Consider the following 62,242-nt stretch of genomic DNA (forward strand, 5'->3'; position numbering starts at 1 on the left):
TTTCCACACCTCCTAACCCTTAGGCAACGGGGTGGACTGGTGGGTGGGGGTAGATGCTGCCAGCCTGGGCCCTGGGTGGGGGCAGGAAGGACCCGGCGCGCACCACGGCCTGCTTGAATGTAACTGTGGCAGTCACTGTGGCGGCCAGTCCATTGCCCCGGCCCTGGCACTGGGCACGTGGTCAACGTCTCCTGCTTCCAGACCTGGGGATAGTTCAGTGGGAGCAGGGAAGTCTCCAGTTTCGGTCGAGCCCACCAGAAGGGTCACCTGAGGCCGGCATCACCCAGGGCCGGGTTGGTAGCCCCGGCAGGGGCGAGCTGGGGGTACAACCAGCCTCCCCACCCTGGGTCAGGGCATCAACTTTCGCTGTCCCTGCCCGGCACCAGCCCATGTGCGACCCACCCAGGCCAGGAGCTGTGGGACTGAGAGCCGCTAAGACCTCAAACCGGACCTTCCCGGGGCTCCCGTCCACTAACGCTGGCTAGGCGGCAACTCCGGAGACTGACCCCAAGACCCCGGTGAGAAATACGATTGATGACAAGACCCCGGAGAGAAATACGATTGATGACAAGACCCCGGAGAGAAATACGATTGATGATGAGGCCCCAGAGGGAGGGGAGAGCCACGGTCACCTAGCAGTGGACCCCTGGGGACCCCCCAAACACTCTCCCAGTCCAGGGATAAGCCCAGGCCCAGCTGCCTCCGACCCCTCCCCAGAAGCTGCAGCATTTCTGGGAATGGAGGGCCCGGGGGGTGAGGTTGGGGGTCTCGGCCTCCCTCTGAGCCCCTTGGAGACTTACCTTGAAGAGCCGGGAGGCTCGGCTTCCTGGCCTCTCTGCTCCCCGGGCCGCTCTCGACAGGCCAAGGCGTGTCCCGCCCGGGAAGCCGGGCCCACCCTTCGGGCAAAAACCAAGACAAACTCTAAGCGCCTTCGTCTCCAGCTCCTTCCAGGCTCCTCACTCTGGGTGCCCCGGGTCCGCGCCCCCCGCCCGGGCCCAACGGGACCCTCCTCCCGCCTGCATGGGGGGTGTGGGCTGGGGTTTTTGGGGGGCGGGGGGCGTCGCCCCCTTTCCCCTGGCACACGCCCCCGTGGGCGCTGGGGGATGAGGGAGGAAGGCTCGGTGGGTCGCGTTGGAGGCCACCACGTCGGGGGAGGGAACCCCCTGCCCCGGCCTCTTGGGCCGAGCGTGGGCAATAAATCAATCAATCAATCAATCGTATTTATTGAGCGCTTACTGCGTGCAGAGCACTGGACTAAGCGCTTGGGAAGTACAGGTCGGCAACACATAGAGACAGTCCCTACCCAACAGCGGGCTCACAGGGGGTGGGCATAGTCCAGTGCTCTGCACACAGTAAGCGCTCAATCAATCAATCAGTCAATCAATCAATCGTATTTATTGAGCGCTTACTATGTGCAGAGCACTGTACTAAGCGCTTGGGAAGTACAAATTGGCAACACATAGAGACAGTCCCTACCCGACAGTGGGCTCACAGTCTAAAAGGGGGAGACAGAGAACAGAACCAAACATACCAACAAAATAAAATAAATAGGATAGAAATACGATTGATTGATTGATTGATTGATTGATTGACCCGGCCGGGACCCCAGGACCCCGGGGAGCCTCGACTCCCCCCCCCCACCCCGCTCCCCCGACCCACAAGGCCGTCATCGTACCTGCCGCGGGCTCCGCCCCTCCCCTTGCGGGGCGTTTTTTTTTTGGGGGGGGGGGTCTCCAGCTCAAGGGGTCCCCTGCCCCTGGGGAACGACGATCCGGGAGGTCGCCCCAAGTTTCCGGACAGCCACCAGAAAAGCAGAAATGACGCCCAAAGATGCCCGGGGGTGAGTCAGCCCGCTGGCTCCTTAGTCACCTGGATTGCCGCTCCCCCGGCGCGGCAGGTCGGACGATGAGGCCCCCTCCCCCGGCCCCTGTCCCCCGGCCCCCTCCCCCCGACCCGGGGGGGTCTTAGGGAAGGGAAGGGGCGGGTCGGGGGGCTCGGCGGCGCCTCCCCCCCCCTCCCCACCGGCCCCCCGCTCGCCCCGGGGTCGCCCCCCGCCCCCCCGCTCTGTAGATTTCTCAATTAAAGCGTCGGGAGGCAGCCCGCAGCCCGCGCTCTCCACGGTTGCCTGGCAATGGGGATATCGTCGGGGGTTGCCATGGGGAGGCGGGTGATGTCACTGACACCGAACCCACTGAATTTCCCCGGAATCAAACCGGGCCCGAGCTATTTATAAGGCGACACCGCCCCCTTCCCCATCCCCTTCCCCATCCCCATCCCCTTCCCCATCCCCATCCCCATCCCCTTCCCCATCCCCTTCCCCATCCCCATCCCCATCCCTACTTGGGGGGCAAGAGGGGCAGGGGACCCGGCTGCCACATGACTTCCCGGGAGAGCCGGACCACCCTCCTCCTCGGGGCCTGGAGTGCTGGACGGGGGGATCCCGGGCTCCCCAGAACTGCTCTTGTTCACCCAGATGAGGTCCGGGGAGGAGCAGACCGTGTCCATCCACATCCCCTCCCCTCCCCCCAGCCGGGGGCCGGGGGAGGAAGGGGATGACAGGTGTGGAGCATTTATTTATTTACTTTACTTGTACATATCTATTCTATTTATTTTATTTTGTTAGTATGTTTGGTTTGGTTCTCTGTCTCCCCCTTTTAGACTGTGAGCCCACTGTTGGGTAGGGACTGTCTCTAGATGTTGCCAATTTGGACTTCCCAAGCGCTTGGTACAGTGCTCTGCACAATGAGCCCACTGTTGGGTAGGGACTGTCTCTATATGTTGCCAATTTGGACTTCCCAAGAGCTTGGTACAGTGCTCTGCACAATGAGCCCACTGTTGGGTAGGGACTGTCTCTATATGTTGCCAATTTGTACTTCCCAAGCGCTTAGTACAGTGCTCTGCACATAGTAAGCGCTCAATAAATACAATTGATGATGATAGTAAGCGCTCAATAAATACGATTGATGATGATGATGATCCGTCCCTGGTGGGACAGCAAGGGACCGGGGGGAGGGGGGGGGGGGAGATCCCTCAGGGTTAGGGTAGGCTGCTCCCTCAGCCAGGACCACCCCCCTTCTCCGTTTTCCCCCTCCTCTCTCCTCCACACCGAGGTCTGAGCCCTCCCATCAGGCAGAACACGCCTGCCCAGCACATGTCGTCCTGACTTTCCCCTGGCCTTGGGAATCCCCACTTCTCCACTCCCCCACGCTGCAACGATGGCAGCAGGGGGTGGGGGCTGCAGCAGGCCCAGGAGGGAGAGCCAGGACAACTTAGCAGGGAGGACGCTTGCGGGTGGGGGATGTAAGGTGTCTGGGTTCTGTGGCAGCATGGGCAAGGCACGCAGCTGCATGGCCTAGTGGCAAAAGAGCACTGAGGTCATGGGTTCGAATCCCGGCTCCGCCACTTGTCAGCTGTGTGACTGGGGGCAAGTCACTTCACTTCTCTGGGCCTCAGTTACCTCATCTGTAAAATGGGGATTATGACAGTGAGCCCCCCCGTGAGACAACCTGATCACCTTGTAACCTCCCCAGCGCTTAGAACAGTGCTTTGCACATAGTAAGCGCTTAATAAATGCCATCATAATAATCATCCTAGTAAGTGCTTAATAAATGCCATTATTATTATTGACACAGGCCCGGGAGTAAGGAGGACCTAGAGTCAAATCCCAGCTCTGCCTCGTCTGCTGTGTGACCCTGGGCAAGTCACTTCTCTGGACCTCAGTTACCTCATCTGTAAAATGGGGATTAATGACTGTGAGCCCCATGTGGGCCATGAACTGTGTCCAACCTGATTTGTTTGTATCCACCCCAGTGCTTAGTACAACATTGTAAGCACTTACCTACCATAAAGGAAAACTGAAACAAAACAAATAAACCCCTCCCTGGGTTTCTGTGAAAGGGGGCTGATACCTACCTCTCCCTCATGACAGGGATGCAGAGAGGATGCAAAGAGAGCATGCGGTCAGAGGGCTTTGGAAAAGCCAAAAGGGCTATCCCACCTTCCAGATGGTCTGAGAGAAGATAAAGCAGATGGGACTGTAAGCCCCATGAGGCCAGAGACCAATCCTTTACTTTAGGCCTGCAGCTTGCTCCCTGTACCCAGTCCGATGCCCAGATCGCTGCCCTGCCCAGTCCATGTTCCTTCATTTAGTCGTTCATTCAGTCGTATTTATTGAGCGCTTACTGTGTGCAGAGCACTGAACTTAGCGCTTGGGAGAGTACAAAATGACAAACAAGCACATTCCCTGCCCACAACGAGCTTCCAGTCTAGAGGGTCGGGCCACAGTCCTTCTGTGTTTCTGAAGACGGGTTCAACTTCCCGCTCAGGCCAAGGAGATTTTTCCCTGGTGGAAACAGGTCTGCGTCCTGTGTCTGGGACCCGCTGGGAGAAAGCTGGGGGGCACTAAGGGGAGCAAGCAGGGAATGCTGGAAAGACTCAGGCCCACAGGCGGAAAACAAGGCCCCTCGGAGAGCCGGGATGGACACAGTTCCAAGGCTGCACACTGGGCCAGGACACAGGAGGCTTCCTCAAGGACACCCTCCCAGATCAGCGGGAAAGCATTCCCGGCCTTGTTTTATGAAAGCCTCTCCTTCTGCCCCAAGAGTGGGCAGAGGAAAGGAGTGGAGGGCGGCAGGGGAAAGGAGAAGGATTCCAACAGCAGCAGCTGCAGGTGCCCCTGCTTTCGCTCTCTCTGATCTCTGAGCGTGACTGGGGAGGAGGCAACCACTGACTGGCCTGACCCGACTGACCGGCTTGTCCTGGACCTAAATGTCTTTCAGTGTCCAGCCTCAGCTCCCCCCCACCCGCTTCTCTGGGGTCAATAAATTCCTTTCCTGACCCCGAGGGCAGATGGCAGGGTTGGAGTGATGGGGGTGGGGCCCAACCCAAGCCCTGCCAACCATAAAAGTCCCCAAGATTAGGAGGCCACAGAGCAGGCAGCAGCTGAGCAGGACTCTGTGTCCACCTTGCATCCCCAGCCTTCAGGGAAAGTATAGGACTTGGTCAATGTTTAACCCATTTCTCCCCAAGGAGACCTCAGGAGGGAATGGTTGTCAGAGTCTCAGCTGCGCTAGCCACCGTCCACCTCTGACCATGTTAGAGCAGTGACTGGTGCCGCTGATGGAGAAGGTCCTGGGTCGGGCGCCCGGCGGGCTGAACCAATGGCCGGGGATCAAGTTCTAATGGTTTCCCTGGCGTTAATAATAATATTAATAATTATTATTATGGCACTTGTTAAGCGCTTACTATGATCCAGGCACTGTGCTAAGCGCCGGGGTAGAGACAAGCAAATTGGGTTGGACGCAGTCCCTGTCCCACATGGGGCTCACAGTCCCAATCCCATTTTACGGATGAGGTAACTGAGGTCTGGAGAAGTGAGGTGACTTGCCCAGCCCAGGTTTGGGGGTGCGGGTCTCAGAGGGGCCCATGACCACCTGGGCGAGAAAGGCTCCTTGCCTTGGGTCTGCCCCTCCTCCTGGTCCCACTAAACTACACCACCTTCCCTCTGGGCCTGTGCCAACTCCACTAGAATGTATATATATATACTCATATATATTAATATATATTACATGCATATAGTATTCATCATATATATAATATATATAATATTCATATATTATATGAATATTCATATATATGTTTGTCATTTTCTCCACTATATATATATATGTATATATCCAGTAGAATATATATATATATATATATCCCCTATATATATATGTTCTAGGGGAGGAAGGGGATGACAGGTGAGGAGCATCTGTCCCTGGTGGGAAAGCAGGGGACCGGTGGGGGGACCCCTCAGGATTAGGGTAGGTTGCTCCCTCAGCCAGGACCACCCCACCTTCTCCCCCACTGCTTCTATGAGAAGCAGTGTGGCTCAATGGAAGGAGCACGGGCTTTGGAGTCAGAGTTCATGGGTTCAAATGCTGTCTCTGCCAACTGGCAGCTGTATGACTTTGGGCAAGTCACTTAACTTCTCTGGGCCTCAGTTACCTCATCTGTAAAATGGGGATTAAGACTGTGAGCCCCACGTGGGACAACCTGATCACCTTGTACCCTCCCAGTGCTTAGAACAGTGCTTTGCACATAGTAAGCACTTAATAAATGCCATTTTTATTATTATTCTCCCTTTTCCCCCTCCTCTCTCTCTCTCTCTCTCTCTCTCTCTCTCTCTCTCTCTCGCTCTCTAAAAGCTCCCTGAGGGCAGGGAATGTCACTTCTCCATTTTGTACTTCTCCAGTGCACTGCTCCCAGTAGGTTCTCAATAAACACTACTACCTACAGTTACCTCCACCCCTGAGGGTCCCGACTTCCAGCTCTTCCACAGGCTAGAGCCGATGAGGCTGTAAGCATGGCAGGGCTGGTCCCGTGCTTGCCCCCCAGGGCTCCTGGGGGGCAGGGGAGGGAAGGGAAGGGCGGACTTCTAGTCGATTAGTAGCACGGTAAATACCAAGGGTTGTCACAACAGGCCGGGTGCAACCCCACCCATCTCTGCTCTAGGGCAGTATCCCCACCCTGCAGCCGGCGGGCAAAGAGGGTGGGGGACACCCTCTGCTTCCAACTAGAGCAGCTTGTGGGCTGATTCCTCTCCCCCCCACAAATCCGTGACCACTTGAGGATATCTGAAGTGGAACCCCGTTGAAAGCACAAGCCCTGTCATTTCCTTCACTTGCCTCACTTCCCCACCCCCTCCCCCTTTGCCCAACGGCCCCGGGGCCCTTAGAGACGAGGATTCCTCGGTGAGGTGGAGCATGCTTCTTCCCCACCCTCACTGCCCTTCCCGCTATATTCTGACTTTATCCTTGTGCCAGCAAGGTGGGGAGGTGAAGGGTGTGTTGGGAACAATACTCCCCGAGGAAACAGAGAAGGTAAGTGACTTGTCTGTGGTCACACAGCCGGGCCAGGACAAGACCCCAGGTTTCCTGACAGCCCCTCTCCAGGCTCTCCCAGCCAGAGGTGAGGCCGAAAGGAAACGGAGGCCAGGCTGTGTGTGGAGGTTCAGCGGAGGCCATAGCCGTTGACTTTTGCTAGTTGTGCCGGCTGTGAGGCGTGGCCAGAGGCCCGTGTTTCTTCAACTCCATCTTCCTGTTTGTTTTAAGAATGTTGGAGCCCTTTGACCCCTCCTCCCCTTCCCCCTGCTTTCTCTCCTCTTCACTTATTCTTTCCCGCTCTGGCCCATCCGCACTCAGGGGTCTCTGCCCTGGGCAGCAGTGGCCCCGAAGGGCCCAGGGATCCCTTGGCAGGGTTGAGCCCTGCTGCCTCTGCCTGCTTCCCCATGAGGGCTGTTGCCACCCGGGTGCCCGAGCCCCACCCACAGCTCTTGGCACAGGCCCCAGGAATAGTTTGGCAAGAGCAGGGGCAGATGAGAAATTCCAGAGCTAGGTGGGTAAGCCAGATGCTACCAGCTGGGCAAGGGAATGGAGCCGTTGGAGTCCAGGGCCACCCTGGGTGCCCAGCTGGCACCAGATGGTCCACTCAAGTGCAAGGGCTTTCTTCCTGCTCAAGCCGGATACGTGCTGAAGGCCAGTAGGAGTGTGGCTTGGTTGCAGTAGCCGGTGGATGCAGAAGGTGGGGAGCCATGTGGCAGAGTTCCCTCTTCTGGGGAGGGGGGCAGTGGATGCAGCAGCCCAGCTCAAACCCCAGTGGCTAATTGGAATGGAATTCCAGCCAAGAGCCTCAAGAAGGTGCCCGGCCTCGCCGGAGCCCTGGCACCTCAACCCTCGCTCGACAGGCTGGGCTTAGGTGGGCACCGGCCCCAGGCCAGGGGTTGTGGGTGGCCCCTCGGACATGGGGGTCTTGATAGGCTGGAGCTTCCAGCCCGTCGCAGCTTGCCTATAGGACAGGGGTCAGGGTGGTCCCAACAGCCTCTGTGTTGCTCCTCTGACCCCTCCCCCGAGGCCGGACCTTCAGAGCAGGAAAGCTGTCCCGCAGGCCCACGTAGTGCCCAGTAAAAGCCTCTGAGATCCAAACTGACCAGATGCATCTTTATTGGGCACACAGAGCAGCGGTCACCGAACAGAAAGGGATGGGCTCCTCATTCTACAGCCGAGGGAGGGATAGGCCACAAGAGGGTTCGAGAGGCCACACACGGCCCCCTTGGGGACAAAAACAACAGGCCACGGAGGGTCCGCGGACTTAACGCTGAGGCTGCTGACCTCAGATCAGAGGCAGGGGCTGGCCCTCGACGGGATGGAGCCGGAGAGCCCTGAGATTTGCCAGACGACAGGCCTGGCTCCCCCTGGCAGAAGCGCCAGCCCCGGGAAGGAGGCAGCCTGGGGCCTGCCACTCTCAGGGGACAAAGTCTCTACCGTGATCGTGGGTCTTAGCTCAGGAGTCCTTCCAGCTCCCAGAAGGCAGCCTGAAGGGAACTCCAGCAGGAATCCAGCTTCTCATTCAGCCCCTGTCTCAGCTCGCTCAAGACTGACACCGAGGCCTCCCCGTCAGCATTCAGAATCCGCTCAAAAAACACCTTCCACAGCCCTCCGCCTTTGAGCCTAAAGATTCAGAGAGAGCCCCCTTCAAGCGGGATTGCCAGCCCGGCTCCTTCACTTGCCACCCCTGCCCTCACCCCAGGGACAGGCCCACGACAAGGAGTGCCAGGTCAGGAGGACTGTGCCCCAAGTCCCCAGGCCCTGCTGGTTTGCGGTCCCTATGGGACCAACTCCAAAGAACAGGATGGTCTCTCCTCCCTTCCTAAGCTCTCCCTGCCCCAGAAGCCTCTCCTGGAGCTGGAGGAGCCGGGCGGCTAGACGATGGACCCCATCCCTTCAATCGCACCCCTCCTTGGGGGATCCCTGATTTGGCTGCCTGGCTGTAGCTGCCTGGAGAGGCTGATTGGAGGTCTGTCGGCGGCACCATTCCCTCATGGGTCTCGGGCAGCAGAAGCCCAGACCCAGCAGCTGGCCAGAGCCTGGAGTGAGCCAGCTGGATGTTGGCGTGGAGAGAACAATCCCGTTTGAGGCAGCGCCTTGTTTCCTCCCCAGGTGAGGCAGAGGAGACCCCAGGGGCTGGGTCCCCAGTGGATGCACAGCCACTCTGAGGGTGGCCAGGCTGAGGTCTCTGGCTGATCCACATGGGACTGCCTCTGCCCCTGGAGAGCCCTGGTCCTGGGGGTGGTTCCACTGACTCCCCATTCCCAAGATTACCAGGAGCCCGGAGGCAGTGTGCCAGGACAGAGGGGGAGAGATGCCACCCAGCTGGTTAGCCGCTACTCACCCGGAGAGATTCTGGCTGAGCGTCCAGTGGGAACCAGCCTGGCAGACGCGCAGGTGCTCTTGGAACAGCAGTAAGTGGGCTACGTCCGCAATACCAAGCAGGTCTACCTGAAACCATAACTGTGATATCAGCTGGAGCTCTTCCCTATCACTCTCAGTGCGGTAGGTGAGCCCTGAGGCGCTCCAAGATGCTCAGCCCTCAGCTACCACTTCTGCGTATAATGGTCCTCCCGCTAGTGAAGAGGGTGACCGCTTGAACTCCAGAAGACCCAGGTCAGGAACAGAACTGTGTCCAGTGGGATACCCTCGGGTACCTCCTGGAACCACACATGTCCACCCAAGGCTTCAGAGCAGAGCTGCACCTATGGCTAGTGAGAGTCGAGTTAAAGCAGTGGGAAAGAGTGAGAGTGTGTGTGTGTGTGTTTTTTATTTTATTTGTGCATATCTATTCTATTTATTTTATTTTGTTAGTATGTTTGGTTTTGTTCTCTGTCTCCCCCTTTTAGACTGTGAGCCCACTGTTGGGTAGGGACTGTCTCTATATGTTGCCAATCTGTACTTCCCAAGCGCTTAGTACAGTGCTCTGCACATAGTAAGCGCTCAATAAATACGATTGATGATGATGATGATGTGTCTGAGAGAGAGACAGGGTTTTTTGGGGTGTGTGTGTATACGTGTGTGTGAGAGAGAGAGAGAGAGAGGTTTTTTTGGGGTGTGTGTGTACATGCACATGTGTGGTTTTCCTGCCTCTGGGAAAGGCAGAGCTCAAGGAGACTTTGGTCGGGCTTGAGAAACTGGGTCACGTTGCCTCGGGTTTTGAGGCACCCTGCTCGTCCGTCTCGCACCCCAAGCCACCGTCCCTGGCGACCCCTGAGGCCCCTCCTCCCCCCTCACCTGATAGGGCGAAGTGCAGTGGGCCAGGATCTTCTGCCCCTCCAGGGCCCGCACTGTCGGGAAGCCGCTGAGCGAGGGGATGCCACGTTGGGCCCTCAGGTCCACGCTGTGGGAGAAGTCCACGAGCCGCAGAACGCTGCTGTCCTCAGCACAGTGGAACCCGGCACAGATCCTGAGCCCAGGGAGGGGGAGAAACGAAAGTAAACGGGCAGACCTAAAACCAAACCAAATAAGCAAGCAAACAAAAAAAAATCCTGGAGAAGAGGCCAACTCCTTCGTGGACCTGGCACTGCAGGGGGGCCCCTCTGATGGGACAGTGGCGCCCCCCAGTGGCCTCTTGGGAGACTGCAGGGAGATGGAAGTCAAATAATAATAATAATGGCATTTATTAAGCGCTTACTATGTGCAAAGCACTGTTCTAAGCGCTGGGGAGGTTACAAGGTAACCAGGTGGTCCCACGGGGGGGCTCACAGTCTTCATCCCCATTTTACAGATGAGGGAACTGGGGCACAGAGAAGTTAAGTGACTTGCCCAAAGTCACACAGCTGACGGCTGGCGGAGCCGGATCCCAGAACCGGGAGAGTCACCGGGAACCAGCTGAGCTGACCGACTGACCACGCACTCCTCCGGAGATGCCAAATGCCCACGGTGCACCGCCGCCATGCCACGCTGGGCACAGACTGCGGCAATGGCGGCTGCAATGCCCGCCTCTCCAAAGCCACTGAAAGCAGCAGGAAGCCAGTTAACACGCCGACGTCCACTTGCTTTGGAGCGGCCCCCTTCGAGAGGCAAGGACCAGGCGAGTTCTCCCAGTGGACACTCCAGGCCCAACCTCCACCAATTAATTCCACCACCTTCAAGTCGTGCCATCCTGGGAGGCTGCTCTCCAGTCAGTCTAGCTGGCACCCAGGACCAGTTCACCCCAATGCCCCAGGCAGGTTTGATTAGAAGAAGATGTGCCTTCTGTTGGCAAACTCTTTCCACCCAAGATCCCACACACGAAGCATCACGTTGGCATTCCCCTCAAGGCCCCCTCCTCTGTTTCGTGCCCAAGTCTGCCCCCAGCCCCTCCTAAAATTCCAAGGCCTCGGGAGAGCTCGTGGCCCACCTGTCGCCCAGGATGAGGGTCTGGGGGCTCAGGTCTCCGTGGATGATGTTGGCTTTGTGCAGCTTCTCCACCAGGCCCAGGAGTGTGTGGATGACCAGCAGGGCCAGCTCGTGGGCAGTCGACTCAGTGTGTGGGAGGAGATCCTAGGAAGCGAAGCCGCACAGAGATACCACAGTCCGGCCCCCCCTCCCCGGTGGCCTGCCTCCTGTTGGGCCCGGCCCAGGACCCCCGACCTGACCCGGGTGATACACACATACCTCCCACCGCTCATACCTCCTGCTCTGCACACGGTAAGCGCTCCATACGTACAATTGACTGACTGACCTTGCTTTGGGTTAGGAATGGGATAGTCTCTATGCCAACACTTCCTGCCCTTGGCTAGGCACTCAGCCAACCCACAGCCCTGCCGGATCTAAGAAGCCCATATCTCAGCCCTCCTCAGCCCGAGACCCCCGGCTACTCTTTGGCCCCCGGACCCGCACGGCAGGCAGTGGGGCACAGACCCTCCCAGGCCTCAAGGGCCACCCTCCGCACCAACAGGGTGAAGGGGTTTAGGTCCTGGTGCAGGACAATGCAGCCGTCCTGGAAGTGAAGACAGCTGCACCGCTCGCTGAAACTCCAGCCAAACTCGGCCTCCAGTCGCTCCTTCAACCGGACCATGATGTAGAAGTCCCACGGGGCCGGCTGGGAATACACCTGCAATAACAATCAATCAATCAATCGTATTTATTGAGCGCTTACTGTGTGCAGAGAACTGTACTAAGCGCTTGGGAAGTACAAGTTGGCAACATATAGAGACAGTCCCTACCCAACAGTGGGTTCACAGTCTAAAAGAACAAGGCGGAGTCCAGTGGAATCGTGGTCAGATTAAAGAGTAACGGTATTTTCGGGGGGGCCCAAACACCGGACCAAGAAACTACAAGAGGAGTACGAGACGTGTTCCCTGCCCACCAGGAGCTTCCATTCTAATGTGGGAGACAGAGTTGGTTGGACTAAATGGCCTTGGAGTGAGGGAGCAAGGAAGGAAGGAAGGAAGAAAGGGACAGAGGGCCTGGCAGAAGTCCTTCCTGGGTTTTTGCCTCCTGGAAAGACAGGCCAAATTCCACCGGCTCACTGGGAAGGGCCGGCTGGTTGATGGAGCGGAGCTCAAAAGCCCTTTCTGGAGAGGGATGCTCAGAGGAACTGAACATCCAGGAATGACACCCACCCTAAAACACCTCATATCCTTACCCTTTTGGAGTGGGGGAGGAAGATGTCCCTGGCCTCCAGGAGGCCTTCCCAGACTGAGCCCCTTCCTTCCTCTCCCCCTCGTCCCCCTCTCCATCCCCCCATCTTACCTCCCTCCCTTCCCCACAGCACCTGTATATATGTTTGTACATATTTTTTTACTCTATTTATTTAATTTATTTCTACATATCTATTCTATTTTATTTTGTTAGTATGTTTGGTTTTGTTCTCTGTCTCCCCCTTTTAGACTGTGAGCCCACTGTTGGGTAGGGACTGTCTCTATATGTTGCCAATTTGTACTTCCCAAGCGCTTAGTACAGTGCTCTGCACATAGTAAGCGCTCAATAAATACGATTGATGATAATGATGATGGTTCAGATGTTTTGCTAACTTGTGGATGTAACCCCCTCTCCCCAGCCCCTCTGTCTGTAGATTACTTCTGAGTTCCCCCTGGCGAGATTGCAAGCTCTTTGAGGGCAGGGTTTATGTCTTCTCATTCTACCACGTGCTCCCAAGCACTTGGTATAGCGCTCTGCACACAGGAGGCGCTTAGTCAATACTGTTGATTGACTGGGGTGGTAGAGGTGGCCCAGCCCGGCTAAGATTCCAGTGGCCAAAATGGCAGTGAGGAGCCCTTACCAAAAGCTTTCCCTCCAAGAGGTCCTCCATGAGCCCACTGGGCTCAACTGCCCGGGGCTTCCCACTACCCCAGAGTCAGACCTCCGGCGGGCACCCCCTCCCCAGGCTCCTGGCCCTCCCCGAATGGCAACAGACCCCTCCCCCAAAATACTGACAGGGAACCACAAGCAGATCCAGAGTTTCTCTCCAGCCACCGGTTTCAAAGCCCTTGGGCCCGCCCACGGTCTTCCTACCTTGATTGCCACCGCTTTCAAGGCCAGACACGAAGAGTCAATTTGGACACCCCAAAACGTCTTACAGCCATCCCCCGTCAGGACAGCTTTCTTGATGCGGTAGCTCTCCTTGCCTGGAGGGAATGGAGTCTATTTAGAAGACACCCGGATGACGGTTCAGTGGGGAAGAGATGAATACTGTTGCAGTTCCGCCTGGAGCCCCCAGCCCCAAGAGAGATCAGGCTCACTGTTGCCAGCAGGAGCTGCTCGCCATCCTACCAGCCCTGCCTCTTTGGGAATCCACCCACAGTGGCACTCGGGAGCTCCCAATTACTCTCCCTGCTTTCAAAGCCTTATTGAGGGCCCATCTCCTCCAAGAGGCCTTCCTTGACTAAGCCCTCCTCTCCCACTCCCTTCTGTGTCACCCTGACTTGCTCCCCTTATTCATCCCCACTTCCCAGTCCAACAGCAAAGCCTTACTGAGGGCCCATCTCCTCCAAGAGGCCTTCCTTGACTAAGCCCTCCTCTCCCACTCCCTTCTGTGTCACCCTGACTTGCTCCCTTTATTCATCCCCCCTTCCCCGTCCCACAGCACTTCTGTACCTATTTGTAATTTATTTCTATTAATGTCTGTCTCCCCCTTTCGACTGTAAGCTCACTGTGGTCAGGGAATATGTCTGTTAATTGTTCTCTTCCAAGCACTTATTGAGCACTACAGTAAGTGCTCAATAAATATAAATGACTGCCTGGCAGATTCTGGCTTCCGGTGCGGCCAGGGGCACGGAGGACTAAAGAACTACTCTGCCAGAGGACTAGCCCCGGCCAGGCTTTGGCAAATGGGCAGTGGGCACCCAGAGCCTTAGCCTTGGGGTGGGTGGCTACTGCGGGCTGGATCGCTCCCGCTGAGATGCCAGCTCCTCTCGTTCACAGGGCCCGATTGCCTCAGGGATCCAGACAGGATTGGGAGGTTTTGCCAGGAATGGGGGGGGATTGGGCCACAATCTGTGAAGGTGGTAAATGTGCAGTGTCTCTCAACTGGCTGCCTATGTCTTTGCAGCACAGGGGCTCCAGAGAGACCCCGGCCACCCCCTCAGTGAGGGCAGAGGACTCAATAGCCCCATGGTACTTGGACCCCTTTCCGGGGGCCAGGCCTGGCAGTCATGGTGGCCTAGTGGGGAGAGCACAGGCTTGGGAGTCGGAAGGACCTGAGTTCTAATCCCCTTCTAATCTAATCTAGTCTGCCAATTGCTCGTCTTGGGACCTTGGACAAGTCAATTCACTTCTCTGGGCCTCAGTTTTCTCGATTGTAAAATGGGGGGTTATCTGTTCTCTCTCCTAGACTGTGAAGTCCCATGTGGGAAAGGGACTGTGTCCGACCTAATTAACTTGTACCTACCCCAGTGCTTAGAACAGCGTTTGACACATAGTAAGTGCTTAACAAATACCAGTTAAAAAAAAAAAAGTCAGCAACGATCACCGAGTTTCACCACTTTCTCTACTTCCACTTCAGGCATGGGCCCAGGCTCAGAACAAAAGCCCGGGAAGGAAGACAACTCCGGCAGTGATACCAGTAGCCGCCTGTGCCGTTCTGGGCACCAGGGAGACGGAGGGGAGGTTTCTGTGAAGAGGCAGAAGGGAAAAGGTCACCAGGCAGACACGGAGACACAGCTCAAGAAGGTCAAGTTGAGGGGGCGGAGGAGGAGAAGGGGAGGACTGTCGCCATTTCAGGATTCACCCACCGCAGAGTTGGACCGCCTCCTGAGCTCTGGGGTACAATGGCTGGGGGGACACTCACCGGCCTGAAGTACGCTGCTGCTGACCCCCCCCCTCGGTTTCGTTGGCAAGCTCCAGTTTCTCGGGGATCTGTAGGTCCTTGATGGTGGAGAGTCCGCTGACCGAGGAGGTGGAGGAGCCCAAGGCCCCGGAGGAGCGGGTCATTTCCTGACTGCTCTCCTCCATGATCGGGCTGGAAGAACCACAGAGAGCTGGTCGACCTCTGAGGCGCTCAGCGTCCCCGGCGTCTGACAGACCCGAGCTCTACCGGGTCCGGAGGCCAGAGCCGGTGCTGGGCGAGGGCAGAGAGGCTAAAGAACTTGCCTCACGTCACCCCATTGCTGGGCAAGCCAGTGGGCGTCTCCCTCACGGCTCCCCAGCCTCGTTTGGGAGGTTATGCCGCCACCGTCTGTGAGGGCTGGTTGGTCAGTGTGGTCAAAAACCTTTCTACCACGGAAAGAGCTCAGAAAGGCCCATCCCTTAGAACTGGGGAAGGCGGGAAAGCCCTGACTGGCTAATCCTGCTTAGGCTGGTCCCCCATCTGTGGCCGGGATCCCCACAACTCTGGCTCCATCCCTCAGCCCTGAGACCAGGCCTGCTCGCGGTCCCCTGCCCGCCAGAACTGGAGTGGCGTTCGCCCCTGATGAGAACTACTGGCCCAAAATGGGGTGGGGGCAGTGCGAGTGAGGGGGTGGCAGAGGATGGTGCCCCCACTGCCAGTCCCTGCCTCACCTTCCTTAAGCCCTGGCAGGGAGACTGAGCCCAGTTTGGTCAAGCCCGGGACGTGGCACCCTCAGGGTGGGATAGCCTCGCCTGGTGGGCAGCCATGGTGATGAGGAGTTCACCTCTTTCCAAACAAGAAGCCAGCAGCAGAGAGATTCCAGGGCCAGATTCCCTGGGACCCAGCAGGTGGGATGAAAACCACACCGGTTAGCGGGGGTTTAGCAGAAATATTCCCCAGAGAGTCCAGTCCCCCCGGAATCCCCAATGACCTCAGCTTCTTATTGGTGAGTTCTTCGGGGTAAGTGGCCTCCCTGACGGCCTGTGAGCCCACAGCTTCCTGGGGGACCCTCTTGGCATCAGCAGCGAGAGGGCCATCGAGCACCACGACGCCATGAAAAGGAGTCGACGCCAGGTGGGCGGCCTGGAGGAAGTCGCAGGTGTCTTCCGGGTTGGGGCAGATGGTGACGTTCCTGTAGGAGCCGGTGATGATGGCCTCTTCGCTCAGGGGCTCGACGCCCACCAGCTCACCCTAAAATGAAGAAACAGCAGAAAGAATCGTAGAGGCTCGTGGGAGATGAGCACCAGGCCTCGCAGGGAGCAGGCATCCACCCCTTGTGCCGAGAAGATCACCTGCCTATGGGACAACGGTGGGGGGGGGAGGGGGACTCTTTAGCTACGACAAGCATTCCAAAAACCCACTGCTCTGGTCTGAACTCTGCCTCATCACCTCCAGGCCTGCACCAGTCCTCTGCCCTGATGGCTGAATGACAAGTTTCTGCTTCCCAGTGTGCCCTGGTCCTTGAAGTCAGGCTTAGGGAGTCCTAGTGAAATTTTGCCTCCCCTTTCCACTTGCCCAACTCCAGCCTCCCCTCCCCACTCAGCTATTCAGGTAGTCAACGGACGTTTGCTCGCCCAAGCTGACCTGTGACTGAACAGTGGTTTCCTTTGGAGGCTTCACTTTTCTGAGGTGATTTGGTGTCAGGCTAATGGCTTTTTGGAGGCACCAATGAAAGCCTTCCAAGAAGCTGGGTGGACAGTTCAGGAGGAGCCTGAGCCTCCTAGCCAGAAGGGGAGTGGAATACAAACACGGCTCTGGGGGCATTTTTTCCCTATTGTGGCCACCAAAATGTTGTGGTGGCCACACCTTTTAAGATTAGGCCTGTAACGAAGCCAGCAGGAAGCCCAGAAATGGCCGTGGCATTTTCAAATACCCTGGGCGCCTGTGGCCGCTTTACAGAAACCCATTTGAGGAACTGTTTGGTTTGGGGTTTGGGGTTTGGGTCATGTTTGATGCCATCATCCAGCTGCCCAATACCCACAGACTGTCTGCTTGGGTAAGCAGCGACATGCCCGGAGGTGGGTACATTTCAGTTATTTAGAATCACCAAAAGGGCAGGTAGGCCAGCTGGGAGACTGCCAACTGCTTGACAGTGGTCATGACAGTGTACTGTGACATTTCAGTGGCCATGACAGTGTCCTGTAAGTGACTCTGATTGATTCAGGGCCCTTGAATATATTTGAAACTAAAACATAAGATCAGTCTACAAAACCCCAAATGCCTTGTTGCTGCCCCGGCAATTCAGGGTGGGCGGTGCCAGGGCCGCGGCTGGCTTGGCTCCATCCAGGCGGCGGTCCTGGTTCCCTCACTTCCTTACCGTGGCTTCTGGTGTCCCATCATCTTTTGAGGCGATGCCTTCAGAGTGTTGCCGAACCGTGAGGGGCCTCCGTCTGGTAGGCAGCTGCTGGGGATTGGCTGGGAGGCTGTGGAAGACCCATGATAATCAGCGAGGTGTGTCTCTCCACCTTCACCCTGCCCCTGCACAGACCGGGGTACCCGCCCCTGCTCCCCCTTGAGCAATGCTCCCACAGCACCCCAGAACCAACCTGGCACTGGGATTGTTGCCCGCCTTAGACTCATCAAAGATGGAGAAGGGGACACCAGGGCCTCCGAAGTCCAGGGGATCTGCACCTGGGACAAAAGTGGCAAATGGCATTTCTATGAGCGGACGCAGGGCCAGATTTGACAACAGCCCCCAACCAGGACTTCTTTTCTGAGAACCCCTTGGGCCTGTCGCCACTGATCACTCCCACGGTTGGTCTTCAGCTGGGAAACAAGAAGTCAGGGCCAGTTGGGTTAGATGTGCCACCCTTCAGTAGCAAACTCCTCACAGACCTTTGCTCCAATGCCACTTACCTAGAGGGCATGGCCAATTCTGTCTACCGTTGTCTGTTTGGGGAGATGCCCTGTAACAAAGTTGAGAAGGTTTTTATGCGTGCATTCCCCCCTCCTCCTTCCACGTCCACCCAACTAAATCAATCCATCAATGGTATTTACTGTGCAGAACACTCTAAGTGCTTTAGAAAGTAAAATTCAGCAAAATCGGTAGGCATGACTCCTGCCCACAAGAAGCTTTTAGTCTACGGAATCACAGTTTCTATAGTATACTTGGCTAGGATATATGTATATATGTTTGTACGTATTTATTACTCTATTTATTTTACTTGTACATATCTATTCTATTTATTTTATTTTGTTAATATGTTTTGTTTTGTTCTCTGTCTCCCCGTTCTAGACTGTGAGCCCACTGTTGGGTAGGGACCGTCTCTATATGTTGCCAACTTGTACTTCCCAAGCGCTTAGTACAGTGCTCTGCACACAGTAAGCGCTCAATAAATATGATTGATTGATAGGATTCCTTCTTCTCCCACACCCAGTTCCCAAAGTCTGAGATTCCACTCTAGACCCCAGGCCTCAAGACCCACCTATAAGGTCCTTGTGAGTAGGTATGGTAACTACTAACTTTGTGTTCTCTCTCAAAACAGTATAGTGGTTTTTTTTGCACACAGTAGACTCTTATCTCCTCCAGAGTAGGGATTGTGTCAACACACTCTGCTCCCTGAAGAGCTCAGTTCAGTGCTCGGCACACAGGAGATGAGGAGCTCCTTGAGGGTAGGGATTCTGTTTGCTGACTCTACTGAACTCTCCCAAAAGCTCAGGATAGCGCCCTGCACAAAATAGGCATTCAGAAAATACTTCCAACGGGCAGCCATTCTGCCCCTACCTCTACCTCACTGGTAGGATGCACGAGCACTCCCGATCCTTGGAAACTCCAGAGCCAGAGGGGAACAAGTCAAGGAACACGCCTCCCGTTCCTCCCCCAGAGTTGCCCATTCTACCTCTGAGGTCCCATCAACTGCTCGGCAGGGGCTTCCTCGGGGCATCGGGTGGAAGTGGGCACACTCTCCTCGGGGGCTTCCTGAGGCTCAGGAGGAGGGCCCAAGCTGGAGGCCTTCTGGATCAGCTCCCGCACTGCCAGCTGGTGCCAGGGGACAGAAACAGAGCCATCGGGCCTTGACAAGAGCCATGAGCCAGGACTTGTGCCATTTCTCTGCCACCAGCCTGCCTCCTCCAAGTTCCCTACATCTGCTGGTGTCCCTCCTCCCATTCCCCTCCGCCCCCACTCTTTCCTCCTGATGGATTCCGAGCTTCTGAATCTGCCAGCCAAGGGCCTGGCGACGTTTATGGGGCCAGATTGGGACACCACGCTTATAAGTCATAATATCTGTGAACTTTCCCCCCACCTGTGGCCACTGGAATCAGATGTGTCTATTTGACTCCGCCACCCTCAATGGGGCCAAGCTCACCAACAGGGTTGCAAGTGGGGTGAAAAAGGGAATGGCCAAAATACAATGTGTCCATTTTGGTTCCCAAACGACTTCCACACTCATTCGATTCATCCCATTTCCTCCCACTTGGAAGCACCAAAGGCTGGGGCCCTGGTTATCTGTGCCACCTCTCCCTTTCCTGGCCAACGGACAGGCCAAATGCCCACCTGGTGAGCTGGTTCTGTGAGGGGTGGGGCGTGGGGGGGGGGGGAAGAAGGAAGGAGGAGGAGGAGAAGGAAGAAAGAAAGAAGAAACCTCATCTCCTGGCCTCTGCTCCTGGGTAGCTTTGATCTCCTTTAGCAACTGCTCCATCTGCTCAATCTGCTTCTGCATCTCTGCTCTCTTATGCTCACGGGCCAGCAGCTCCTCTGGGGAAAGGAAATTCAAGGAAGCATCAGGCCATCCCAGAGCCTGCTTCTATTCCCCACCCCTGGGGGTGGGGGGAAAGAGGTGGGGAGGTTGGCCCATTTCGGACCACCATTCCCCTCCCCCGACCCATCTCCCCAGTACTGAAACCGCCGTGGGGTCCTGGCACTCACCTTCCCTCTTCTTGTTCAATTTCTTCCACCAGATCTCGGCCCGGATCTCCTCTAAGGAGAACTCTTCGACACTGGCATAGACCTTCTCCTTGCAGTACATCACCACCTCCTTCTTCTCATTTTCCTCCTTCTGGTGGCTCTGGACTCGCTGCAGGGCGTCCCCCGCCTCCTTCCCGGGCTTCCAGGTGCTCAGCACGTGGTTTATGCTGGGTTCGATTTTACACGGGGTCCTGGAGGAACGGAAGGTTTCAGGAGCCCTGTGACCAGCAAAGGGCACCCCTTTCTCCCCAATTCCTAGAGCTGCTGAAGGAAATGGCCGTAACTGCGGGTGCGTTTTTCCAGGCTCTGCAGATATGCAGCTATAACAGCACTTTGCAAAGCCAGCAGGACAGAGAAAGGCACCCGAGAACTCAGCAGGTCTGCAAATCAGGTGTTCGGGTATATCGATCGGCTAATTCCCACCAGTCTCGAAATGAACTGGCCCAGACTTTTGAAATTCCCCTCTGGTTCATCTGAGGTTTCCACGTGAGTGAACTGGAGGAATGAGCTGAGGGAAGAGAACTGGGCAAGAGGTTCTCTGGGAGTAGAGAAATCAGGGTTTATGTAGTTCAGACCCTACCAGGCTGAGTGGGAGCTTTTGGGAGAGAAATGGAAGAGGGCAAAAGTCGAAGAGGGGAAATGCAGCTGACCTGGCCAATACAGAGACGTTAGGATGTGATTCTCTACGTCTGCCCCACCTACAACCTGAATCTCCTTGGAGACACAAGAGATACCCACTCCATCTCTCCTGTCGACAGCCAACTTTTTTGCACGGCCAGAGCCGGGAAAGGAAAACCGGAGGCTGTGGATCCCGCTGATTCCACTATGTGTGAATATTGTCCCGTCTGCCCCCCAGTTAGAGAGGAAGCACCTCAAGGGCAGGGAGCACGCTGCTGTTGCCCTTTTCAAGCGCTTAGGACAGCACGCTAACCCCAAGCAATACCTGCTTTCAATCATTCATTCAATCGTATTTATTGAGAGCTTACTGTGTGCAGAGCACTGTACTAAGCGCTTGGAAAGTACAATTCGGCAACCTAGAAAGACAGTCCCTGCCCAACAACGGGCTCACAGTCTTTCCTCTGGGACCACCCCACTTCCTTGCCCCATTATCCTTGCCAGGTTCAAGTACAGCCACTGTGGCCAGGGGCCGGGCCACGGGGTGAAAGAGTGAAGAGAAAGCGAGAGGAGAATACAGTTTATCAATAACAATAATAATAGTAACAGTACTAATGGTATTTGTTAAGCACTTACTATGTGACAAGCATTGTTTTAAGCACTGAGGTAGATAGAAGGTAATCATAATCTCCATTTTATAGATGAAGTAACAGGCACAGAGAAGTTAAGTGACTTGCCCAAAGTCACACAGCTGACAAGCGGCGGAGCCAGGATTAGAACCCATGACATCTGACTCCAAAGCCTGTGCTTTTTCCATTAAGCCCTGCTGCTTCTCAGAGAAGCACCTGCTCCCGAGAGCAAGACGGAGGGAGAGAAAGTTGGAAGTGCAGCTGGCAGCGATGTAGAAGTCTCACCTTTCACCTCTATCCCCCAGACCCAGGGAGGAAACTCCTTTTGGAAGCTCCCCAACCCCCTCCCAGGGCCAACCAGCCCTCCCCACCCCCTCCGACAAATGTGGGGAACCCACACTCACATGATTTGCTGCTGGGCGGACTCCTCCACGTAAGGGGTGAAGTCAGGCAGAGCGGGGGCTGCGGCTGCCAGGGAAGCTGCACTCCCGCGAGGAGGCTCAGGAAGCTGAAGACAGGGATTGGGGGCAGGAGAAGCCCAGGATTAGGGGTGAACCCCGCCACATATCGAGGAGAGCCAGGTCCTCAACAGACATGGATTATGACTCTGAATCTCCCTCCGAGAGCCAGGGATGAGGTGAAATGCAGCCATCTCCCGCCCCTCCTCGCCCATCCAAGCCCCGTGCCTTACCCGGGCACTGTTCCACGGACCGGGCTTCAGCTCATTCTCCTTGTCCCTGGGCACCGGGGGAGCCGCCCATGGCTGGGTGCTGAGCCCGGGGGGCTCTGCCCAAGAGGGACCCCCGCCGTTCTCATCAAACACCGTGAACTGGGTGCCATTGGGTCTCTGTGGAGCAGCTGTGTTCGTGAGCCCTCGGCTTTGGCCTGGGTTGGGGTCGGGAGGAGGAAGAGACAAAATCAGAGACAGAAACAGAGAAATTCCATCCAGACCACGCCTGGGCCTCTCCTCCCGAAGCAGCGGGAAGAACGACCACTGTCCCCCACTGGGGTTTGGTCCTGTCCCGGGCCAACCCCCGCACCCGCCTCCAGAATCGGGAAGATTCAGGGGGCCGACCAGGAGTGGGGGCCAGGGGAAAAGCTCAGCAAACTGACCTTTCAGAGCCCCTCCCACTCGGTTGATGGGGGCTCTGGCTGTCTTCTTCCCCCTGCTCTTCAGCTCAGCCAGGGAGGTCCGGTGAGGGCCCAAAGCCCAATCCTCCACTTCCTCCATCTCCTCCTCTTCCTCTTCGCCACCTCTCTCTAGGGCCCACAGGGTTTGCCGAGACACGCGGGCCTGGAACTGTCTGAGGAAACAGACCGGCCCCTTGAGAGGACTGCCAGGGCTTCCAGGGATCAGGACACCACTAGGAGCCTGGAGCTCCCACAACCGGGACAGGGCACTTGCCCCAACCCCCGCTGCCCGGCTGAGCCAGAAGAGCAGAGGAGTCACTCCTGCTGGTGGCCAAGAATGGATTCTCATTTCAACAGTCGCCATCGCCGGGACTCGGGTCACTTGGATGGAGACCCAGGGCCCACAATAATGGTAATAAAAAAAAAAATGACACCACTCAAACACCACTTACTAGGTACTAAGCTTTGGGAGAGATACCACACGCCTCAGTTTTCTCATCTGTAAAGTGGGGCTTCAATAACTGTTCTCCCTCCTACTTAGACTGTGAGCCTTGAGTGGGACAGGGACTGTGTCCAACCAAACTTGTATCTACCCCAGCACTTAGAACAGTGCTTGACATAGTAAGCGCTGAACAAATACCAAAAAAAAATATTAAAAACTGACCAGACACAGTCCCCTATCCCATAGGGGGGTTCACAGTTTAAGAGGCAGAGAGAGTAGAGATCATCCCTCCATTATACAGATGGGGAAACTGAGGCACAGAGCATTCAGTGACTTGCAGGCTAGGGGTAGGATTGGGTCTCCTGACTTCTGGCCCCATAGTCTTCCAGTACAAGATGGGAGTTGTGGCAGCAAGCCAAAGGCCCTGGCTTTAGAACTGGGGGGCATCTGGCCCTCCCGCCTGGCATCATGGCCTGGAGCTGCCGTGAGGGACACGGAGCAGCCGAGCCGAGAAACCTGGCATCTACGCCGCGTTCGTTTCGGCTAACGGCCTGTGGGTCTGTCGCCTCAGACACCGACACCCCTGCTCATCCGCCAGCTCGCCACACTCCAGGCCTCAGGAGGAGATGAGAGGCCACGGGTAGTGCCAGTCCCCGGCTCTAGAATCAGCTCCTCCGTGTGCCAGAATTGCTTCCAACAGGAGTCTCTGAGGAATGGACCCCTTCCAGAGGCAACCCTGGCCTCCCACTTGATTTCATTTTTTTTTAATAGCATTTGTTAGGCACTTATTATGTGCCAGGCACTGTACTAAGCACCGGGGAAGGTAAAAGCTGATCAGGTTGGACACGGTCCCTGTTCCACGTGGGGTGTACAGTCCTAACCCCCATTTTACAGATGAGGGAACTGAGGCCCAGATAAGTGAAATGACTTGCCCAAGGACACACAGCAGACAAGTGGAGGAGTCAGGATTAGAACCCAGGTCCTTCTGATTCCCGGCCCCAGGCCCCGCCCCTCCTGCTCCGGGACGGCAGGTCTCACCGATGCTGGGATTGCAGTCTGTCCAGGGGCTCCGCCTTGCACTGAAGCCCTTTCTGGAACACCTGTTCCGCCTTCCGATAATCCTCCCTGACCTCATATGCGTCCGCCCAGGTGATGTAGAGCTGGGCCAGGCCGATGCCAATCCCTTGGCTGTGTAAGTAGCTGTACATGTCCAGGGGTTCGTTGCACGTGTGACCCTGCAAAGGCGTCAAAAGATTTCCCGTTAGAAGCGGGGCAACGGGTAGAGACCGGCTAGCGGGCAGCTCGGAGAGGCTGGGGTGCAAGGGGGAAGAGTTTGGGGGAGCCACTTTCCTCCCGACACTTGTCTGCCAACCTGGAAGGACTGGTAATAACAACATCATCATCATCATCAATCGTATTTATTGAGCGTTTACTGTGTGCAGAGCACTGTACTAAGCGCTTGGGAAGTACAAGTTGGCGACATATAGAGACAGTCCCTACCCAACAGTGGGCTCACAGTCTAAAAGGGGGAGACAGAGAACAAAACCAAACATACTAACAAAATAAAATAAATAGAATAGATATGTACAAGTAAAATAAATAACTAGAGTAATAAATATGTACAAACATATATACATATATACAGGTGCTGTGGGGAAGGGAAGGAGGTAAGATGGGATGGAGAGGAAGGAAGGGGCTCAGTCTGGGAAGGCCTCCTGGAGGAGGTGAGCTCTCAGTAGGGCCTTGAAGGGATCTCAGTAGGGCCTTGAAGGTATTTCTTAAGCACTTACTAAATACCAGGCACAGTACTAAGCGCCGGGGTCGATACAAGCAAATCAGGTTGGATACAGTCCCTGTCCCATGTAGGGCTTACAGTCTCAATCCCCATTTTCCAGATGAGGTAACTGAGGCCCAGAGAGGTGAAGTGACTTGCCCAAGGTCACACCGCAGACAAGTGGCAAAGCCGGGATTAGAACCCATGACCTTATGACTCTCAGGCCCGTGCTCTATCCGCTACACGTGGGGGATTACGAGTTCCAGGAAGCAAGCCAGAAGACCCTCCCGACGGGTCCAGAGGAGACGGTCAAGCTGCACTGAGTTGTGGGAGAGAGGGAGGAGGAGGAAGAGGAGCCAGACACTCTAGGGAAGGTTCTAGGTGTTTCAGAGCAGCAGTGGCATCCTCCAACATGATTACAGGAAACAAAAAAGGAACCAAGAAGAACAAGCCCATAATGACTGGTAGATCCCAGGGCATCGTGAGCATTTTAAAACCAGAAACAAACAAAAGCCCACTTTGTCTCAGTTTGGGTGAAGTCAGAGCAGCTGCTTCAAAGATGGAAGGAACCCCCCCCCCACCCCATCCTTGGGAGGTGAGAATGCGGCCTATCACACAGTGACCGACTCCCACCTCCTGCCAAGGCGGATAAAGGTGCCAACTAGTAGCCATGGCAACCAGCCCCATGGGCCGCTCCGCGACCGCCCTCCACTCACCAGCTTGAGCCAGAGGCTGAGGAAGCGAGGGTCATTGTAGTAGCGCCGTTCCTCCTGGAGCACTTTCACGGCCCTCTCAAGCAGCGCAGACAGTTTGCTCTCCTTCCCTCCCTGGGGGAAGGTCTGCTCGATCCACCGGATGTACCTGCAGCGGGAGAAGAGGGTGGGCTCGTCCCGGAAGACTGCCCAGCAGGGCCCATCTCCCTCTTCCCCGAGGGCAGCCCACCTGCTCGGCCTCCATTGAGCCGAACCGCCTACCTGTCCCAAACGTCCAGCGGGTCGTCCCCAGTGTAGAAGCGGATTTCCGATTCAAAGGCCCTGGAAACAGAGGAGGTGACTGTCGAGAGACCAGCCACGCAAACCGGCGGGCCTGGCTGGCTCTCGTCTCCTCTCCCAGGTCAATCAATCAATCAATCATATTTATTGAGCGCTTACTATGTGCAGAGCACTGTACTAAGCGCTTGGGAAGTACAAGGTCTCGCTGGCCTTCTTCCCTGGAGTGGCTCGCAGGCTTCCCCAAAGGCTAGGCAGGGTTATCTTCTAGGGTTGCTAAACTGTAAGCGCCTCAAGGGCAGGGATCGTGTCTGTCATCTCCACTGTGCTCTCCCAAGTGGGCTCTGCACACAATAGGCCGGAACTGGAACTGTTGATCAACTGAGTGGGGCAAATAAAGTCCCTCAAATAGTTAGTGGCTAAGGCTTGAGTACGCACAGGCTAGGGAGTACCCACTTTCTCATCTGAGGAGCATAAATGCACCCCCCTGCCCCCAGAGAGGGTTGGATAGTCACACTCACCATGGCAACAATGCCATATAAACCTTCCTCTCCCCCTTCCTTCCTCTCCCCCTCTCCATCCCCCCCATCTTACCTCCTTCCCTTCCCCACAGCACCTGTATATATGTATATATGTTTGTACATATTTTTTACTCTATTTTATTTGTACATATCTATTCTATTTATTTTATTTTGTTAGTATGTTTGGCTTTGTTCTCTGTCTCCCCCTTTTAGACTGTGAGCCCACTGTTGGGTAGGGACTGTCTCTATATGTTGCCAATTTGTACTTCCCAAGCGCTTAGTCCAGTGCTCTGCACATAGTAAGCGCTCAATAAATACGATTGATGATGATGATGATGATATAAACCAGTCGGCCATGCCTTTGAGATACAGAGGCCCACGGAATCAGGCCCAAGGAAGATGGGTTTCTCAGAGGGCCACCCTTTCAGCTATGACCAGTCCTCAGACAGTCCAATGGGGGTAGAGGAGGGTCCCTCTAGCCCACCTCAGATGCCCCAGGGGTAGGGGTGGAGGGGAGGACACACACAGGGTTGGGAGCCAGGAGACCTAGCTTCTAGTCTCAGTCCTAGTCTGGGGCCTGCTGGGTGACCTTGGATATTATTTATTTATTTTTATTGGCATTTGTTAAGTGCCTACTATGTGCCAAGCACTGTACTATCGCTGGGATGGATACAAATAAATTCATTCATTCATTCAATCGTATTTATTGAGTGCTTACTGTGTGCAGAGCACTGTACTAAGCGCTTGGGAAGGCCAAGTTGGCAACACAGACGGTCCCTACCCAACAGTGGGCTCACAGTCTAGAAGGGGGAGACAGAGAACAGAACAAAACATTAACATATTATATTCTTCTAGACTGTGAGCCCACTGCTGTGTCCAACAAATCAGGTTGGACACAGTCCCTGTCCCGCACGGGGCTCCCGGTCCCAATCCCCATTTTGCAGATGAGGTAGCTGAGGCACAGAGAAGCGAAGTGACTTGCCCAAGGTCACGCAGCGGACACGTGGCGGAGCCGGGATTAGAAAGTTTAGGTGTGCCACCGAACCTTTTGGGCCTCACTTCCCTCAACTGTTAACTGGGGAGGAAAGCCTTCCTGTTCCTCCTTCTTAAACCGAGACCCCTGGGGACAGGGACTGGATCATCATCATCAATCGCATTTATTGAGCGCTTACTGTGTGCAGAGCACTGTACTAAGCGCTTGGGAAGTACAAATTGGCAACATATAGAGACAGTCCCGGATCAGAACTCATCTATCCCGCCTGCTTCAGCAAGAGTTTAATACCATCGTTATTCTCAGAGAGATTCTCTGCCGTGAATTTACCTTGGGAAGGGACTTTATCAATAAAGCCACGGGAAGTCACTTCCTCAGCTCAGAGGAATCAATCAGTACTTACTGAGCACTTACTACGCGCAATGCGCTGTACTAAGTGCTTGGGAGAGTACAATAGACAGTATTCAAGTGTTTAGTACAGTGATCTGCACACAGTAAGCACTCAAAGCACTCCCGGCTCTGCCTCTTGTCACACTTGTCAGCTGTGTGACTTTGGCCAAGTCACTTAACTTCTCTGGGCCCCAGTTTCCTCATCTGGAAAATGGGGATGAAGACTGTGAGCCCCCCGTGGGACAGCCTTATCACCTTGTACCCTCCCCAGTGCTTAGAACAGTGCTTTGCACATAGTAAGCGCTTTATAAATGCCATTATTATTATTATTATTAAATACCACTGATGGTGATGGTATACCTGTATATATGTTTGTACGTATTTATTACTCTATTTATTTATTTTACTTGTACATATCTATTCTATTTATTTTATTTTGTTAATATGTTTTGTTCTCTGTCTCCCCCTCCTAGACTGTGAGCCCACTGTTGGGTAGGGACCGTCTCTCTAGGTTGCCAACTTGTACTTCCCAAGCGCTTAGTACAGTGCTCTGCACACAGGAAGCGCTCAATCAATACGATTGATTGATTGATTGGTATGCATCCTAGAGCCTCGCTTACTTGTCAACGGTGGTATTTGTTAAACGCTTACTAGGTGCTGAGCACTGTTGTAAGCGCTGAGAAATCGTCATGACTGAACTCCTTAAAATCAGCCTATTTCCTGAGCGCTTTCTTAAATCTGTAAAGTCAGCTATTTACCGAGTGCGCCTAAATCCGTAAGATCCTCCTGTTTACTGACCCCATTAGGAAATCGGTCAAATCGTCCTATTTACTGAGCGCTCGTAAATCCCTAAAACCGTAATGACTGAGCGCTTTCGTAACTTTTTAAAATCAGCCCATTTACTGAGCGGTCTCGTAAATCCCTACAATCAGCCTATTTACTGAACGCTTTCATAAATCGGTCAAATCGTCCTACTTACTGAGCGCTCTCGTAAGTGTTTTGTTGTCTGTCTCCCTCTTCTAGCCTGTGAGCCCGTTGTTGGGTAGGGACTGTCCCTATATGTTGCCGATTTGTACTTCCCAAGTGCTTAGCACAGTGCTCTGCACACAGTAAGCGCTCAATCAATACGATTGATTGATTGATTGGTAGGCATCCTAGAGCCTCGCTTACACATCCAGACCACCCCCCACCTCCTAAGCAAAGGAATCCTCAGCTAGGCCCCAGGGCTGGTGGGAAGCGGCAGCAATTTAGCCTCCCCACGTCCCTACTGTCACCAGCCCTCATGCCACCCTGGGTGCCCACCCCATCAATCGTATTTATTGAGCGCTTACTATGTGCAGAGCACTGTACTAAGCGCTTATGCCCCAATGCCCAATGCCCCAATGCCCACCAGGGCCACACTCACTGTTTCTGCTGCTGGATGGAGCTGTAACTGGCCGTCTCCTGCTGGGCCAGGGCTCCCTGCAGGGTGGACATAATCCGTCCCTGCCTCAGTGGCTGCACGTTCTCCTTACACAGCTCCCACTCATCCCCTCCTTGGGCCATCGCACTGGTGCCCGCGGCAAAACGCGGGGGATCCCGGGTGTCTTCCTGCAGCCTTCCTTGTTGGGGTGGCGGGGGCCGCCTCTTGCTCCGCTGGCAATCGGACTGATGCTGAGTGTGAGGGCGGGGGGGTCAGAGGAGCTGAGTTCTAGTCCCCACTCCGCCACCTCAGCCAAGCCACGTCACTGGGCCTCAGTTCCCTCATCTGTAAAACGAGGATTCAATACCTTTTATCGCATCTGTTTAACGCGTCATTCATTCAATCGTATTTACTGAGCGCTTACTGTGCACAGAGCACTGGACCATGTACTACGCACTGGGGTGGTTACAAGCGAAACGAGATGGACACAGTCCCTGACCCACGTGGGGCTCACAGTCTCCATCTCCACTTTCCAGATGAGGTAACTGAGGCACAGAGAATCAAAGGGACTTGCCCAAGGTCACACAGCAGACAAGTGATGGAGTCGGGATTAGAACCCAGCTCCTCTGACGCCCAGGCCCGGGCTCCTTCCACTCCAAAGCAGCGTGGCTTTGGAGTCAGAGGTCATGGGTTCAAATCCCTACTCCGCCACTTGTCAGCTCAGTGACTTTGGGCAAGGCACTTCACTTCTCTGTGCCTCAGTTACCTCATCTGTAAAAGGGGGATGAAGTCTGTGAGCCCCTTGCGGGACAACCTGATCACCTTGTAACCTCCCCAGCGCTTAGAACAGTGCTTTGCACATAGTAAACGCTTAATAAATGCCATCATTATTATTATTATTACTAGGCCATGCTGCTTTCCTCTCGCCCCCACTCCCCAAGAACCCGAGGTCAGGGTTGGTCAGGGGTTCAAATCCTGGCTCTGCCAATTGTCAGCTGTGTGACTTTGGGCAAGTCACTTCACTTCTCTAGGCCTCAGTTACCTCATCTGGAAAATGGGGATTGATTGATTGATTCATTCAGTCAATCGTATTTATTGAGCACTTACTGCGTGCACAGCACTGTACTAAGCGCTTGGGAAGTACAAGTTGGCAACATATAGAGACAGTCCCTACCCAACAGTGGGCTCACAGTCTAGAAGGGGGAGACAGAGAACAAAACCAAACATATTAACAAAATAAATAGAATAAACATGTACAAATAGAGTAATAAATCCGTACAAACATACACAAAGGTTCTGTGGGGAGGGGAAGGAGGTAAGGCGAGGGGGATGGGGAGGGGGATTAAGACTGTGAGCCCCACAAGGGACAACCTAATCACCTTGTATCTCCCCAGCGCTTAGAACAGTGCTTTGCATATAGTAAGCGCTTAATAAATGCCAATTATTATTATTATTATTGTTATCTTTATCTTAAGGAATAGAGTTTATTTTTTAAGATAACACGCACCCCTCTTCCTCAATGCAAAACGGCCTAATGGCCACCCTATCCTCTAGCCCTTCCCTTATTCGCAGGCCCGACACCCCCGAGTAATAATAATAATAATGACGATGGCATTTGTTAAGCGCTTACTATGTGCAAAGCACTGTTCTAAGCGCTGGGGAGGATACAAAGTGATCAGATTGTCCCACGTGGGGCTCACACTCTTCATCCCCATTTTCCAGATGAGGGAACTGAGGCCCAGAGAAGTGACTTGCCCGAAGTCACACAGCTGAGAATTGGCAGAGGAGGGATTTGAACCCAAGACCTCTGACTGCCAAGCCCGGGCTCTTTCCACTGAGCCACGGTGCTTCTCTAAGGTAAAAATAAGATAAAGTTAAATGAAAACCTCTCCCTTCCCTCCAGCCCAGGACTCACCCAGCAGGGCCCGAATGCAACGCTTCGCCCTCCGTTCAAATGTAACCGCCGCGCCGCGCCCCGCCCCCCGAATACTCGCGTGCCATTGGACGAGCGGGGCCCCGGTGCATTCTGGGGCTTGTAGTTCTCAGCGACGGGCGATGGCGGGGGGCGGGAATAGGGTGGGAGGAGGGAAAGTTCTACTTCCGGCGGGCCCCGGTGCATGGTGGGAGTTGTAGTTCCCGCCCGCCTCCCAATTAGAATAGCCATCCCAGCGCCATTGTGGCCTCCTTCCCTGAGGGGAAGTGGGGTAGTTGCCAGATGGTTGTTTCATTCAGCCGTATTTATTGAGCGCTTACCGTGTGCAGGGCACTGTACTAAGCCCCCACATGTCTGCTGTGTGACCCTGGGCAAGTCACTTCACTGGGCCTCAGTTCCCTCATCTGTAAAATGGGGATTAAGACTGTGAGCCCCACGTGGGACAACCTCGTCCCCTTGTATTCCCCCCAGCGCTTAGAACAGTGCTTTGCACATAGTAAGCGCTTAACAAATACCAACATTACTAATCATCATCATCAATCGTATTTATTGAGCGCTTACTGTGTGCAGAGCACTGTACTAAACGCTGGGGAAGTCCAAGTTGGCAACATATAGAGACAGTCCCTACCCAACATCATCATCAATCGTATTTATTGAGCGCTTACTGTGTGCAGAGCACTGTACTAAGCGCTTGGGAAGTACAAATTGGCAACATATAGAGACAGTCCCTACCCAACAGTGGGCTCACAGTCTAGAAGGGGGAGACAGAGAACAAAACCAAACATACTAATAAAATAAATAGAATAGATATGTACAGGTAAAATAAATAAATAGAGTAATAAATATGTACAAACATATATACATATATACAGGTGCTGTGGGGAAGGGAAGGAGGTAGGATGGGGGGATGGAGAGGGGGACTAATCATACTTACTAATGATAATAATGGTATTTGTTAAGCGCCAACTATGTCGAGAAGCGTGGCTCAATGGAAAGAGCCCGGGCTTTGGAGTCAGAGGTCATGGGTTTGAATCCCGCCTCTGCCCCATGTCTGCTGTGTGACCTTGGGCAAGTCACTTAGCTTCTCTGAGCCTCAGTGACCTCATCTGTAAAATGGGGTTGAAGACTGTGAGCCCCACGTGGGACAACTTGATCACCTTGTAACCTCCCCAGCGCTAAGAACAGTGCTCTGCACATAGAAAGCTCTTAATAAATGCCATTAATAATAATAATAATGATGGCATTTATTAAGCGCTTACTATGTGCACAGCACTGTTCTAAGCGCTGGGGAGGTTACAAGGTGATTAAGTTGTCCCACGTGGGGCTCAATAAACAATAAACAAATGCCATTAATAATAATAATAATGATAGCATTTATTAAGCACTTACTATGTGCAAAGCACTGTTCTAAGCGCTGGGGAGGTTACAAGGTGATCAGGTTGTCCCACGGGGGCTCACAGTCTTCATCCCCATTTTACAGATGAGGGAACTGAGGCACAGAGAAGTTAAGTGACTTGCCCAAAGTCACACAGCTGACAATTGGTGGAGCCGGGATTTGAACCCATGACCTCTGACTCCAAAGCCCATGCTCTTTTCCACTGAGCCACGCTGCATTATATTATTATTATTATTATTATTATTATTATTATTATTATTATTATTACAAAGCACTGTTCTAAGCACCCGGGGGGATACAGGGTGATCAGGTTGCCCCACATGGGGCTCACAGTCTTCATCCCCATTTTAAAGATGAGGTAACTGAGGCACAGAGAAGTTAAGTGACTTGCCCAAAGTCACACAGCTGACAAGTGGCGGGGCTGGAATTAGGGATTAGCTGGAAAATAGGGATGAAGACTGTGAGCCCCACCTGGACAACCTGATCACCTTGTATCCCCCCCGAGCGCTTAGAACAGTGCATTGCACATAGTAAGCGCCTAACAAACGCCACCATTATTATTGTAACACAACAATAAACAGATTCATTCCCTGCCCACAACGAGCTTACCTGGCTCTGCCACAAACCTTTGATATGAAGGGGGTGAGAACCCATTTCTCCTGACTCCCAAACAGCAGCTCTTTCCACTTGGAGCGGCTTCAGGAGGGGAGCCACTAGGGGCCATGAGGAAGGGTAGGAGAGGTGTACATATGTATTCTATTTATTTTATTTTGTAGAGAAGCAGCGTGGTCAGTGGAAAGAGCGAGGGCTTTGGAGTCAGAGGTCATGGGTTCAAATCCCAGCTCTGCCAATTGTCAGCTGTGTGACTTTGGGCAAGTCACTTCACTTCTCTGGGCCTCAGTTCCCTCATCTGTAAAATGGGGATTAAGACTGTGAGCCCCCCGTGGGACAACCTGATTGCCTTGTAGTCTCCCCAGCGTTCTCTCTTCCTCCCTTCAAGGCCCTACTGAGAGCTCACCTCCTCCAGGAGGCCTTCCCAGACTGAGCCCCTTCCTTCCTCTCAATCAATCAATCAATCAATTGCATTTATTGAGCGCTTACTGTGTGCAGAGCACTGTACTACACTGTACTCTCCCCCTCGTCCCCCTCTCCATCCCCCCATCTTACCTCCTTCCCTTCCCCACAGCACGTGTGTATATATGGATATATGTTTGTACGTATTTATTACTCTATTTATTTATTTTACTTGTACATATCTATGGCTTAGAACAGTGCTTTGCACATAGTAAGGGCTTAATAAATGCCATTATTATTAGGATTATGTTTTGTTTTGTTGTCTGTCTCCCCCTTCTAGACTGTAAGCCCGCTGTTGGGTAGGGACCGTCTCTATACGTTGCCAACTTGTACTTCCCAAGCGCTTAGTACAGTGCTTTGCACATAGTAAGGGCTTAATAAATGCCATTATTATTAGCATTATGTTTTGTTTTGTTGTCTGTCTCCCCCTTCTAGACTGTAAGCCCGCTGTTGGGTAGGGACCGTCTCTATACGTTGCCAACTTGTACTTCCCAAGCGCTTAGTACAGTGCTCTGCACACCGTAAGCGCTCAATAAATACGATTGAATGAATGAATGAGGGGGAGAGATGGGCCTTGTTCCCTGCTCAGCCCCTAGATAAGGCTGTGGTCCTGGGATCCCCTCCCTCCCTCCTGAGTACTGACTGGGTTGAGCCTGGAGGACTCCCAGCACCCGACTGCTCCTTGACTCCTGGCCAAGTAGTGTGGCCTAGTGGTTAGAGCCCCAGCCTGGGAGTCAGAAGGACCTGGGTTCTAGTCCTGTCTCTGTCACTTGTCTGCTGGGCAAGTCACTTAACTTCTCTGTGCCTCAGTTACCTCATCTGTAAAATGGCGATGAAGACTGTGAGCCCCACGTGGGGCAATCTGATAATAATAATAATAATAATGGTATTTGTTAAGCGCTTACTATGTGCAAAGCACTGTTCTAAGCACTGGGGAGGTTACGAGGTGATAATAATAATAATGATCATGGCATTTGTTGTACGTAGTAAGCGCTGGGGAGGTTACAAGGTGATAACAATAATAATAATAATGATGGCATTTGTTAAGTGCTTACTACGTGCAAAGCACTGTTCCAAGCGCTGGGGAGGACACAAGATGATCAGATTGTCCCAGGTGTGGCCCACAGTCTCAATCCCCACTTTATAGATGAGGTAACTGATCACCTTGTACCCTCCCCTGCTCTTAGAATCATGCTTTACACATAGTAAGGGCTTAAAACAAATGCTATTATATATATGTAATACAAATATTACCTGTATATATGTTTGTACATATTTATTACTCTATTTTACTTGTACATATTCATTCTATTTATTTTATTTTGTTACTATGTTTTGTTTTGTTGTCTGTCTCCCCCTTCTAGACTGTGAACCCGCTGTTGGGTAGGGACCGTCTCTAGATGTTGCCAACTTGTACTTCCCAAGCGCTTAGTCCAGTGCTCTGCACACAGTAAGCGCTCAATAAATGCGATTGAATGAATGAATGAATATTATTATTATTATCTGTAAAATGGGGATTAAGACTGTGAGTCCCTTGTGGGACAGGGACGGTGTACCACCTGATCATCCTGTATCTACCCCCAGCACTTAGAACAGTTTCTGGCACATAGTAAGTGCTTAACAAATACCATATATATATTTTTTAAAAATCCCTTCCGGCTGCCCCTGTCCCAGGCGAGGTTTCTCCGTTACCTCTCCATCGTCTGCAGTTGTCCTGCTGGTCAACCCTGCAGTGTGGGATTCCAGCCCCCACTTCAATTATTCACAGTCCTCCAGCCGGGCAACCCTTGCCAGCCTGGAAGCACATGAGCAGGGACCCCCTGCCACCCCAATCCCCCCAAGCCCTCCCCAGGTTGGGGGGCGGGCAGGAGATGGGCACACATGGCTGGGCCCATGGGGAAGTGTTGGCGGGGTGTTATTGGCTCCCCATTGGGCCTGGGGGCAGGGTTGGCTGGGGCTGCAAGGTGGGGGTTTGGAGGAGAGGCTGAGTCAGAGCCCTTGGCATGAGTGGAAGAGAGGGTGGGAGCGGCCGGGCATGGCCTCTGTGCCAGGGCCCGAGGAGGGCACCGCACCCCACCGCCCCTGACTGGTGCATAGAAAAAAAACTAAGGGTGATGGGGAGGGTGGGGGTGCCCAGGGGTAGAAGTACAGATGCACTGCAGCAGGAGAGAGGTCCCCAGACCCCAAGGCCTGGGGTCTCTGCTCTCCCTCTGGCCCTTCTCCGCTGCCTGCCCACACCACCGTCCGATCCTCCTTCCGCTCTGGCAGTCGGCCTGCCCGCTGCGGACACGGGCCGGGTCAAGGTCCCGCGAACACCCAAGCCCTCGGTTCCACTAGCCCTGCCCGCCAACAGTCGAGGGCAGCGGTAAATGGCAGGCAGCCCTTTGGCCGGGGCTCCAGGTGGCTTTCTAGGGGCCGGGCATGCCCCCACTTGAGGCCTGGGCTCTCGGGTGCAGGGTAGGGTCATGTCCTGGGGATTGGGAGTGTGTGGTAGGGACACTCAGGTCAAAATATATCTATATGCCTGCCTATGAAGCAGTGTGGTCCAGTGGAGAGAGCATGGGCCTGGAAATCAGAGGACCTGGGTTCTAATCCCAGCCCTGCCACTTGTCCGCTCTCCCCCTTTTAGACTGTGAGTCCACCGTTGGGTAGGGACTGTCTCTATATGTTGCCAACTTGGACTTCCCAAGCGCTTAGTACAGGGCTCTGCACACAGTAAGCGCTCAATAAATACGATTGATTGATTGATGTTGCCAACTTGGACTTCCCAAGCGCTCAGTCCAGTTCGTACATATTTATTTATTTATTTTACTTGTACATATTTATTCTATTTATTTTATTCTGTTAATATGTTTCGTTAATACGTTTTGTTCTCTATCTCTGTCTCCCCCTTCTAGACTGTGAGCCCACTGTTGGGTAGGGACCGTCTCTATATGTTGCCAACTTGGACTTCCCGAGCGTTTAGTCCAGTGCTCCGCGCACAGCAAGCGCTCAATAAATACGATTGAATGAATGAATGAACTTCTCTTTGCCTCAGTTCCCCTTCTCCCCCTCTCCATCCCCCCGCCTTACCTCCTTCCCTTCCCCTTCCTCTCCCCCTCGCCCCCCCTCTCCATCCCCCCATTTTACTTCCTTCCCTTCCCCACAGCAGCTGTATATATGTATATATGTTTGTACATATTTATTACTCTATTTATTTATTTATTTTACTTGTACATATCTATTCTATTTATTTTATTTTGTTAGTGTGTTTGGTTTTGTTCTCGGTCTCCCCCTTTTAGACTGTGAGCCCACTGTTGCGTAGGGACTGTCTCTATATGTTGCCAACTTGTACTTCCCAAGCGCTTAGTACAGTGCTCTGCACACAGTAAGCGCTCAATAAATACGATTGATTGATTGATATATGTTTGTATGTATTTATTAATCTATTTATGTATTTATTTTACCTGTACATATCTATTCTATTTATTTTATTTTGTTAATCTGTGTTGTTTTGTTGTCTGTCCCCCATTCTATCAATCAATCAATCAATTAATGACTGTCTCTATATGTTGCCAACTTGTACTTCCCAAGCGCTTAGTACAGTGCTCTGCACACAGTAAGCGCTCAATAAATACGATTGATTGATTATACAGGTGCTGTGGGGAAGGGGAGGAAGTAAGACGGGGGGGGATGGAGAGGGGGACGAGGGGGAGCACACAGTCAGCGCTCAATAAATACGATTGATTGATTGATTAGTCCAGTGCTCCGCACACGGTAAGCGCTCAATAATCAATCAATCAATCAATCGTATTTATTGAGCGCTTACTGTGTGTAGAGCACTGTACTAAGCGCTTGGGAAGTACAAGTTGGCAACATCTAGAGACAGTCCCTACCCAACAGTGGGCTCACAGTCTAAAAGGGGGGACACAGAGAACAAAACCAAACATACTAACAAAATAAAATAAATAGAATAGATATGTACAAGTAAAATAAATAAATAGAGTAATAAATATGTACAAACATATATACATATATATACAGGTGCTGGGGGGAAGGGAAGGCGGTAAGATGGGGGGATGGAGAGGGGGACGAGGGGGAGAGGAAGGAAGTAATCAATCAATCAATCGTATTTATTGAGCGCTTACTGTGTGCAGAGCACTGTACTAAGCGCTTGGGAAGTACAAGTTGGCAACATACAGAGACAGTCCCTACCCAACAGTGGGCTCACAGTCTAGAAGGGAGAGACAGAGAACAAAACCAAACATATTAACAAAATAAAATAAATAGAATATACATATATAATATAAATATAGATCAATCAATCGTATTTATTGAGCGCTTACTGTGTGCAGAGCACTGGACTAAGCGCTTGGGAAGTCCAAGTTGGCAACATATAGAGACAGTCCCTACCCAACAGTGGGCTCACGGTCTAAAAGGGGGGAGACGGAGAACAAAACCAAACATACTAACAAAATAAAATAAATAGAATAGATATGTACAAGTAAAATAAATAAATAAATAGAGTAATAAATACGTACGAGCATATAATAATAATAATGTTGGTATTTGTTAAGCGTTTACTATGTGCAAAGCACTGTTCTAAGCGATGGGGTAGATACAAGGTAATCAGCTTGTCCCACGAGAGGTTCACAGTCTTTATCCCCATTTTCCAGAGGAGGTAACTGAGGCCCAGAGAAGTGAAGTGAGTTGCCCAACGTCACCCAGCTGACAAGTGGCGGAGCCGGGATTTGAACCCACGACCTCTGACTCCAAAGCCTGTGCTCTTTTCACTGGGCCACGCTGCTTCCCCATATATACATATATACAGGTGCTGTGGGGAAGGGAAGGAGGTAAGATGGGGGGGATGGAGAGGGGGACGAAGGAAGAGAAAGGAAGGAAATAATCAATCAATCGTATTGAGCGCTTACTGTGTGCAGAGCACTATACTAAGCGCTTGGGAAGTCCAAGTTGGCAACATCTAGAGACAGTCCCTACCCAACAGTGGGCTCACAGTCTAAAAGGGGGGAGACAGAGAACAAAACCAAACATACTAACAAAATAAAATAAATAGAATAGACATGTACAAGTAAAATAAATGAATAAATAGAGTAATAAATCCGTACAAACATATATACATATATACAGGTGCTGTGGGGAAGGGAAGGAGGTAAGATGGGGGGCATGGAGAGGGAGACGAAGGAAGAGAAAGGAAGGAAATAATCAATCAATCAATCGTATTTATTGAGCGCTTACTGTGTGCAGAGCACTATACTAAGCGCTTGGGAAGTACAAGTTGGCAACATATAGAGACAGTCCCTACCCAACAGTGGGCTCACAGTCTAGAAGGGAGAGACAGAGAACAAAACCAAACATATTAACAAAATAAAATAAATAGAATAGATATATATAATATAAATATAGATCAATCAATCAATCAATCGTATTTATTGAGCGCTTACTGTGTGCAGAGCACTGTACTAAGCGCTTGGGAAGTCCAATTTGGCAACAGATAGAGACAGTCCCTACCCAACAGTGGGCTCACAGTCTAAAATGGGGGAGACAGAGAACGAAACCAAACATACTAACAAAATAAAATAAATAGAATAGATATGTACAAGTAAAATAAACAGAGTAATAAATATATACAAACATATATACATATATACAGGTGCTGTGGGGAAGCGAAGGAGGTAAGATGGGGGGATGGAGAGGGGGACGGGGGGAGAGGGAGGAAGTAATCAATCAATCGTATTTATTGAGCGCTTACTGTGTGCAGAGCACTGGACTAAGCGCTTGGGAAGTCCAAGTTGGCAACATATAGAGACAGTCCCTACCCAACAGTGGGCTCACGGTCTAAAAGGGGGGAGACAGAGAACAAAACCAAGCATACTAACAAAATAAAGTAAATAGAATAGATATGTACAAGTAAAATAAATAAATAGAGCAATAAATACGTACAAACATATATACATATATACAGGTGCTGTGGGGAAGGGAAGGAGGTAAGATGGGGGGGATGGAGAGGGGGACGAAGGAAGAGAAAGGAAGGAAATAATCAATCAATCGTATTGAGCGCTTACTGTGTGCAGAGCACTATACTAAGCGCTTGGGAAGTCCAAGTTGGCAACATCTAGAGACAGTCCCTACCCAACAGTGGGCTCACAGTCTAAAAGGGGGGAGACAGAGAACAAAACCAAACATACTGACAAAATAAAATAAATAGAATAGATATGTACAAGTAAAATAAATCAATAAATAGAGTAATAAATATGTACAAACATATATACAGATGCTGTGGGGAAGGGAAGGGGGTAAGATGGGGGGGATGGAGAGGGGGAGAGGAAGGAAGGAAGTAACTTGTCCTTCCTAAGCGCTTAGTCATCATCATCATCAATCGTATTTATTGAGCGCTTACTATGTGCAGAGCACTGTACTAAGCGCTTGGGAAGTACAAATTGGCAACACATAGAGACAGTCCCTACCCAACAGTGGGCTCCCAGTCTAAAAGGGGGAGACAGAGAACAAAACCAAACATACCAACAAAATAAAATAAATAGGATAGATATGTACAAGTAAAATAAATAAATAAATAAATAGAGTAATAAATCTGTACACACTTGTACAGCTCGGCAAAGAATTCATTTAATCATATTTATTGAGCACTTACTGTGTGCAGAGCACTGTACTAAGCACTTGTGATGCACCATGCTGTTTTGCAAACATTCTTTCCATACCTTAAGGTAAAAATTGTACATAGTCCAGTGCTCTGCACGCAGTCAGCGCTCAATAAATACGATTGATTGATTGATTGATTGATTGAATAAGTACGATTGGCTGGCTGGACGGCTGCAGGAGGCCTCCTTCGCGCTTTCTGCGCGGGCCGGAATTTCTCGGTGCGCCCTTGCTCGACGTGTCCGGGAGGGTCGGCTCTTTAGCGACGGTCCCCGGCGGAGGGGGCGGGGCCGCCCCGGGAGCTCGCCGGCCATTGGCTGAGCCCGCTATGACGTCACGGGGTGGGCGGGGCCTCATCAGCTGTTTGCGGGCTGCCCGGGCGCGGGCAGATTCGGGGCACAACACGGCGGCGCGAGGCCCGACCTCTGCCCACCTGCCAGGTAAGCGCCCCGGGGGGCACTGCCCACCCTGCTGCAACCAATCAATCAGTCGTATTGACTGAGCGCTGACTGTGTGCAGAGCACTGGACTAAGCGCTTGGGAACGACAATCAATCAGTCGTATTGATTGAGCGCTGACTGTGTGCAGAGCACTGGACTAAGCGCTTGGGAAGTCCAAGTTGGCAACATCTGGAGACAGTCCCTACCCAACAGTGGGCTCACAGTCGAAAAGGAAAGTTGGCAACATACAGAGACAGTCCCTACCCAACAGTGGCCCCCCCCAACAACAGGAGACCCTGCCAGCCCCCTCCAAGGCCAGGGTTGGGGGGACACACACAGCACTTAATAATAATAATAATAATGCCTTTATTTATTACTCTATTTTACTTGTACACATTTATGCTCCTTGTTTATTACTCTATTTTACTTGTACATATTTGTTCTACCTTTTTTTTCATTTTGTTAATATGCTTTGTTTTGTTCTCTGCCTCCCCCTTTTAGACTGTGAGCCCACTGTTGGGTAGGGACTGTCTCTATATGCTGCCAACTTGGACTTCCCAAGCGCTTAGTGCAGTGCTCTGCACACAGTAAGCGCTCAATAAATACGATTGATTGTACATATTTATGCTCCTTATTTATTACTCTATTTATTTTACTTGCACATATTTGTTCTGCTTTTTTTTTCATTTTGTTAATATGCTTTGTTTTGTTCTCTGCCTCCCCCTTCTAGACTGTGAGCCCACTGTTGGGTAGGGACTGTCTCTATATGCTGCCAACTTGTACTTCCCAAGCGCTTAGTACAGTGCAGTGCACACAGTAAGAGCTCAATAAATACGATTGATTGATTTTACTTGTATATATTTATGCTCCTTATTTATTACACTATTTATTTTACTTGTACATATTTGTTCTACTTTTTTTTTCATTTTGTTCAATAAATACGATTGATTGATTGACTGTCTCTATATGTTGCCAACTTGTACTTCCCAAGCGCTTAGTACAGTGCAGTGCACACAGTAAGCGCTCAATAAATACGATTGATTGTACATATTTATGCTCCTTATTACTCTATTTATTTTACTTGTACATATTTGTTCCACTTTTTTTTTCATTTTGTTACTATGCTTTGTTTTGTTCTCCGCTTCCCCCTTCTAGACTGTCAGCCCCCTTTTAGACTGTGAGCCCACTGTTGGGTAGGGACTGTCTCTATATGCTGCCAACTTGTACTTCCCAAGCGCTTAGTACAGTGCTCTGCACACAGTAAGCGCTCAATAAATACGATTGATTGACTGTCTCTATATGCTGCCAACTTGTACTTCCCAAGCGCTTAGTACAATGCAGTGCACACAGCGCTCAATAAATTCGATTGATTGATTTTGCTTGTACATATTTATGCTCCTTATTTATTACTCTATTTTACTTGCACATCTTTGTTCTACTTTTTTTTCATTTTGTTAATATGTTTTGTTTTGTTTTCTGCCTCCCCCTTCTAGACTGTGAGCCCCCTTTTAGACTGTGAGCCCACTGTTGGGTAGGGACTGTATATGTTGCCAACTTGTAATAATAATAATAATAATGATAGCATTTATTAAGCGCTTACTATGTGCAAAGCACTGTTCTTCCCAAGCACTTGTACTTCCCAAGCGCTTAGTACAGTGCAGTGCACATAGTAAGCGCTCAATAAATACGATTGATTGATTTTCCTTGTACATATTTATGCTCCTTATTTATTATTCTATTTATTTTACTTGCACATCTTTGTTCTACTTTTTTTTCATTTTGTTAATATGCTTTGTTTTGTTCTCTGCCTCCCCCTTCTAGATTGAGCCCGCTGTTTGTTTGTTTTTAAATGGCATTTGTTAAGCACTCACTATGTGCAAAGCACTGTTCTAAGCACTGGGGAGGTTACGAGGGGATCAGGTTGTCCCAAGGGGGGGCTCACAGTCTTTACCCCCAGTTTACAGATGAGGGAACTGAGGCCCAGAGAAGGGAATAATAATAATAATGGTATTTGTTAAGCGCTTACTATGTTCAAGGCACTGTTCTAAGCACTGGGGAGGTTACAAGGTAATCAAGTTGTCCCACGGGGGGCTTGCAGTTTTAATCCCCATTTTACAGATGAGGTAACTGAGGCCCAGAGAAGTGAAGGGGCTTGCCCAAAGTCACACAGCTGACAGTTGGCGGAGCCGGGATTTGAACCCATGACCTCTGACTCCCAAGCCTGGGCTCTTTCCGGGGAAGTGTCTTGCCCAAAGTCACCCAGCTGACAAGTGGCAGAGTGGGATTTGAACCCATGACCTCTGACTCCAAAGCCCGGGGTCTTTCCACTGAGCCATGCTGCTTCTCCCCACGCTGCTTCTCCTGGGACATAGTCAGCGCTTAACAAATACCATAATTAGGTAACATATGTATATAAGTTTGTTCGTATTTATTACTCTATTTTATTTGTACATATCTATTCTATTTATTTTATTTTGTTAGTATGTTTTGTTTTGTTCTCTGTCTCCCCCTTCTAGACTGTGAGCCCACGGTTGGGTAGGGACCGTCTCTATATGTTGCCAACTTGTACTTCCCAAGCGCTTAGTCCAGTGCTTTGCACTCAGTAAGCGCTCAATAAATACAATCGATTGATTGATTTTAGACTGTGAGCCCGCTGTTGGGTAGGGACTGTCTCTATATGTTGCCAACTTGTACTTCCCAAGTGCTTAGTCCAGTGCTGTGCACACAGTAAGCGCTCAATAAATGCGATTGAATGAATGAACTAGGGAAGCAGCATGGCTCAGTGGAAAGAGCCCGGGCTTTGGAGTCAGAGGTCATGTGTTCAAATCCTGGCTCCGCCACTTAGTTGTGGGGCTTTGGGTAAGTCACTTCACTTCTCTGGGCCTCAGTGACCTCATCTGGAAAATGGACTGTGAGCCCCTCGTGGGGCAACCTGATCACCTTGTAACCTCCCCAGCACTTAGAACAGTGCTTTGCACATAGTAAGTGCTTAATAAATGCCATTATTTTTATTATTATCTGGAAAATGGGGATGAAGACTGTTAGCCCCACGTGGGACAAACTGATCACCTTGTAACCTTTCCAGCGCTTGGCACAGTGCTTTGCACATAGTAAGTGCTTAATAAATGCCATTATTATTATTATTATTATTATCTGGAAAATGGGGATGAAGACTGTAAGCCCCACGTGGGACAACCCGATCACCTTGTAACCTCCCCAGCGCTTTGAACAGTGCTCTGCACATAGTAGGCGCTTAATAAATGCCATTATTATTATTGTCTGCTGTGTGGCCTTGGGCAAGTCACTTCACTTCTCAGCATGGCTCATGGGAAGGAGCCCGGGCTTGGGAGTCAAAGGTCATGGGTTCTAATCCCTACCCCGCCACAGCTGTGGGACTCTGGGCAAGTCACTTCACTTCTCTGGGCCTCATCTGGAAAATGGGGATGGAGACTGTGAGCCCCACGCGGGACAACCTGATCATCCCTCAGCGATTAGAACAGTGCTTCGCACATAGTAAGCGCTTAACAAATACCATTATTATTATTATTGTTATTCTCTGTTCCTCAGTTACCTCCTGTGCAAAATGGGGATTAAAAGTGTGAGCCCCACGTGGGGCAACCTGGTTACCCTGTATCCACCCCAGCGCTTAGAACAGTGCTTGGCACATAGTAAGCGCTTAACAAATAACAAACAAACCAATAATAATTTTTATTATTGCTTGCCACCCGGGCCCCGGGGGGGCAGCTCAAGAGTTTTCCTGGCATTGGGGTCTTCCCTGACCCCTGCTCCACCATGGGCACGGAGCACCCCCAGCCCCTTCGCCCCCCCGGCCCAAAGGATGCGGCTGCTTCGTGAAGCCCGTGGCCAGGGGGAAAGGGGAATAACGCCCCAAGCCCCACCGGCTTTCACCATCAATCGTATTTATTGAGCGCTTACTATGTGCAGAGCACTGTACTAAGCGCTTGGGAAGTACAAATTGGCAACATATAGAGACAGTCCCTACCCAACAGTGGGCTCCCAGTCTAAAAGGGGGATTCTGGCTCCCGGCAGAGAGTTGCGAGCAGGGAGGCTTTCCTTCTATTAATTCATTCAATCGTATTTACTGAGCGCTGACTGTGTGCAGAGCACTGTACTAAGCGCTTGGGAAAGTACAGTACAGCAATAGAGACGATCTAGACTGCGAGGTCGTTGTGGGCAGGGAGTGTGCCCGTTTATTGTTCCTTAGTTCACTGCTCTGCTCACATTTATTTATTGAGCTCTATGTGCAGGACACTGTACTAAGCGCTTGGGAGAGGACACTAGAACAATATAACAGATGTGTTCCCTGCCCACAACAAGATTGCTCTGCACATAGTTCGTGCTCAATAAATAGAGAAGCAGCATGGCTCAGTGGAAAGAGCCCGGGCTTTGGAGTCAGAGGTCATGGGTTCAAATCCCAGCTCTGCCAATTGTCAGCTGGGTGACTTTGGGCAAGTCACTTAACTTCTCTGGGCCTCAGTTACCTCATCTGGAAAATAGGGATTAAGACTGTGAGCCCTCTGTGGGACAACCTGATCACCTTGTAACCTCCCTAGCGCTTAGAACAGTGCTTTGCACATAGTAAGCGCTTAATAAATGCCATCATTAATAAATACCACTGGTTGATTGATTGATGGAGGGGGCTTCAGGAGGCAGAGGGGAAATTAGGCTCAGAGTCCCGGCTTCAGTTTGCCCCGGGTTGCGGCAGCCAGCGAGGTGCACGCACATGTGTTTTTGTGTCTCCGTGTGTGTTTGTATGTATCAGGTGATGCCCATATGCATACGTGTCCGTGTGCACACTTGTGTGTCAATCCTACTTGCCCTTGGTTGCTGCTCAGCTCGGAGGTCAGTGGCCGTCTGGGTCGGGCAGGGAGTTCCTTCGGGGACAGGGCTATCGTGTCCGTCTGTGACTCCCTCTGGCTGGACTCCAGTGCCTCGAGTTCGAGGTCAGGCTACAGCCGGGCTGACCCTCCGGCCGGAGTGCCTGCTCATCAGCTGTGGTCGGTGACCGTTTCCTAGCCGGCCCATCATCATCAATCGTCATCATCAATCGTATTTATTGAGCGCTTACTATGTGCAGAGCACTGTACTAAGCGCTTGGGAAGTACAAATCGGCAACATATAGAGACAGTCCCTACCCAACAGTGGGCTCACAGTCTAAAAGGGGGAGACAGAGAACAAAACCAAACATACTAACAAAATAAAATAAATAGAATAGATATGTACAAGTAAAAGAAATAAATAGAGTAATAAATATGTACAAACATATATACATCAGGAAGAGGTGGGTGGGGAGAGAGTGCCGCTCCTCATGGGTCTTCTGAGCCGGTGCCCTACTGAGTCAGTCTTATTTATTGAGCACTTACTGTGTGCAGAGCACCGTACTAATGCTTGGGAGAGTTCAGTGTAACAATAAACAGACACATTACCTGACCACGATGAGTGTAAGGTCTAGAGGGGGAGACGATATAAATAAATTAATAATTAATGATAAATAAACTAACGAATATACAGAGGCGGGCGTATGTGCTGGGGGGCTGGGAGAGGAGATGAATAAAGGGAGCAAGTCAGGGCGATGCAGAAGGGACACAGTAAGTGCTCAGTAAATACTGTTGAATGAGCGGGAGAAAAAGGAAGGGAGGGCTTAATCAGAGAAGGCTGCTTGGAGGAGACATGCTTTCTTTAAAGCTTTGAAGCGGGGGAAAGTCATTGTCTGTTGGATTTGAGGAGGGAGGGCGTTCCAGGCCAGAGGTGGGACATGGGCAAGATAGGCAAGATTGAGGTACAATGGGAAGGTTAGCATTGAGCACTTCCTATGTGGGGAGCGCGGTAGGGGCTTAGAGGCAGCCTGGGATCGTGGATAGAGCTCAGGCTTGTAAATCAGAAGGTCATGGGTTCGAATTCTGACTCCACCAACTGTCGGCTGGGGGACTTTGGGCAAGTCACTTCACTTCTCTGAGCTCTCTACTGAGAGCTCACCTCCTCCAGGAGGCCTTCCCAGACTGAGCCCCTTCTTTCCTCTCCCCCCTCCATCCCCCCATCTTACCTCCTTCCCTTCCCCACAGCACCTGTATATATGTTTGTACATATTTATTACTCTATTTATTTTACCTGTACATATCTATTCTATTCATTTTATTTTGTTAGTATGTTTGGTTTTGTTCTCTGTCTCCCCGTTTTAGACTGTGACCCCACTGTTGGGTAGGGACTGTCTCTATAGGTTGCCAACTTGGACTTCCCAAGCGCTTAGTACAGTGCTCTGCACACAGTAAGCGCTCAATTAATACGATTGATTGATTGATTGATTAGAGAGCGAAGTGTGTGGGATGAGGTCACATCTCCTCCAGCAGATTCGAGATGTGAGATTATTGAGATTAAGCCCTCTTTTCCCTGGTTCCTCTCCTCTCTGCGTCATCAAGGCCCTTGGACCTTTGACCTTTGGACATTTGACATTCACCCCACCCTCTATCCCGCAGCACTTGGGTACCCCTTATAACTTATTTATATTAATGTCCATATCCCCTTCTAGCCTGTAAGCTTGTTGTGGACAGGGAACTTGTCTCCCAGCTCTGTCATATCGTACTCCCCCAAGCACTTAATACAGTGGTCTGCTAACAGTAAGCACTCAATAAATATTATTGATGGTGATGGTGAGTATAATGAATAAGTGAAGCATTGTGGCCTCGTGGATAGAATATAGGCTTGGGAGTCAGAAAGACCTGGGTTCTAATCCTGCCTCTGCCACTTGTCTGCTGTGAGACCTTGGGCAAGTCACTTCACTTCTCTGGACCTCAGTTACCGCATCTGTAAAATGGGGATGAGTGTGAGCCCCGTGTGGGGCAGGGATTGTGTCCAACCTAATCAACTTGTATCGTCCCCAGCACTTAGAACAGTGCTTAACAAGTAATAATAATAATGATAATGATGGTATTTGTTAAGCGCTTACTATGTACTAAAGCACTGTTCTAAGCGCTGGGTTAGATACAAAGTAATCAGGTTGTCCCACGTGAGGCTCACAGTCTTACTCCCCATTTTACAGATGAGGTAACCAAGGCACAGAGAAGTTAAGTGACTTGCCCAAGGTCACACAGCAGACAAATCAATCAATCAATCAGTCGTATTTATTGAGCGCTTACTGTGTGCAGAGCACTGTACTAAGCGCTTGGGAAGTACAAGTTGGCAACATATAGAGACAGTCCCTACCCAACAGTGGGCTCACAGTCTAAAAGGGGGAGACAGAGAACAAAACCAAACATACTAACAAAATAAAATAAATAGAATAGATATGTACAGGCAAAATAAATAAATAAATAGAGTAATAAATATGTACAAACATATATACATATATACAGGTGCTGTGGGGAAGGGAAGGAGGTTAGATGGGATGGAGGGGGGAGAGGAAGGAAGGGGCTCAGTCTGGGAAGGCCTCCTGGAGGAGGTGAGCTCTCACTAGGGCCTGTTCTAAGCGCTGGGTTAGATACAAAGTAATCAGGTTGTCCCACGTGGGGCTCACAGTCTTACTCCCCATTTTACAGATGAGGTAACCGAGGCACAGAGAAGTTAAGTGACTTGCCCAAGGTCACACAGCAGACAAGTGGCGGAGCCGGGATAAGAACTCACGACCTCTGAATCCCAAACCCGTGCCCTTTCCATTTTGCCATGCTGGGCCATTTTTATTATTAAGTGGCCTTGGCCAGGACTGAGATAGGGATGTGCCCGCTCTCTCTCTCTGCAGGCAGGATGGAGCTGTCCCAGTATGAGGAGGAGCTGGAGGAGCTGACGGGGCTGGAGGAGCTGGAGGATGACGTCTTCCACCCCGAGACGCCTGCGGCGGAGCCCCTGGCACAGTCCGGCGGGCCGGCCCCCGCTGCCCCGCTCGCCCCCGGGCAGCCCTACAGCTACCTGGTCGGGCAGCTGCCCCTCTTCCCTCTCGCTCCCTGCTGCGGGCCGGGACTGCGGACCCTGAGCCAAGAAGACAAGACCACTCAGACGCTGAGCCCGGCCTCCCCGAGCCAAGGAGTCATGCTGCCCTGCGGAGTGACTGAGGAGCCCCGGCGGCTCTTCTACGGTGAGCGGCTGCTCCGCCCGGGATCGGAACCCAGTGCTCGGCACGTGGCCCCCGGCGGGACCCTGGGCGGGCACACAGTGGGTGCCCAAGATGGCGCACTGAGAAGCAGCGTGGCCTAGTGGATAGAGCAAGGGCCTGGGACTCAGAAGGACCTGGGTTCTAATCCTGCTCCACCACCACGTACATATCTATTCTATTTATTTTATTTTGTTAGTATGGTTTTGTTCTCTGTCTTCCCCTTTTAGACTGTGAGCCCACTGTTGGGTAGGGACTGTCTCTAGATGTTGCCAATTTGTACTTCCCAAGCGCTTAGTCCAGTGCTCTGCACATAGTAAGCGCCCAATAAATACGATTGATGATGATGACGTGTCCGCTGGGTGACCTTGGGCAAGTCACCTCACTTCTCCGGGCCTCAGTTACCTCATCTGGAAAATGGGGGTTAATGATGGTATTTAGGAAACGCTTACTAGGTTTAATATTTAATATTAAACGCAAAGCACTGTTCTAAGCGCCCGGGAGGTTACAAGGTGATCAGGTTGTCCCGCGGGGGGGTCACAGTCTTAATCCCCAGTTTACAGATGAGGGAACTGAGGCCCCGAGAAGTGAAGTGACTTGCCCCAGGTCACCCAGCTGACAATTGGCAGAGCCGGAATTCGATCCCGTGACCTCTGACTCCAAAGCCCGTGCTCTTTCCGCTGAGCCACGCTGCTTCTCTTAATCAGCCACGCTCATTAAGATTGTGAGCCCCATATGGGACAGGGACTGTGTCCGACCCGATTTGCTTGCATCCACCCCAGCACTCAGTACAGTGCCTGGAACATAGTAAGCGCTTCACAAATACCACAGTTATTATTATTACTAGTGGGTGTCCAAGGTGGAGCTTTGCGCGCAGTGAGCCCTCAGTGAATTCTGATGATGGTGATGAAGAAAGTAACTAGAATTGCAACCTTCTTTTTTTAATGGTATTCCTTAAGTGCTTCCTATGTGCCAGGTACTGTACAAAGCTCTGGGGTAGATACAAGATTATTAGTTCGGACCCAGTTCTTGTCCACATAGGGGTCACGGCCTTAATCCCCATTTTACTGATGAGGAACTGAGGCACAGAGAAGTGACTTGACCAAGGCCCTACAGCTGGGATTACAACCCAGGTCCTTGAAGATAAGAGTTGTGGAGTGGGAGATGGGGGGCTTGGAGGGGTGGGCATTCCATGCTTTACCTTCTCCTTGCAGTGACAGGGACTGGAGTAGAATCTTTGGGGGTGGGAAAAGGGGGAGCAGAGAGGTGGTTTGTAGCTTTCCTTGGAAAGCCCCTTGGGAGGTGCCTCCCTCTAAACTTTAACCTCCCCTCTCTAGACTGTAAGTTAGCTGTGGGCAAGGAATGTGTCTGTTATATTGTCACGTTGTACTGTCCCAAGCATTTAGTACAGTGCCCTGCACTCAGAAAGTGCTCAGTAATTACGATGGATTGATACCGGGATTCAAGGAAATGCTGGGAAATCATTTGTCCAATGCCTGGGTGGGACTGAGGTCCGGTACCACAGAGCCCCAGCCACTGAGAGGGTGTGGGTCTCAGCTGCAGGTCTCCCCCTCTGAAGCCTAAATTTGTCATAAAACAGCTTTGCAAATAAGCCCCAGCCCCTATGGATTCGTTAGCGGCCTGACTTTCTCCCAGAAGACACCCTGAGCAAAATGAGCAACGGCAGCCTTTTCCGAATCTGACTCGAGTAGGCGTGGGGCTGGCCAGAGGCGGTGGCTAACAAGGCTGGCTCTCCCCACTTCCGCAGGCCATGCCGGGTACCGCCTCTCTTCCCTCACCAGCTTTCCCGGGGACCCGAGTCTCGGCGAGGAGCCCCCCGAGGCGCCGTGGGAACGGAGAGCCGAAATGCAGGTCGCCCGCAAGCTGCAGTGCATCGCGGACCAGTTTCATCGTCTCCACACCCAGAGGGTAGGTATCGGAGGGGTGATGGAGACCGGGCAGTGCCCCTCATCCCCCCTCTGGGCTCTGGTCAGAATCTGCCCTTTTGCTCGGCCTCTGCTCTGTTCCTGCAGAAACCACGTGCCCCGGGGGCTCTCAAGTCGGGGCGGTCCCTGGCTTGTCGACTGCAGTGACCCAGCAGTTGCCAGAGCGGGCATCCCTGAGGGCAGCTGCCAGCTGTGGGCAGCACAGGGAGGTGGGGAAGGAGGCCGTGGTTGGCTGGGGGCACGGTGGGGGCGGTGCTTGGCAGTAGCAGCCCCCCATCAGGTGGTCCTGGGTTCATCCCCCACAAGCGTCCCATCCCGGCGCCCGCCGGCCCTCCCGTCTGCCCGCCGCTTCGGGAGTGGGAAGTAGTGGAACCGGTTGTAACTTGACCCTTTCCTGCCACAGCCCAATCTGATGTCTCGGTCTGGGAGCAGAGTGGGTGGGAGGCGGGGGGAGCAGCCCAGCTGGGAGCTCCCTGCGGGCACACGCAGACGCCTGGCAGCCCGGCCCTGGCACCAGCACGGGGCGGCTGAGCATGCCACCGCGGACAAAGCAGGCGGGCGGGCGGCTCGTGCGCTGCCACGGCTGCCACCGCCACTCCCGTGCCTGGCGCGGGCTCCGTGCCCGCCGCCTGCCTCGGACCACGCTGCCCCAGGCCGGGAGAGGGGCTCGGCCTGGTCCGCCAGCCGGGAACCAGTGTTGGGCTGCGGTGAGGAAGGGGGTCGCCCCTTTGCTGTAATAGTAATAATAATAATGATGGCATTTATTAAACGCTTACTATGCGCAAAGCACTATTCTAGGCGCTGGGGAGGTTACAAGGTGATCAGGTTGTCCCACGGCGGGCTCACAGTCTTCATCCCCATTTTACAGATGAGGGAACTGAGGCACAGGGAAATTAAGTGACTTGCCCAAAGTCACACAGCTGACAATTGGCGGAGCTGGGATTTGAACCTCTGACTCCCAAGCCCGGGATCTTTCCACTGAGCCATGCTGCTTCACAGTGGTCTGGGGGCCTCCAAGTGAGTTATTGTCTAGGGAGGGACAACCCCCCCCCGCCCCCCCGAAGGTGGCTAGCTGGGGGCTAGTTGGGGAGGGTTCAGTCCCCTCTGACACCTATGCCCCCATCCCCCACCACAGCCCAGCCCTCCCCCTCTGTCTGGCGATGGAGCTGGAGCCGGTAGTGATTCAGGTCGAGTGGGAAGGGCCTGTATTGTCGGGGGATGGGCAGAACGGGATCTGGGATCTTCTCCACCCCCCAGCTCCCTGCCCCGGCTGCAGAACCCGCTTCCATTTGGGAGATCTGGGGACCTCGTGTCCCTGTCTGTGCCCCCGATCCCCAGATTGGTCTCTCCTGAGCCTCCAGACTCTCCCCCTCCTGCGTGATACTGCTTCCAGTGGGGAGGGACTGCCCTCAGGGGAATCACATTTGGAGGGGGCTTCTGAGGAGGGCCCTGCTGTCTCCTGTCCCGGGGCAGCGGGCAGAGGGGTCCCCAGCTTCCAGCTTGGCAGCCTGCTGTAGCTCCAACCCTAGGCCCGCCTGCTCTGGATCCCCGGGAGGGCGCGGTGAGGGGGCTGTCCGGGAGCCCGGGATGGGCCCCTTTAAGAACCCAGCAGCTGCTCCCGCCCCTGCCCCCCAACCCTAGCTGGGCTCCCAGCCAGCGGCTCTCACTGGTCCACCCCAGACGGGACTCCTGACCTTGAGCTGCGGTGGGAACTGAGGGGCCAGCAGCTTGATGGGAAGCAGATGCCGGGAGTTTCTTGGGCTCCGTGTCTACCCATCCCCCAGCCCCCGCCACACCAACCCATCGCCAGCCTTCCGTCCCCAGTCACAGTAGCCTGGCTCGCTCTCCCCGGGACTCTTGGTTCTTCCTTCCTGCCCCGTGGAGCCAGACTGCTCAACTCCACTGGTGCCTTGGGCTTTCATTCTGGTGCTGCTGGGAAACTCCCCTGGGGCTGCGACCCCTTGCTCCCCTTGCCCAGGGGGTGGAGGGGCTCAAAGCAGCTGAGGAGAGCTTCTGGAGGGAAGGGCTGCTTTAGACTTCTCAGCTCCCCCACCTCTGTCCCCCCCCCGCTGACTCCTCCCTGTTTTTCAGGCAGGGAAAACTGAGGCCCAGACCTGGGGTTCCTGCTCCCCACGACCGTCCCATACACACACACACCTGGTCTCAGCCGTGGCCAAGATGACATGACCTCTGACCTCCACCCACCGAGGGGTCGGAGTCAATTGGGCTCTGTGAGCTGGGCCCCCCACCTGCGCTCGGTAAGGCAGCTCAGAGACTCCAGTGTCTCCTCGCCAGCAGCCCGGGAGGGGGATGATTTTGCTCCAGTCTTCCATCTTGATGCCACTCTGGCCTCGGGAAGGGGTGTGAAGGGGTATTGGGGCATCTCTGATGCCTTATGTTGCCAACTTGTACTTCCCAAGCGCTTAGTACAGTGCTCTGTACACAGTAAGCACTCAATAAATACGATTGAATGAATCTCTGATCCCCCCCCCACCCTTTTTGAGATGAGCCAAGGTCTTCGGGGATCTAGAAGCCTCAAGAGTCTGCAGAGAGATCAGAGCAGTCCCATCTGCCTAGCGTGGAGATAGGCCCCTGTCTTCCGGGGACACCCCGCCCCTGAAGGGACACCCCAGCCCTTGGGAATTCCGCTTTTCCGAAACCCGATCTGGGTGGGCTTTCATGGGGATGGACCGAACAGGCCAGTGTGAATGCACCAGCGTTGTGTCTGTTTGTATGATCCCGGTACGTGTGGGTGTGTGTGCGTCTCTCTATCCATGGTAATGAACCAAAAGTGCACTGTCACCCTGGGCCTTGAGTCTGCCGGTTTGGGGGGGTCCCAAAAGAGTCGTGGGTGTTGGGGCCCCACCGTCCCTCCCGCTCCCGCTCTTTGCGGTGAGCGGCCCGTCAGCTTAGCCGCTCCGGTACGCGCTCCTCTCCCCACAACCTGGATCCCTGGGCTGCTTCTCAGCCCCCTAAAACTTTCCACCGGCCCCCTGCCACCCCAAGAGGAATCCGGGGAGGGGGAGAGTCGCCGGACACGACGGGGAACCCGAGGGGGGCCCCCTCCGCCGTTCAGAGAGGCCCGCAGAGGCCCAAGGGGAGACCGGGGGACTAGCGGGGAAGGGGATGGAGAGACCGTGCGTGAGAGCGAGCGCCCGGGCCCTTGTGTTTGCTCTGTGGCTGGCTCTGTTTATATCGCTCTCTATATTTAGCCTCTGAGTCACCCTCGCTGCTGACGGGCCCGAGTTCCCCAAGGGCCGGGCCCGGGCTGGGCACCTGATGGCTCTTCTAGGGCCTGACTGGCTGCCGCTCTGGGCATTTAAGTCTCCCCTCCAGCACTGTCCCTCCTGCTTCCCCCACCCACCCCGGACCCAGGGAGGGGAGGCTGTGTGTGTACACGTGAGTACACGCTTGGAAGGAGTCGGTCGAATCTACTGAGCCCTTATTGTGTTCAGAGCACTGTACTAAGCGCTCGGGAGAGTACAGTGGCACAGTAAAAGAACATGCTGCGTTTGGGATTTAATCTCAGCCCCTAGCGGGGTGCCAGGTCACATGTACACATGGTCACAGGTCCCCCTTTTAGACTGTGAGCCCACTGTTGGGTAGGGACTGTCTCTATATGTTGCCAACTTGTACTTCCCAAGCGCTTAGTGCAGTGCTCTGCACACAGTAAGTGCCCAATAAATACGATTGATTGATTGATTGATGTACATGTGGGCATATCCCACATTGCACACTCCCGGGGCACGGGTTAGCACCGTTGGGGGCCGGCCTCTCTGAGATGTCTGCAGGTGGACACATCATCATCAATCGTGTTTATTGAGCGCTTACTATGCGCAGAGCACTGTACTAAGCGCTTGGGAAGTCCAAATTGGCAACATATAGAGACAGTCCCTACCCAACAGTGGGCTCACAGTCTAAAAGGGGGAGACAGAGAACAAAACCAAACATACTAACAAAATAAAATAAATAGAATAGATATGTACAAGTAAAATAAATAAATAGCATCCCTCCTAGTGGGGTAGCTGAAGCCAGCAGACCCCTCCCTTCTGGACATGGGAACTGGACTTAGGACCCAGAGACTGTGTGTCCAACCTAACTGACCAGTGCCTACCCCAGCTTCAGAGCTGAGTTTGAAACTTAGTAAGTGCTTAACAAGTACCATAAAAACAAAAGCGTTCCCACCTCCCCAGCCCAGGCTTCAGCTGATTCTGGTGCTGAAAGCGGGTGATGTGATTGGTAAGGCGGGGGGTTAGAAAGTTCCTGGGTTGGAGATGGGGGTGACCCAGCCTTCCTGCACTGCTCACAGCCACTCCTTCCTCTCCTCCCCACCACCCCCTCCAAACCATCTGCCTCCAGCAAGGCTGTGAACACACCGCCCTGCCTGTGCCCTCTCCGGCCCGTGGCTGAGAGGCCATTGGCGTTGTCATAGCACTGGGTTGCTTCCTCTTCCTGCCAGCCCAGCTGGCTGGGGTGACCCAGCTCAGGACAAGGCAGGTTGTTTGATTTGTTTTTTTCTTTTACCTTTTTCCATCTTCCTCCGTCCCTAGGAGGCCAAAACCAGCCACGGGCTTGCAGTTCCCCCAGCCTGGGGTTCCCTGACTCGGGCTGTTCTGGAACCAGGTGGACTGGTGAAGGGGGTCACTAGAGCCCCAGTTGCTGGAGCAGAGATATTATCTGCTTACCCTCTAGAACTGGGGGACTTCTCTCTAGGTTTTTTTTTTAAATGCTATTTGTCAATAATAATAATAATAATGGTATTAAGCGCTTACTATTCATTCATTCAATCGTATTTATTGAGTGCTTACTGTGTGCAGAGCACTGTACTAAGTGCTTGGGAAGTACAAGTTGGCAGCATATAGAGATGGTCCCTACCCAACAGCGGGCTCACAGTCTAGAAGGGGGAGACAGACAACAAAACAAAACATATGAACAAAATAAAATAAGTAGAATAGTAAATATGTGCAAGTAAAATAGAGTAATAAATATGTACAAACATATATAGAGGTGCTGTGGGGAGGGGAAGGAGGGGGAGAGGAAGGAGGGGATAAATACGATTGAATGAATGAATGTGCCAAACACTGTTCTAAGCGCTGGGGGGGATACAAGGTGATCAGGTTGTCCCACGTGGGGTTCACAGTCTTAATCCCCATTTTACAGATGAGGTCACTGAGGCACAGAGAAATTAAGTGACTTGCCCAAAGTCACACAGCTGACAATTGGTGGAGCCGGTCAATAAATACCATCAATTAAGTGCTTACTATATGTCATACGCTGTTCTAAGTGCCGGGGTAGATTCAAGTTAATCAGGTTAGTCACAGCCTCTGCCCCACACAGGGCTCCCAGTCTAAGTAGGAGGGAGAATGGGATTGAATCCCCATTTTACAGTTGAGGAAACTGAGAAGCAAAGTGACTTGCCCAAGGTCACCCAGCAGGCAGGAGGCAGAGTCAGGATTAGAGCCCAGGTCATTCATTCATTCAATTGTATTTATTGAGCGCTTACTGTGTGCAGAACACTGGACTAAGCGCTTGGGAAGTACAAGTTGGCAACATGTAGACTGTCCCTACCCAGCAACGGGCTCACAGTCTAGAAGGGGGAGACAGACAACAAAACATGTGGTCAGGTGTCATCAGAATAAATAGAAGTAAAGCTAGATTGACAAAATAAATAGGTCCTCTGGCTCCGGGAGGCTTTTGTCACTTGACCATGCAGCTTCCCTGGATGGGGCTTTTCTGTGAGAGAATCTTCCCCACTCACTAGTCGTTTCCTCAGAAGATCCTCTCCCCTCCCAGCCCCTCAGTGGCTCTTGGCCCTGCCTTCGGTTATTAGCGGAGCTTGATGCTGAGGTGGAGGGAAGTGGGGAATCGTACCCTTTCCCTCTGGGGGATTCAATCCCCAGAAGTGCGTCCGGCGAAGGGCGGTAGGGGGGTGGGGGGGAAGTGGAGGAATTCCGACTAGTCCCAGGAGATAATCTTCATCCACCCAGAGAGATACTTGTGGATTAGAATAAAGAACTAAGGGATGAACCTTCTTTCTAATCACCAAGAATGGGGTAGAACAGCTAAGCTTGTCATGGGCAGGGAATGGGTCTACCAACTCTCACATTACTTTAAGAGGACCTCCCCTCCTGCCTTTTCCTTTTTCCATCTGGAGACCCAAGTTCTAACCTCATCCCTGCCACTTGCCTGCTGTGTGACCTGGGACAAATCACTTAGCTTCTCCGTGCCTCTGTTTCCTCTTCTGTAAAATGGGGATGGAACACCTGCTCTCCCTTGGTCGCGAGCCCCATGTGAGACGGGGCCTGTATGTTCTCTGGTTGAATTTTGTCTTCCCCAGCCCTTAGCACTGCATTTGACACACAGTAAGCGCTCAACAAACACCGCAATTATCATTATCTTTGTGAACTTCGCTGCCTCCTCCATGGAAGCCTGAACTGTGAAGTGACTGCTCTGCTGAGCATTTAACTGAAGTTATTTCCTCCTCCTCCGCTCTGAGGTGGTGACAGCTGGGACTTCTGGCTCTTGTTTGCTCCCGCCTGTGGGACCAGGAGACCCCCTGGGATAGGCTAGACGGGGTGTTTTGTGGGGAACATGATGTGATCCTTCAATCTTGCATGTGCCACTCGAAAATACACTTCAGGCCGTCTGCTGCCCGGGCCTCGGGAGGTCCACCCTGGAGTCCCGCTGTCCTGCAGGCCAACGCCCCTCCTCGGTTGTGCAACTGACCGTGGGCTGAGTTCCCTGTGTTTCCCAGCTTCCCTGGGGAGTCAGGAGGCCAGTTTCTCTCTCCTGCTGGCTGCCCAAGCCTCCTCCCGCCTCCGGGCTTCCCCGCCAGCACTTCCCTCTGCTTTCCCACCCCCGGGACCCGGCTTGGGGCGAGCCCTGCCTGCCAGTGACGTGGCTGGGACCCTCGGGGGCACCGTGCCATCCCAAGGGGCGAAGGGTAGGGTGCCCCGACATGGAAAGGGTTTCTCCCCGTCCCCCAACTCAGCGGTTTCCTAGGAAGCAACCAGGCTCCTGTGAACCCCTGCAGTGTTCTGGGTGGGAGAAAAACTGAGGCGCGGCTTAAAGGGGAGTCTGTGGTCCGGAGCCTGGCCCACTGAGTGGCCTGATGTGGGAACGGGCTTGATGTGGCAGAGGGAGTCGAGGGAAGGGTGCCTTTTTCTCTGCTTCCCGCACCTTGGGCCTCCCTGGACCCGCTCCTCCGGCCCACCGGCTCACCAAGGTAGGTGGTGGGGCCCAGACCGGCCTCCAGGCCTGCTTTCCCACCATCGTATTCTAGCCAGATTTTCCTTGGCCTGTGTGTTTCCTCATTTACACGGCTTTGTTTACAAACAGGAGGAAGTTATCCATCTTGCAACATGTGTCTCGGTGCTCCACTCTGGACTCCCCCTTCCCTTTCTCTCGCCTCCCCACAGCCCCCTGTTTCTCGAAGCCAGTGAGGCCGAGTGGCAGGGGCATTAGCGTGCTCCCCCGGGAGCCAGTAATTCTGGGGTCCGGACTTAGAGCCCCCATGACTCAGTGACGGTTGGGGGGAGGTGCCGGACATCTGGTAGGGGCGGGGAGGGGGTTCTCCGGACATCCAGTGGGGCAGAGTTGGGGTTCACTGTTCCTGGGTGGCACCCTGCAGGGCTGTCTTCCCTGGAGAGGTCACTGCTTTGTGCCCACCTCCTGGGCTCTGGGTGGCCCCCCTGTCGTTGGGGTAAACTGAGTCCTGTCATTTCCTGGGTTCCCCCTTCTCGGTGCCTCCATGGTTTCTGTACCCCAGCTCCCCCTGCCCCCGGGAATTCCAGGGTGGGGGTTGCTGAGGAAGGAGTACCCCAGTAGACAGAGCAAGCGAGGTGAGGAGGGGGATTTCTGGAGCCCCATCCCCTCTCCAGCCCTCCCTCCGGCCTCTCCCGGCTGTGACAGGACCTGGAATAACCCCCAAGTGTAGTGTGTGCGTGCTTCTGTTTTTGTTTGGTTTTCTAGTGTGTTCTTGCTTAAGGTCTAATCGGCCCCAGCGGCTCCAAGAGGGGTTATTTATGGCTCACTGTCAAGAGGAGCTATAAAAAGGGCAGCGGCGGAGCGGGAGGTGCTGGGAAGGGGGAGCGGGAGGGGGCTGGGGGGGGGGGGGGGTGTTTTTGTGGTGGGTGAAGTCAGGTTTTTGCTGCCTCAGCAGTGTGGTTTAAATTGAAGATTAACCCCTTGACCCTCCTAGTGTCAAATCACTTGCAGAGGATAGCTCCTCCCGCCCTGCCCCCCCTCCCCGGGTTACTGGGACGGGGAGGGGGTGCATTCCCTTTTTTTTTTTTTTCTTTCTTTCTTTCTGAAGAAAGTTTGTTGTTAGTGCAGCTGGGTCTGAGGGGCTGGGGGCCAATCTGATTAAAAGCAGCACTTGGCTCAACTCGGCAAAATCCTGCAAGCAGTGGGGAAAACGGTTAACCCTCTCGGGCCCAATGCACCTAGAGTCCGGTGTCTTATTTTTTCACGTTACTGCTTCGATTGTTTTTGGGGAACTTCACCTTCCCCTCCTCCCTGACCCTCCCTTTTTGGGCCTATGAGATTAGTGAAGCCGCGTGGTCTAGTGGAAAGAGCCTGGGCCTGGGAGTAAGAGGACCTGGCTTCTAATCTTGCCTCTGCCACGTACCTATAATAATAGTAATAATGATAATGGTATTTGTTAAGTGCTTACTATGTGCAAAGCACTGGGGGATACAAGGTGATCAGGTTGTCCCACGTGGGGCGCACAGCCTTAATCCCCATTTTACAGATGAGGTAACTGAGGCACAGAGAAGTTAAGTGGCTTGCCCAAGGTCACACAGCTGACAAGTGGCTGAGCCGGGGTTCGAACCTCTGACCTCTGACTCCCAAGCCCACACTCTCTCCACTGAGCCATGCTGCTTCTACCTGCTGCGTGACCTTGGGCAAGTCGCTTTACTTCTCGGTGCCTCAGTTCCCACATCCGCAAAATCAATCAATCAATCGTATTTATTGAGCGCTTACTGTGTGCAGAGCACTGTACTAAGCGCTTGGGAAGTCCAAGTTGGCAACATATAGAGACAGTCCCTACCCAACAGTGGGCTCACAGTCTAAAACCTGTTCTTCCTCCTACTTCGACTGGGAGCCCCAGGTGGGACCTGATTATCTTGTACCTTAGGGTTTAGAACAGCACATAGTGAGTGTTTAACAAATACCACTATTATTAGAGTCTGCTCAAAGAAATGCCCAATGCAGCTGAAAGTGTGTGTGTGTGTGTGTGTGTGCGCAAGCACCTATTACCAGAGGGCCGTGACCCAAATTGTTCTGTTCTTCCAGCATCAACGGAACCGGAACCACTTGTGGTGGCGCGTCTTGCCTCTCCTGCACAATCTGGCTCTGGACATGGAGGAAAATGGGCAGGGGTGGGGGCCCAGGTGAGGTACGGCCCCACCATCCCACCCCCCCACCCCCCGGAGTGGAGTGAGGGCATGGAACAGCCCCTGGGCACGGGACGTGGGCCGCGTGGGATGGTCAGGGGACCGGGACCCCCGGCACTGAGGCTGGCTGGGTGGCTTTTCGTTCCCTGCGTCTCTCCGTGTGACTTCGCAAGAAGCCCCCCCACACCCCAGAGGGGCTTCCCTCTCTCTGCTGAGCCCCCTCCCCCCGGTCCAAGGGGCTAGTGGACGAAGGAAGAGCTTGGACGGCCGTGTGGCAGATCCCCTGAGGGGGTACCGACCAGCGAACCGTCTGGCCTGCGGAGACACTGGCTTTCCACTCTCTGAGGAGAGACCTCCCAGGACGATGTCCGTGGGCACAGAACGGGTTTGATTCCTGCTTCCCATCGCCCTGCTGGAGAGCTGACACTTTCCACAATCCAGAAGAGCACTAGGGCCGGATCTGAGTATCCTTGTGTGTCCATGCCTGGGGCGAGCCATCGGCCTCTCCTGTTCCACTGGTGCCCCCTTCTCCCCCCTCCCCCCTCCAAGGAGGGTTCCAAAGGCCCCAGGGATGAACTGAGGGCTGCCTGGAGGAGCAAGCGGGACCCAGTATGATGTGGGGTGGGGCGGCCCAGACAAGCACCACATCCTCATCCTCACTGGCTCTGGGGCGACGTGGGCCCACCTGGTTGAGGTGGGAAGGCCCCGACGGACCTCGCATCCTTGTCTCTGGCATATTGTACCTCCCAGGTTGGGCCCAGGCTGAGGTTCTCAGCCTGAAACAAGAAGAAGCTGTCTGATGGGGGTCCCCAGGGAGACGGGGAGGGGGCTGGGACCCCTGGTGGCTTCACAGGTCTTCCCCCTCTTTCTGTGTCTTCCCTCTCCACCTGACTCCGGGTCTGGAGGAGGGACAGTGTCTGCAGGAGGCAGTCCCGCCGTGTCCACCTTCCCTCTACCACCCCAGGAGAGGCAGCGACGCAGAAAGCTGAGGGCAGTGAGGCCCGCCTCTGTGAACCTCGGCCCTGCCACCTCAGGAATCGGGGGGTGGAGGGATCTGGGGTGCCCTCCCCCACCGTCACTCCCAGCTGCAGCCCTCCTCCTTTGGCTGTTGCCCGGGGACCTGGTGCTAGCCTCAGGGTCTGCATCCCCACATGGGATCTGTAGGGAACAGACTCCCCCCACCCATTTGGGATTCACTATTGTTGGGGGGGGGGGGGGGTGTTATCCCCATCATGGAAGGGGCAGACCCCTCCCCCCCACCGCCTCTGGCCAAAACACCATGGTCCACCTAGTCACGCCTCTCCAGGGCGCCTCAGCCTCCTGCCACCTTGGGAAGGGCTATCAAACCCCTCTAGTTACCCATCCTTCCTCCCCTACTTGCTCTGTGAGGTGGGGGGTGGGAGCTGGGCCTATACAGGTGAATGGAGGGAAGGGGGAAGGGGCCCTTCCCTATCACTGTGGGTTTTAGGTGTTTCTGCCACTGGGGCAGTCTGGGAAGTTGCTGGATGAATGCCACCCTCACCGGGCACCCCTCTGCCCCCCAACCACGGTGCTGTGCCAGACTGGGGAGCCCCCTGAGGTCAGAGCTCAGTCCCAGGTGGAGTCTGTGGGAAGAGGGGCCAAAGTTTTCCCGCCCAGATGCCCGCTCCTTGCACACGAGGTGAAGCCCACATCCAGAAGTGGTGGAGAGTTGGGGGGGCTTCTCTTGCCGGTGCTCGCCTCCTCCTCCCCACCTTGGATGTTTCTCCCTCTTCCCAGCGGGATAAACCTAAACCCCCCTCACCCCAATGGAATAGGCCTTTTTTGGCACCTCATGTCACCCCAGATTGGGTTGTTCCTGGAGGGGCCCCAAACCCACCCACCTCCCTGTTGAGAACTGAGACCCACAGTGAGCATGTAGCATTGGTTCCCCGCCCTGCTTCCTCACCCCCGAGATGGCAGTGGAGTGGGGGGCGGGGGGCGCAGGGACATTTCTATGTATGTACAGTCTATTGGCTTGTAAATAGAAGGAGGGATGGAATGCTTTTTCCCCAACACTTGGTACAGTTTTTAATAAAAGAGTTTAAAGCCAAGAGCCATCCCCTCCTCGCTTTTTTTTTAAATCCAGGTCAGGGATTCCTGAATCAGCCAGGCCCTTGTCTGCTGTGGGAGAGTTCTTCTAGACCTCAGTTTACCCCTCTGTGAAGTGGGAAGCGTTTTGGGGCAAAAAGCCACTAAGGAAGATGAGTTGGCCAGCCAGACCACTGAGTCCAATCTCCCTTTTTTTAAAAAAAGAAAAAAAGGTATTAAGTGCTTACTAGTTGCCAAACACAGTACTAAGCACTGGGGTAGACACAAGCTAATCAGATTGGACAGAGGCAATGTCCCACAAGGGGCTCACAGTCT

The 62,242-nt window shown here is 53.0% G+C and overlaps 2 protein-coding genes across 2 annotated transcripts; one reads left to right on the forward strand and one right to left on the reverse strand.

Moving 5' to 3' along the window:
• Window positions 1-7,961: 7,961 nt before the first annotated feature.
• BUB1B (BUB1 mitotic checkpoint serine/threonine kinase B) lies at window positions 7,962-29,252 on the reverse strand. The gene is given in 23 exon segments (XM_038741519.1): window positions 7,962-8,492; window positions 9,214-9,320; window positions 10,107-10,278; window positions 11,215-11,357; window positions 11,749-11,910; window positions 13,314-13,426; window positions 14,770-14,910; window positions 15,088-15,118; window positions 15,120-15,258; window positions 16,058-16,317; window positions 17,444-17,549; window positions 17,673-17,757; window positions 17,983-18,032; window positions 18,966-19,105; window positions 19,710-19,822; window positions 19,994-20,223; window positions 21,681-21,784; window positions 21,968-22,161; window positions 22,390-22,580; window positions 23,888-24,084; window positions 25,340-25,484; window positions 25,598-25,657; window positions 28,920-29,252. Coding segments are annotated over 23 exon segments (3,195 nt in total). The 5' UTR covers window positions 29,060-29,252; the 3' UTR covers window positions 7,962-8,320.
• Window positions 29,253-40,342: 11,090 nt separating this feature from the next.
• On the forward strand, window positions 40,343-60,847 carry BMF (Bcl2 modifying factor). The gene is made up of 5 exons (XM_038741231.1): window positions 40,343-40,413; window positions 48,166-48,498; window positions 50,282-50,442; window positions 59,757-59,859; window positions 60,763-60,847. Exons 2-4 carry the CDS (start codon window positions 48,171-48,173, stop codon window positions 59,856-59,858), a joined length of 591 nt encoding a protein of 196 aa, XP_038597159.1. The 5' UTR covers window positions 40,343-40,413; window positions 48,166-48,170; the 3' UTR covers window position 59,859; window positions 60,763-60,847.
• The last annotated feature ends 1,395 nt before the right edge of the window (window positions 60,848-62,242 follow it).

The sequence above is a fragment of the Tachyglossus aculeatus genome (genome assembly GCF_015852505.1).
Source record: "Tachyglossus aculeatus isolate mTacAcu1 chromosome 12 unlocalized genomic scaffold, mTacAcu1.pri SUPER_6_unloc_1, whole genome shotgun sequence".
In the NCBI taxonomy this organism is placed as follows: domain Eukaryota; kingdom Metazoa; phylum Chordata; class Mammalia; order Monotremata; family Tachyglossidae; genus Tachyglossus; species Tachyglossus aculeatus.

Coding starts and splice junctions, on each gene's coding strand:
- BMF (XM_038741231.1), top strand. CDS start 48,171: ATGGAGCTGTCCCAGTATGAGGAGGAGCTGGAGGAGCTGACGGGGCTG. Junction 48,499..50,281: donor GCCCCGGCGGCTCTTCTACG/GTGAGCGGCTGC, acceptor CCACTTCCGCAG/GCCATGCCGGGTACCGCCTC. Junction 50,443..59,756: donor ATCGTCTCCACACCCAGAGG/GTAGGTATCGGA, acceptor CTGTTCTTCCAG/CATCAACGGAACCGGAACCA.